At 42.9% G+C, this 72089-nt stretch overlaps 1 protein-coding gene and 1 long non-coding RNA gene across 4 annotated transcripts; one reads left to right on the top strand and one right to left on the bottom strand.

Annotated features, from left to right (window-relative positions):
• Window positions 1-15926: 15926 nt before the first annotated feature.
• LOC120019187 lies at window positions 15927-24848 on the bottom strand. Of its 2 annotated transcripts, none has more exons than XR_005472300.1 (3): window positions 24696-24848; window positions 16507-16598; window positions 15927-16368 (listed from the first exon to the last, which is right to left on the bottom strand). It is a non-coding gene; the product is annotated as an uncharacterized LOC120019187 (long non-coding RNA). The 2 variants fall into 2 exon arrangements; XR_005472301.1 differs by having other exon boundaries at window positions 15927-16346.
• Window positions 23709-57391, top strand: LOC120019185 (poly(A) polymerase alpha-like). 2 transcript variants are annotated; one of them, XM_038962497.1, is made up of 20 exons: window positions 23709-23879; window positions 26108-26278; window positions 26871-26937; window positions 27170-27251; window positions 27451-27560; window positions 27692-27745; window positions 27915-28026; window positions 31523-31612; window positions 35689-35827; window positions 41847-41919; window positions 42375-42495; window positions 46902-46986; window positions 51836-51889; window positions 52243-52362; window positions 52548-52657; window positions 52828-52949; window positions 53356-53631; window positions 53795-54082; window positions 54999-55070; window positions 55332-57391. In XM_038962497.1, exons 1-20 carry the CDS (start codon window positions 23872-23874, stop codon window positions 55425-55427), a joined length of 2250 nt encoding a protein of 749 aa, XP_038818425.1. In that variant the 5' UTR covers window positions 23709-23871; the 3' UTR covers window positions 55428-57391. The 2 variants fall into 2 exon arrangements, with proteins under 2 accessions (XP_038818425.1, XP_038818424.1); XM_038962496.1 differs by having other exon boundaries at window positions 53795-54118.
• Window positions 57392-72089: the final 14698 nt, after the last annotated feature.

Genomic DNA, 72089 nt, shown 5'->3' with positions numbered 1-72089 from the left:
TAGTAGAGTGGATGAGGGATGAGGGAGGAGAATAGTAGAGTGGATGAGGGATGAGGGAGGAGAATAGTAGAGTGGAGGAGGGAGGAGAATAGTAGAGTGGATGAGGGATGAGGGAGGAGAATAGTAGAGTGGATGAGGGATGAGGGAGGAGAATAGTAGAGTGGAGGAGGGAGGAGAATAGTAGAGTGGAGAATGGATGAGGGAGGAGAATAGTAGAGCGGATGAGGGATGAGGGAGGAAAATAGTAGAGTGGAGGAGGGATGATCTCAATAACAAATACAGTAACTGTCTCTTCACAGGGTCAACGGTTTCATTTTGAACTCGAAGAGCGCCTCCCTGAAAAGCGATTATGAAGAACTTTTGACAGTGTTTTTTATTTTAAGATTTGAACATTAACTCACCAAAGTACGGGTGGAAATACTGCATGTATCCTCTGATTCATTTGTTCCCTCGAGTCCATCAACACCTCCAGCTCTGACGTCCATGTTTAATCCGTCCTAGACAAACATAGGAAACATGTAAGACATTCAACAACATGAACTGTCATGCATACATAAAGCAGAACACTGAGATATAACAACAGATAAACAACATGAACTGTCATACATACATAAAGCAGAACACTGAGATATAACAACAGATAAACAAAGGAACGATTCAAAACGAACATCATTCTAATAAAGTGGAGAACAAATATCATATTTTGTTACCATCAGGGGTGGAAATGGAAAATAAATCACTCTGGTTACCCACCAAGTTGTTCATGACCAGGTGACACCAAGCCCAGTGAGAGTTGACCAGGATAACCAGGTGACACCAAGCCCAGTGAGAGTTGACCAGGATAACCAGGTGACACCAAGCCCAGTGGGAGTTGACCAGGATAACCAGGTGACACCAAGCCCAGTGAGAGTTGACCAGGATAACCAGGTGACACCAAGCCCAGTGAGAGTTGACCAGGATAACCAGGTGACACCAAGCCAAGTGAGAGTTGACCAGGATAACCAGGTGACACCAAGCCAAGTGAGAGTTGACCAGGATAACCAGAATAGGTCTGAAACATGGTCATACTTTTGGGGGACCTTCTTCCGTATAAGGTGAAGCAGGCGGCCCAGGATGTGTTTGCCTGTGGCTGTCTCTGACAGCTGCCTGGCCTGCCTTGGTCAACCCCCCAGTACTGTGTGCATTGGTATCTCAACCCCTATCAGTAATGGGTAGTCATCCCCGTAGACAGCTGTTCCATTGGCCACAAATGCATTTTAAAATGCACTTCACCTTGGTGGACGTGATTTTTGTTTACCATTCAAAATGACGTCTTTATCCATCACAGGCTTGTGCAGCCTAGCAGTGTGATAAAAAAAATAAGGCCATTTTTTAAGTGAAAAATCAAGCTAGAAGTATACAGTCTCTTGCTTGTGGTGGTGGTGGGCCATTGGTATATGATGGCCCATTGGTATATTCATTGCAAAGGACTTTCATTGTATTTTAGGTCCACCAACACATGTTCAGTTCACGGCAACATTTTGACTTCACACCTGTTGTTGGGTTACTGGGAGTGAGAGACTACTGAGAGCAACTGTGGGGAAGGAACCATGGCTTTAGATAGTAAAACAGATAAGCAGTGTGTCTGTTTTCAAAGAAATGTGCTTTGCGTCATAAAAACTATTAGTGGACATAAAAACAACAACAAACATACTACTGAACTGAATGACACCGAGGGAGGAACAAAATGGAGATCCTTGACAGCAGGCTAATTGTATTCTCAGTCCTTAACACTATGTGGTGGGATGTGTGTGCCACATGCCATCTCTAACAGCTGCTGGCAGTACAGCAGTAGACAGAATGCACCGTGAGAGGCATGTCAATCAAGAACAGCAATAGAAATATTACTCAAATCGATGTACGTTTCTCACTGTAAATCACTGACAGACAGTAGCTGTCAACAGAGGAGTGGTAGTAAGCCATGGCACCACCAATTCTCTGTTTCCTGAGGCCCCTGACTGACTCTAGAGGTGAGATTATATTGACTACTTAAGAGCTCTATACTCTCTGAGACAGGATTTAGATGCAGTTGGACACCTTGTTGAGCCGTGGTGGGAAAAGTACTAAATTGTCATACTTGAGTAAAAGTAAAGATGCCTTAATAGAAAATGACTCAAGTAAAAGTGAAAGTCACCCAGTAAAATACTACTTGAGTAAAAGTCTAAAAGTACTTGGTTTTAAATATACTTAAGTATCGAAAGTAAATCATTTAAAATTCCTTATATTAAGCAAACCAGACGGCATGATTTTCTTGTTTTTGTAATTTATGGATCACCAGGGGCACACAGTAGGGATGACCAGGAATGTTCTCTCGATAAGTGTGTGAATTGGACCATTTTCCTGTCAAAATGTAATGAGAACATTTGCATGTCAGGGAAAATGGATGGAGTAAAAAGTACATTATTTTCTTTAGGAATGTAGTGAAGTAAAAGTAAAAGTTGTCATAAATAGTAAAGTAGATACCCCAAAAAACCTACTTATGTAGTACTTTAAAGTATTTTTACTTAAGTACTTTACAGCCCTGTTGTTGAGTAGGCTCTAAAGAAAGACCACGTGAGAAGGTTGGAGCACGAGTAAGTCATGCAATTTGAAAAAGCTGAAAATAAGTATGAAATCAGAGTATTTTATCTGCATTATTACTTATTTGAATTATAACTGAATTCTCAATTCAAATAGCTAAACAGTTTGTCATCTACTGCCATTCTGTGAATGTGTGTTACAATTTACTGCCAGGTGACGTGTGTGTAACTGTGTTTTACAGTGTGTTGTTATTGACAGGCATTCCGTTGTGTGGTTGTGTTTTACCGTGTGCTGAGAGAGGGACCTGTAGGAGGGAGTGGGGCAGTTTGAAGGCAGATGAGGTCGTGCCGACAGTTTGTCACATAGTGTCAGCTCTATAAATATGTGAAGTGCTTTGGAAGTTTCCATGTCAGCACTAACCCTGTTGTTGTCCTGTGCTGCTACAGGTGTGTGGTGGTTGGGGGAGTGTGTGAGGGGAGGGGTTACTGTGTGTGTGTGTGTGTGTGTGAGTTGCATTGCACATACTGTATAATGGCCTACAATCACTTGTCCTATTGTGAATTACATTCATATAAACACTAAACAGAGTAGTTTACAAGACTAGTTGAGGTGAGTTTTGGAGGAAGACCCTGAATGATTGGTCAGATTTACGACCACACAGCTGAGGAAGACTTACTGTAGTAGGCCTAAATCACCAAACAAAACAAATCAAGGGTGGAAGAGAACTGATGAAGGCATTTTTGACAGGACACAACAGCAAGCTAATAGCTAGCCTAGAAGTCATGGGGAGAGTTTAAATATGTGACTGACAAAAATAGCATTTATTTCATTATATTTTTACACTAACTGGAGAACAGAGCCATCTTCTGCACAAAACTCCACCAAATACCGTGTAAAAAAACAAAAACATTTCTGCATTGCATTTGATATAATATGAAATATGCATTGAACCCATATAATGTTTTTTTTTTATGTCTATTTTATAATTTATCTGAGCAAGATACAGTGCTCCCTTTTGCAAATGAACTTATTTCATTGGCTGAGGCGATGTTAGCAACTTCAAAGCGTTTCCACAGCAACAGGAGACATGGTGGACGAAAAGAAAGAAAGTTATTCAACTATTGATATGTATTCATCTAAAATGTTTATTTTTTTGTGACCGTGTATATTCTGTCAACTGAGGATGGTCCTCCTGCGGCTGCGGATGAGCCTACACTGCAAGATCGGACTTTCCAAATTGTTGGAACTATCTCTAACAGCGAGGGGAGAATCTCTCGTTTTGCATTAGAATGTTATTCAGTGAGTATTTATACAACGGGTGGGTCTAATTCTGAATGCTGATTGGTTAAAGCCACATTCCAGACAGTGTCTATTCAAGCAATAAGGCCAGAGGGGGTGTCGTATATGACCAATATACCCCGGTTAAGGGCTGTTCTTAAGCACAACGCAACCCGAGGTGCCTTACTGCTATTATAAACTGGTTACCAACGTAATTAGAGCAGTAAAAAACGTTGTCATACCCGTGGTATATGATCTGATATACCACGGCTGTCAGCCAATAAGCATTCAGGTCTCGAACCACCAAGTTTATAATCCACACGTTACCACGGGCTAAATCTATGACGTTAAAATGCCTATTTACTCTCTTCCATTTGACTGCGCAATCCACTGTCTCGTCAGCCCAGTCAAAAAACGTTGTCTCGGGCCTAACAACACCCGTGCCAATATATCCTCCAACCACCAGGGTGTGTTGGCTTGGAGTTTGCAAGAGTTCCTGTTTTTGGGCCTGGCATAAATATTATCCGTACCATTTATGTCAGAGACCTTGCAGAGTTTGTATTTTTTTTTTATGGGTCCATTCCATTATGTTGATGTTCATTTACTGCTTATTCAAGGGCATCTGTTAGAGTTGGGGTGAAAAAAAATACTAATCCTACAATTACTGTTTACTTTAGGTCGACAAGGTTAATCCAGAATGTTATCGACCACAAGCCAGAAGACATTATTTCATCGCTGTGGATGAATCCAAGTACACTGGAGGATATTGTCCCATGTGGCTCAGCTGGTAGAGCACGGCGCCTGCCTTCGCCAACATGTGGGTTTGATTCCCATTGGGGACCAGTATGAAAAGAACAAGTGAATGTATGCATTAACATCTGTAAGTCGCTCTGGATAAGAGTGTCTGCTAAATGACTGAAATGTAAAAAAATAAAAATAGACATAAGCAAGACATATTTATGTTTATTAAGTGCATTTGTAATTTTGTTGCATTTCTATATTTTAAATAGATGTGTAGATTTAATTGGTTTGTGTTTTCTGTATAGATAATAAGGGGTGGGAGCCTAGCAGTTAAGAGCGTTGGGCCATTAACCGAAAGGTCGCTGATTCGAATCCCTGAGCCAACTAGGTGAAAAATCTGTATGTACCCTTGAGCAAGGCACTTAACCCTAATTGCTCCTGTAAGTCGCTCTGGATAAGAGCGTCTGCTAAATGACTCAAATGTTGTGCTCGGTCCAGGGAAGATCAAGAAAGTCCTCCAAGGAGGAGGCCTACCTCACTGAGGCTCTGACGGTATGTCTAATTTGATCCCCGTCTCAGGTTTAGGAAATCTAATTCAGAAATGACAATGGTCAGTTGGAGCATATCTTCACTATCCTGATCCCAGATCTGTTTGTTTGACAGTCTTGACAACTCATATGCTCAACGATGGGAGGACATTGGCACTGCAGCAGTAGATCTGGGACTGGTCTAAATTGGAGCATCAGTTTGACCAAATTATTATTTTTTAATTGCACACAGATGTGGATTACTGGAGTGTCAATAACCAGACTTTCTGAAGGATACCTTCATTCTCCACTGGGTGTTCGAGGCTGGAATTGTTGATAAAAAAATCAACCGGGTGGTGAAGGAATACAAACTGTTGAGACAACTTCTAGTGAGTGGTCCAGCTGTGGTATTAACAACAAAAAGCTGACCAGCATCAGTTTATAATTGATGTATTATAGGAGTACAGGGCTGTAGCAAGTACACAGCAACGATGAGTGTACCATGGTATTATTGCCTTATACCCATACTCAAGCCAGACATAGAATATTGAGATATTGTGCTGTTTGTTTTCCAGTCTGTCTCCTGGGCCCTCCAGCGGTAGGGAAGAGTACTGTGGCAGAGATACTGTGTAAACATTCAAATGCACAACATCAAGTTCAGAGGTCATCTAGAAGATGACTCAGATTTACTCCGATTTTCTGTCGTTCCCAAAAGGCGTGCCTCTTGTTTTCTGATAACAGTTCTGAACTATACATTTAAAATACCTGTGTGTCAAAACCATGAAAATCCAATATGCAGAAATGTATGTATTTTGCACATTTTTGAAAGGTAGTCAGCGAAATTACGTGGACATTAGGGGCAGGGCAGATATTGCAATGAGCGAGATGTAACACTTCGCTCTCTCACAGTATATGCACATGTGCACTGGGTCATAACGTGGGAAACAAAAACAGCGTAGAAGTTTAGCTTCGCGCATCAACGCTATTAGTTGTTGCGGACATTGACCCACTATGCTATTTACTTTGCATCTACGTCATATCGCTGAGTCTTCCTTTACTACAAAAACGTATAAAAATAAATGTACCAAATATTATATTCCAGGAGGAGGCTATGAAAGGGGTTGATCGTGAGAGTGAAGAGTCAAAAGCATTTCCCAAGTTCATGGAAATCACCAGTGGCGACCCCTGGGCGATGACCAATCATATCGAGTGGTTCCCATGACGAATTTGACGCTATGCAACCCTATCGCTGGTGATTTTCTTCAGCAAAGATGTTTAATAAAAATACCAGGATGGAATTTAAGAAATTATAACGTCATGAGTCGTGCAACAAGAAAAAAACTTAGATAACGTAGATAAACGATTACGCATGTCAAAGTTAATTTACGAACATCGCTATTTAGCAAGCTAGCTGACTACTAGCTAACATTAACCAGCTAGGTAACGTTAGCTTTATGGATGTGACATTGTAATTCTGGTTGTTTAATGGTTTTAGGGACTCCTGAGAAAACCAGCAAACCAGGCTTTCGTCTTGTGAAAACAGTGGATGCAAAGAATCTAAGAAAGCATTTACTGCAAATTGAATGTACAATTTTGTAAGCTTGCCTTGGCATTTCCCATGCAATGCAGCTGAAGTAACGTATCTAGCTATTGTCTTGCTTGTGGAGTATAAAAATACCTGTATGCCCATGGATGTGTTGCTAGCTATGAAACGTTAGCCGATCTGTGTATTAGTTCAGAACCTAGCTATGAAACTCAGCTATTATAGCCTGTTGTATCGACTTCGAAACAGTATGAATGAAGCCTATGGATTGAGTAGAATATAATAACGTTGTGCCAAGGATGCAAGTCCTATATACATGTAGTTATTACCAAGCTTGAGATCCTCACATTGTAGCCTGTACATTGTTGATAATTGGATATGGAGAAGGGCGAGCCGGTCAAGGATCGATTCAGACAAGGTGATAAATTGTATGACAAGCGACAGTTTAATTATGAGTAAAGATATCTGGTACAAGCGTATACGGACTCGTTCCTTTAGCTCATAGAGAACCTCCAGAAAAAAGCCCAGATAACAGAATGCATAGACATTTTATACAACACAGAAAGTAGGTTGAGTCTGGAAGTTCTGGTCCTTTGGTTGGTTCTGGACAGGTTGTTGTCTTCTCAGATTGGTCCTGATGAGCTGGGCGTCATCCTTCTGAGTCTTATAGCAAAAGTTCTTTGTTATCAAATGTTCAGCTAAGCAGGAGATTTTGTGTGTGCGTAGTCAGCCCTCTGTCCTTGGTTATGTGTGTGTCTCATTATTTCGTGAAATGCGGACCCAAGCACTCTTTTGATCAAGGCCTTTCCTTATCAGTGTTTATGAAAGGTCTGTGCCAGCCATCTGTCTTTGGGTGTGTGAGAAACCCTGCTTAGAAAGAAGTTAGTTATAACAATGTAATAGCAATATGCTTGTGTTATTTTAAATGGTATTTATTACAAATCCCCCTCTTCACGTCTCATAAGAGACGTGACAAAAGCTAGGACAAAAGCTATAAATGGCAAAATTAGAGTAAACTTTATCAGAAGATAAAGTTTTGATTCCCTCTCTTCACGTCTCACAAGAGACGTGACATAAACTTTAAGCGAATCCGGGCACAAGAAGGGAAACTTTTTCCAGAAGAAAAAGTTTTGATTCCCTCTCTTCACGTCTCCTAAGAGACGTGACATAAACATGGGATCAAGCAGGAGTAGTATATGCAGAAACTTTCTTGAAGAGAAAGTTTCATATGCCCTCTCTTCACGTCTCCTAAGAGACGTGACATAAACTAGGTAAGGGTAAGAAAAGCAAAAGTAAACAACCAGGGAAACTTTCTCAGAGAGAAAGTTTTAATTCCCTCTCTTCACGTCTCAAAAGAGACGTGACAAAAAATAGCTAAGACAAGCAGAGACAGGGAACTTTTTCAGAAGGAAAAAGTTTTGATTCCCTCTCTTCACGTCTCAAAAGAGACGTGACATAAAAAGCTAGATCATGTTAAACCCTCAGGTCCATCCCTCTATACAACCTGTACCAGGTGGGCTCGTCGCCACCCGGGAACTTCAAACCTTCACAACAGGGAGGACAAACATCACTTTTTATTCATTCGACAACATCAACTACAGCGAACCAAGGGTCCCCCTCTGTCAGGCCCACTCTCCTGCGAAAGCTTGATTTCGTATCAGCCTCTCCAACTGGAGCATCAAGCAGCGGCATCATACCATAGGCCCTTTCCACATCTGTAACAGACTTCTTCAAACAAGGTATGATACAGGCATTACGGAACATGAGCATATTAAAAACAACAACTTAGGGTCAGAAATCCAGTAATCATCATTGCAGTGTACTTACCAAACCAACCACCCAGCCAGGGGAACAGTCCACTCTCCTCCACACCTGCAAGACCCCTCACCTCCACCGATAACCTTGCCAACTCACTCAGAGCTTTTGAAATGCTCCCATCCGGACCAGTATTGTTAGGGACAAACGTCTAACACTGTTCTCCAAACATTTTACATACACCTCCCTGGTCGGCCAGAATCATGTCCAGTGCTAGTCTACTTGGTCTACTGGTTTGAGAGGTAGCATCCAATTGTTCAGCCACCCCCGTAAGTGCTGTGTGGGTGTATTTAACAAATCATCATTAATTATAGTAGATATAATTGATCCAGGCATTATGCTTAGCATCAACAATAGCTGGGCCAATGATGGGCATCAGATGCCACAGGCCATCATTCCTGTTTAATGTCTGGAATTCGTGGGGGACCCCTATTGGGACCCCCAACAGGTTGGTGTGGATGTTATCTGTACTCTTGGACCAAGGAGCGTCACGTTTCTGCCGTCTCCTGGGTTGGTCCCAAGCCTCTGACATGTGCAGCTCCCAAAAGTTGGTTAGCTGTAACCTCAATAATAGGCAATGGTGTTTATCAGACTGGCCAAAACACATGTTCCCTGATAATCTCCTTTCAAAATGTGGTCAACCGCCTGGCAGGTCCACACATCCACCATACATCAGCAACACCTCTAGTTAATAGTGACATTAGTGATGCAGGCAGCAGTAGGGAACCTCCCATAGTCCATACCTCTACCTGTACCAGTGTTACAGCTGTAATATCCCCCATATGCCTTAACCCCCATGGTGTCTTCTGGGGACGGACTTCTGGGAACACAAGACTCAGAGTTTTGCACAGGGTTGAATTTGGCTTAAACTTTCCAATATGCACATCCAACCTTCCCCCTTACTTAGGGCAAATGGGTGAGCAGCCAGAATAGGTCTGGCATGTCCACATACGACACAGTCCTCTCTATTAAGTGTTTTGTAGGCCAACCACATATTCTCCCTTCCCTCATGACCAGTTTCAGTCCCCAATTGGTCACTATCTGAGATGTCTTTTACATTTATTACCTATACCAGATTGTAGAGTTCAGGTGATGGCGTGGGACTTGGTCTTGAAGTGGTGGAGGAGGCCGGCTGAACCTGGTCTGTTGGAACTGGTGGTGGTTCTGGCAGCACTGCGATGGTAACATCCCCATCGTATCCTAAACAGACAGCTCAGGACTACAAGCAATCCTGTAAAGCCCCCTCCTCTCCCAGAGAACACATCATCAGCCAGAGATCAAGCAACACTTTCACTTCTATGAACAAACACAGTGAGGAAAGGTCGGGGGCAGGGAATTCTTCATTAAGGAGTTGATCCCCGAACTCTATTAGTAACGGTTCTTCTCCTTAACTCTGTGATCATTCGGCAGTGTCAGTGTGTCTCACCCTCCAAGTGCGATATGCCCCCAGGTCGGGTGAATCACCTTCTCCTTTAATTCACCTGTAATGCATAAAATCTTGGACATACAGGTTTGGTTAATAAACAGTTTGTCATTTGTTCTATCTGATTATATATTTAACTTCTATGCCTATTTTTTAGCTAGAATTTTTAATTTTAAATTAGTTTATTATCCAATAGGCCCCATCCTATCCTAGACCACAATGTACCCCTCCCCCGTTTGATACCTGGCTCTGCCCAGGTATCAACCTTACCTATTCTAAATAATGACTTAGTAAAATATTCTTATGTTCTACATTATTATGTAGGAGCGCCCCTTTCATTTTCCACATGTCCAATTCTCCCTTTTGTCTCCATTCAGTAACTGTTATCTACCCATTCTGTTATCTCTGTCCTGGCGCCCCCTTCCAAAACTCCCTTCTCTGCTCTCAAACCTTCAAGGTCTCAGCAGTGCGGGGAGGGCCACTCTGTCTGCCCTTTCCCTTATCTGTCTGTAGCTTGGTCCCAAACATTAACTAAGTGTCTCACTGTTTTGACTTTATCTAAAATCATGGATTTAAAATTAACAACATGTCTTATAGTGTCAATCTCTAAAGTCCTTACATAACCTTAATAAACCTATCTCTATCTTCTTATGGCCAAAACAAATGCTAACCATATAAATTCCTTTCTTTACTAATAAGCTCTCTATCACTTCTATTTCCATGCCCTATAGGCTTAAAATATCTCCTGTTCAAACCAATTCAATAACAGCCCATTCAAAACCGGCGTGCTCCTGGCAGCTCCCCCTCTTGGACCTTGCGAACCTGGGTAGAGAGTGCTACAGAGAGTTCCGTCAGTTTCCTTACATAATCAGTCATACCTATCTGGTGTACATCAAGAGCGGGCATATGACCTCCCTCTCTTGGTGGTCCTTTCCTTCTTAAACAAATGACTTTTATTCTTTTCTACCTCCCTGTCTCTAGCTTCCTGCACTGCCTCTCTCAGTCCGCCTTCCATCGTACTCAGTTGGACCCTGCTTGGCGGTCCCCCTCCTAGATAACCTACCTGTGTCTATCTCAACTTCAATCCCTCCCAAACCTTCTTTATAGTCTTCCACTGTTCTTTTCCCCCTGACCTGTCTTGTAGCTTTTGATCTAGAAAATCGTTAAATTTAAGCTTGGGAGTATTTGGGGTCGTCATATTGTCATGTATTTTATATTTTAACTTTTATCTCTATATTTTAAATCATCTGATTAAATTTCATCACTATATTTAGACTATCTGAATATACTTAGCCCGTCACTGGTAAATACCCGTGATGAATTCTTGGAGACACGTACTCTGTCTTATCTCAGAGTTCCTCCCTCGTACACTCGGAATTTAATTTTTCTATGTATCGTTTGTTTATCAGGCGTTGTGGAACGTGCAAAATTTCTCAGTCCTAATAATATTCTTTCTCAGTTTAAACCAACACCAATAATTTTTTACATGTATACATTAAACATTTAAATTTTTCCCACTATGAACATTACCCTTTAGACGTTGAACACTTAGACTTTAGACATTGGAAACATTACACTTAAACATTGAACATTTTTCAACCTGGCGCCTACAAACACAAATAGACTATTCTTCACCGGACAATCGCCCGGACTATTGAATAAGTCTAGCCTACTCCTCACCGGACACAAGCCGGACCATACTAATAGGTCTTGACAAACTTTACCCCACTCGTCACCGGTCACAGCCGGACTATATGAATGGGGATGGAACAAGCCTATCCTTCACTGGCTGAATAGCCGGACTATTGAATAGTGCCTATCCCAATTTTAAGCCTACCCTTCACCGACTGAATAGCCGGACTATTGAATAGTGCTTACTATATTCCTCACCGGTCACAAGCCGGACTATACGAATAGATCTTTTTATCACATTAAGCCTATTCCTCACCGGTCACAAGCCGGACTATATAATAGCGCTTTTAACACAAATTAAGCCTATTCCTCACCGGTCACAAGCCGGACTATATAATAGCGCTTAAGACTTACAAATTATTCCCACATATGTTCACTTCACTGTCGTTCACATGTCATCTATGCTCATAAATTTAAACAAGAATTCTTACCCAGACTCGGTACCACTGATCGAAATTTGGAAGAACTATACGACAATATGCAAAGTTTGATTTAACAGGTCTTGCTTACCTTGTTTATGGTCGACCAGAAGATCAGTTTCCCGAGTTGAGCAGAACTGTCGTCCTCCCCCCCAAAAGATTTCACCTGTCCTCCGTGAACTGTCCTTTCACCAACTCGCCCTCTCCCACCCAAATCAACCACTCTGGACCGGGTCTCTAGACAACCATCCTCTGCTTACCAAGTTTCTGTTGATAATTGGATATGGAGAAGGGTGAGCCGGTCAAGGATCGATTCAGACAAGGTGGTAAATTGTATAACAAGCGACAGTTTAATTTAAGAGTAAAGATATCTGGTACAAGCGTATACGGACTCGTTCCTTTAGCTCATAGAGAACCTCCAGAAAAAAGCCCAGATAACAGAATGCATAGACATTTTATACAACACAGAAAGTAGGTTGAGTCTGGAAGTTCTGGTCCTTTGGTTGGTTCTGGACAGGTTGTTGTCTTCTCAGATTGGTCCTGATGAGCTGGGCGTCATCCTTCTGAGTCTTATAGCAAAAGTTCTTTGTTATCAAATGTTCAGCTAAGCAGGAGATTTTGTGTGTGCGTAGTCAGCCCTCTGTCCTTGGTTATGTGTGTGTCTCATTATTTCGTGAAATGCGGACCCAAGCACTCTTTTGATCAAGGCCTTTCCTTATCAGTGTTTATGAAAGGTCTGTGCCAGCCATCTGTCTTTGGGTGTGTGAGAAACCCTGCTTAGAAAGAAGTTAGTTATAACAATGTAATAGCAATATGCTTGTGTTATTTTAAATGGTATTTATTACTACATTGAATATATTCACCGATCACGTACTCTACTTAGGCAAATAAAGGTGCGGTTCAGTTATGAATATCTGACTGAGACATTTCCGTCATATCCAATACCAGTACCATTCTTGAATGATGCTGTGTATGTATGACAATTATAAACTTCCACAGTGTTTACCATTCCGAGTCCTGGGACCTCAATGGTTACACATTGTAACTATGCAATAGACTAGAAACATGAGTTAAGTAGTTAAACGGCTGATTTGTAATTCATATATACAGAAACAGAATAATAAAAACAGTACATTACTTCCTTTGCATCATGTAACTACTATAAAACCAGTTCATCTTAATATCAAACACTTATTTTACATTGATTTGAGGACACAGGATAGGTGGAGTATGGCATCAAATGAGACTTCATTTCAACCAGTAGAGAACGTGAAACGCTTTACTGAATGTTCATTATCCAAGTGTTAAATACACCGCTCAAAAAAATAAAGGGAACACTTAAACAACACAATGTAACTCAAAGTCAATCACACTTCTGTGAAATCAAACTGTCCACTTAGGAAGCAACACTGATTGACAATAAATTTCACATGCTGTTGTGCAAATGGAATAGACAACAGGTGGAAATTATAGGCAATTAGCAAGACCCCCAATAAAGGAGTGGTTCTGCAGGTGGTGACAACAGACCACTTCTCAGTTCCTATGCTTCCTGGCTGATGTTTTGGTCACTTTTGAATGCTGGCGGTGCTTTCACTCTAGTGGTAGCATGAGACGGAGTCTACAACCCACACAAGTGGCTCAGGTAGTGCAGCTCATCCAGGATGGCACATCAATGCGAGCTGTGGCAAGAAGGTTTGCTGTGTCTGTCAGCGGTGTCCAGAGCATGGAGGCGCTACCAGGAGACAGGCCAGTACATCAGGAGACATGGAGGAGGCCGTAGGAGGGCAACAACCCAGCAGCAGGACCGCTACCTCCGCCTTTGTGCAAGAAGGAGCAGGAGGAGCACTGCCAGAGCCCTGCAAAATGACCTCCAGCAGGCCACAAATGTGCATGTGTCTGCTCAAACGGTCAGAAACAGACTCCATGAGGGTGGTATGAGGGCCCGACGTCCACAGGTGGGGGTTGTGCTTTCAGTCCAACACCGTGCAGGACGTTTGGCATTTGCCAGAGAACACCAAGATTGGCAAATTCGCCACTGGCGCCCTGTGCTCTTCACAGATGAAAGCAGGTTCACACTGAGCACGTGACAGACGTGACAGTCTGGAGACGCCGTGGAGAACGTTCTGCTGCCTGCAACATCCTCCAGCATGACCGGTTTGGTGGTGGGTCAGTCATGGTGTGGGGTGGCATTTCTTTGGGGGGCCACACAGCCCTCCATGGGCTCGCCAGAGGTACCCTGACTGCCATTAGGTACCGAGATGAGATCCTCAGACCCCTTGTGAGACCATATGCTGGTGCGGTTGGACCTGGGTTCCTCCTAATGCAAGACAATGCTAGACCTCATGTGGCTGGAGTGTGTCAGCAGTTCCTGCAAGAGGAAGGCATTGATGCTATGGACTGGCCCGCCCATTCCCCAGACCCGAATCCAATTGAGCACATCTGGGACATCATGTCTCGCTTCATCCACCAACGCCACGTTGCACCACAGACTGTCCAGGAGTTAGCGGATGCTTTAGTCCAGGTCTGGGAGGAGATCCCTCAGGAGACCATCCGCCACCTCATCAGGAGCATGCCCAGGCGTTGTAGGGAGGTCATACAGGCACGTGGAGGCCACACACACTACTGAGCCTCATTTTGACTTGTTTTAAGGACATTACATCAAAGTTGGATCAGCCTGTAGTGTGGTTTTCCACTTTAATTTTCAGTGTGACTCCAAATCCAGACCTCCATGGGTTGATAAATTTGATTTCCATTGATAATTTTTGTGTGATTTTGTTGTCAGCACATTCAACTATGTAAAGAAAAAAGTATTTAATAAGAATAGTTCATTCATTCAGATCTAGGATGTGTTATTTTAGTGTTCCCTTTATTTTTTTGAGCAGTGTATAATTGTAATATATTCTAAATAAAATGTTCAATCTGTACTTCAATGCACATCTGGTGTCCATTATAAAGAAAGTTGGGGAGAGGTGTGAGAGACAAAGAGGTAAGAACAGAGGAGCAGGGAAGACGGTGTATGATTAATGAATTACAGGGTTACCCTAATATTCTCTCAGTTTATCAGTTACATAAGTGTCTCTAGCCATGTCTCCTAACAGCCTCGGGTCCCCAGTTTATCCTCTCTCACATCAACCTACCTGGAGACGGGAGACAGAATTAATAAAAAAACAAGGCGTAATCAACACTCAATCATCAGTAGGTGAAATGCAAAACTGACCTTGTTTTAACTTTGGGACTACTACATCTCTATTTCAATGTAAAGCATCTTTAATAATACTTCCTGTTGACCCGACCAAGTAACCTCTCACCTCTGATCATGCTGTGCCCTCTGTCAGCCAGTTCAGATGTGGGAGGGGGTTCACCGACACAGCTGATATAACCTCCATGATTTAGGGAGAAGGAGATTAAGTAAAGGACAGCGACTGTTATTGAGAAAATAATGTAGTTAAAGAGACAGCGTTCAATAGGAATCTGTGTGGTCTCACCTGGTGTCCACACTAAGTGGCTGCAGAGTTCGTTATACTGAAAAACAGACATGACAAACAATATAGTGTAGTATTCTAAATGATGAAGCGTCTTACTATTCTCCATGGTTGGTTCTCTTGCGTATTCTTTGAAGGTGGAAGGAGCCACAGTTACACCTGAGCCTGCTTACTGCACAACACATCAGATTGATACACAAATGTGTAGGTGTGGGTTATAGGGTGTCTAATTGTAAAAATAATAATAATAATAATAATAATAATATGGGCGACTCTTAAAAGAGCCTGTTTTATTTTTGTACAGACATCACCCTCACCTGAACAGCACCCTCACCTGAACAGCACCCTCACCTGAACAGCACCCTCACCTGAACATCACCCTCACCTGAACAGCACCCTCACCTGAACAGCAACCTCACCTGAACAGCACCCTCACCTGAACAGCACCCTCACCTGAACAGCACCCTCACCTGAACAGCACCCTCACCTGAACAGCACCCTCACCTGAACAGCACCCTCACCTGAAGTAGAAATCAAAAGGTAAGAAACCTGGAATTGAATAACTGCAGTTGACATAGCTAAGTAAATGGGAGAATACTCTTATTGCAATGTGGATGGCTCTTAAGAGCATTTGGTTGTGCATAGTGTGGTCTATGGTGTTGCCAGGGAACAGCACCCTCTTTGAAGGTGGTGGTGAAGATCTCCCGCACATGGATTGCCTCCTGTGCTGAGTTGTTTGCCCCCATCCTTGAAACATCCTGTAGACCTCTCCTCTGGCACACAGCGGCAAGCTGCAGATCCCCTCCTGGTCCTCATGTCCATTAAGTTATGCAGGACACAGGTAGCCTTCACACGCCTGAAGGCCCTCTGGAGGCAGTCCCAGATGGCCCTGGTCACCAAACCTTGCAGTGTAAAGTTGGCTAGATAGCTAGCTAGTTACGTTAGCAGCTCATTTGAGTTAGACTGCACTGTAGCAGACTGCACTGTAGCTAATAATATAGTTTACATTGGAAATGTATTTACTTACTTGAATAGGTTCTCCCAGCCATGTGGACAATTGGAAACAAGGCAGCAAAGTTTGTTTGTCACCAGAGCGGTTTAGAGCATATTACCATTTACCTGTGAATAAAGTAATGAAATGGAGAATGGATTAAACCATTTACTCATTTAAATAACCAGACCTTCATACAAACTTGCTATGCTGAATTCTTGAGATGCACAATCGAACGTGCTGCTATATGCTGCCAGCACGCCCACAAGTGAGCCACTCTGGGGTGGCTGAAAACAGCAATTTACCATGTGCTAGTGTACACGAGCTGTCAATGCTCAGGTCCAACTGGCCTCACTTAGAGGGACAGCATGGAGCAAAATCAAGGTGTGTTCATATGCCAGTTCTTTATGTGAAGGACACCTGTTGAGGAGAGTTTGTTCTCAAATTGAGATATGGTAGTATGTGTGTATGGAGTTGTGGCACGAGTTGTTCCTGAAAGCATGTTTGTAGATTTTATTTAGACTCGCTGCCTCGTCTTATAGTGTTGGATTTCAAATGGTTGTTTTTGTAACATTTCTGAAGAGGAGTTAGTGGTTTCATAAATGTCATTCTTGCAGGTCACCACAAGGAGTCGCTAGAGCACGATGGGAATCAGGACATCCCGGCCCGGTCAAACCCTCACAACACTGGGCCAATTTTGCACTGCCTCATGGGTCTCCCGGTCACAGCCGGCTACGACAGCCGGGTCTGTAGTGACGCCTTAGACTGCTGGGAGGCCACCTGTGTCTGTTTTGCAGATTTTATTTTCTCCCTGGAGGCATCTGATGACTTAAATGGAGCGGGTGCAGAACCAGGCATAGGGTGTGGCAGAATAGACACGTTACTCTCAAGACAAGTACCTAAGCCAGCTGAAGAAATATAGAATGTGGAAGATGAAATGGTTCTGAAATACTTTTGACATGCTGGAGAGTCACCCAGAACACAATTGGTAAGGCTAGAATATAATACTGATTTAGCCAAAGCATTTCAAAACCAATATTCAACCTAATTATCAGAACCAGTGTATAGTAATTGTAGTAAATTGATTGAATAGAGCTTAACGCATTGAGAGGAAATCTGTCAGTTTTTCATTGTCTGTCAGAGGTGAACAAAAACCGTACTATGATGGAGATCACCACTCGGCTGGTGGGGCATCTCCGGAACTACGGACCCACCCCTGAGGACAGAAAGGCTGCGTTTTAGAATCCCTCATTAAGTCAAGGTCCACCCACCAAAAAATGTGTTTTTCTGTGACCCAGAAAACAGAACTGCAAAATATCAGTAACACTATGTAGCTAACGTTATGGACATGAATATTGTGTGATTCAAAACTTGTAAAAGAGCATACGTTCTCTTTAAATCAAAGTTATGATATTTGGCATCAAAATCACAGCGCATCTTGGATAATTTCCCTAGCAACACTGCTGTTTCACATTGGTTACTTTTGTTTCCACACTGGTGCACAGAACTGTGTGTTCGTCCTTGCATCAGCTCAAACGACACATGTTGCCTTCACTGATCCAGATGAATCCCGAAACGATTAAATATATTTTGTCTGTGTACAGTGGTTCTCAGTTATTGGAGGTTTTGGCAGCTGTATTTAGTCTACAAGAGCCATCATTGCTCTTGCCTGCTAGCCAAACTAAAGAAAAATATGTTTTCTAGTGTAACCGATGTGAAATGGCTAGCTAGTTAGCGGGGTGCGCGCTAATAGCGTTTCAATCGGTGACGTCACTCGCTCTGAAACATTGAAGTAGTTGTTCCCCTTGCTCAGCAAGGGCCGCGGCTTTTGTGGAGCGATGGGTAACGATGCTTCGAGAGTAACTGTTTCGAGGCCAGGTAGGAGCGAGGAGAGGGACGGAAGATATGCTGTTACACTAGCTAACACAGCTCTCAAATCTACTAAGGACCCCACAGCTAAATAAAGCACTGTTCTGGCATCCAAAAAAACAACTATTTACCATGTTTCAAACGCTTCTTAACTCGTATTATTTTGGGATTCCTTCGGTCTGGTAAACGCGTTGCTTTCTGTAAGCATGGACAACTGAAATCAAATCAAATTTTTATTTGTCACATACACATGGTTAGCAGATGTTAATGCGAGTGTAGCGAAATGCTTGTGTGAACGTGGAACAATTGTAACCCGAGATGTAACATGGCAACCTCAATGTTGCTAGTTAAAATTACACAAAATGCGCTTATTTCAAAATCAACCGGGTGGTGATTTATAATATTGTGCAACTTTTACAATTTTGAAACCATAGTGTTCATATTCGTAAAATGTTGACGTTTTGCAGATGTGTTTCCTGGGTCACAAAACGCCTTCTATCCAGTCCTCTCAGATGTGTGAACTCTTAAAACCACTCTCTGTATACCATCGAAGAGTGGGCCACCAGCAACAAACCATGGAGCTGTAGTTGTTTAGCCGAGTTGTATACACACACGTATGTGTATCTTTAGAACAGTCACGTGACTGAGGTGAAGAGGCAGGAGCTGCTTGAGGCTCGCTTCATCCCCCTGATAAACTACCGGATACCCTCTCACTGAGGGCACGATGGAGTGCTGCAAGGCCAAGCCAGACGACCCTGTAGACTTCCTGGTAATGTTGTTCCCCTCCTAGGGTAAGGACGTATGATGTCTTATGATGTATGACGTATGATGTCTCATGTCTCCTCTACTTTTGGTGGCCCTAACTTCATGTTGTTGTGCAATTATAATATTGACAAAATTCCAGTGAAACTTTCTGCTTTTCATCGGCAGGTTTTCTTGTCATGGTCCTTAATTTATAAACACAATTTTTCTCCACACAGATAGTATATATGGAATAATCGGGATATATTGTATAAAAATACTTCTTTGTTTTTAGAATATTGGTTCCGAAATAATATCCTATTGGTGAGCCAACTGGTAAATGCAGAGGGTCTTTTACTCAGTTATAAGGAATTCTTATCTCTTTACAAGGTCCCTGTAACACCTAAAGATTTTGCAATTGTTTTAGATGCCATTCCCTCAGGTTTTGCTCTGTTATTCAGGAACGTGTCAAGACCTGACCCTCAGAGCCTACCTTCTATTGACCCTGTTGACTCATCAGTAGGAAAGATTTGTTTCTCTTTTGGCCCATTCAACAACAGAACGAACCTTGTTTCAGCAGGATGTTGTATCTATACCTTATGTCATGCCTTATTGGAATGGATTTATTGATAATATCTGTTCGGGAAAAAGTTTGGATGTTGCCACACACATACCTACTTGTTAACAAAATTAAGGAGGTTTCCTTTAAAATTATTCATAAATATTATCCTGCCAACCACTATATGAAGAAGTTTAAGGAAAATATCAACTCAAATTGCTCCTTTGGTAATGACCACCCAGAAACAGTGTTGCATCTTTTTTGGCATTGTATACATGTAAGAAAACTGTGGCAAGACATCAGTAGATTTATAATTGAACACATTTATGAAGATTTTACACTATTGTGGAGAGATGTACTGCTTGGATTCTTTACATACGATAAAAATAAGCTGAAACATTTTTATGTAATTAATTTCATTATTCTTTTGGCCAAATTTCATATACACAAATGTAAATTTACTAACAAAAAAACACATTTTCTTACCCTACAAAAAGAAATTGAACTGTATTTTAAGACTATTAAATACTCTACTAACAAACAAGCTGTTAGAATTGTAAGTGTATGTCTGTCCCTTAAGGTCCTTGTGTAATTGTAATGTGATATTGTACCCCCTAGCTCGATTGTCCATTATATATAATCTATATATACTTGTGTTCCCTTATGTACTTTCTGTATTGATTTGTTGTTAATTAAAAAATAAATATATAAAATTTTAAAAAAAAGGGACGTATGATAACTGTCTGTCTCTGTTGTGACTGGGTTAGTTACGGGGATACATTGTAGCCTAACTGTCTGTCTCTATTAGAACTGTGGGTTAGTTACGGGGATAAATTGTAGCCTAACAGTCTCTATTGTGACTGGGTTAGTTACGGGGATAAATTGTAGCCTAACAGTCTGTCTCTATTAGAACTGTGGGTTAGTTACGGGGATAAATTGTAGCCTAACTGTCTGTCTCTATTAGAACTGTGGGTTAGTTACGGGGATAAATTGTAGCCTAACTGTCTGTCTCTATTGTGACTGGGTTAGTTACGGGGATAAATTGTAGCCTAACAGTCTGTCTCTATTAGAACTGTGGGTTAGTTACGGGGATAAATTGTAGCCTAACAGTCTCTATTGTGACTGGGTTAGTTACGGGGATAAATTGTAGCCTAACAGTCTGTCTCTATTAGAACTGTGGGTTAGTTACGGGGATAAATTGTAGCCTAACTGTCTGTCTCTATTAGAACTGTGGGTTAGTTACGGGGATAAATTGTAGCCTAACTGTCTGTCTCTATTGTGACTGGGTTAGTTACGGGGATAAATTGTAGCCTAACAGTCTGTCTCTATTAGAACTGTGGGTTAGTTACGGGGATAAATTGTAGCCTAACTGTCTGTCTCTATTAGAACTGTGGGTTAGTTACGGGGATAAATTGTAGCCTAACAGTCTCTATTGTGACTGGGTTAGTTACGGGGATAAATTGTAGCCTAACTGTCTGTCTCTATTGTGACTGGGTTAGTTACGGGGATAAATTGTAGCCTAACTGTCTGTCTCTATTAGAACTGTGGGTTAGTTACGGGGATAAATTGTAGCCTAACTGTCTGTCTCTATTGTGACTGGGTTAGTTACGGGGATAAATTGTAGCCTAACTGTCTGTCTCTATTGTGACTGGGTTAGTTACGGGGATAAATTGTAGCCTAACTGTCTGTCTCTATTGTGACTGGGTTAGTTACGGGGATAAATTGCAGCCTAACTGTCTGTCTCTATTAGAACTGTGGGTTAGTTACGGGGATAAATTGTAGCCTAACAGTCTCTATTGTGACTGGGTTAGTTACGGGGATAAATTGTAGCCTAACAGTCTGTCTCTATTAGAACTGTGGGTTAGTTACGGGGATAAATTGTAGCCTAACTGTCTGTCTCTATTAGAACTGTGGGTTAGTTACGGGGATAAATTGTAGCCTAACAGTCTCTATTGTGACTGGGTTAGTTACGGGGATAAATTGTAGCCTAACTGTCTGTCTCTATTGTGACTGGGTTAGTTACCGGGATAAATTGTAGCCTAACTGTCTGTCTCTATTGTGACTGGGTTAGTTACGGGGATAAATTGTAGCCTAACTGTCTGTCTCTCTTGTGACTGGGTTAGTTACGGGGATAAATTGTAGCCTAACAGTCTATCTCTATTGTGACTGGGTTAGTTACGGGGATAAATTGTAGCCTAACAGTCTGTCTCTATTGTGACTGGGTTAGTTACGGGGATACATTGTAGCCTAACAGTCTGTCTCTATTGTGACTGGGTTAGTTACGGGGATAAATTGTAGCCTAACAGTCTATCTATTGTGACTGTGGGTTAGTTACGGGGATAAATTGTAGCCTAACAGTCTGTCTCTATTGTGACTGGGTTAGTTACGGGGATACATTGTAGCCTAACAGTCTGTCTCTATTGTGACTGGGTTAGTTACAGGGATACATTGTAGCCTAACAGTCTGTCTCTATTGTGACTGGGTTAGTTACGGGGATACATTGTAGCCTAACTGTCTGTCTCTATTGTGACTGGGTTAGTTACGGGGATACATTGTAGCCTAACTGTCTGTCTCTATTGTGACTGGGTTAGTTACGGGGATAAATTGTAGCCTAACAGTCTGTCTCTATTGTGACTGGGTTAGTTACGGGGATAAATTGTAGCCTAACAGTCTGTCTCTATTGTGACTGGGTTAGTTACGGGGATAAATTGTAGCCTAACAGTCTGTCTCTATTGTGACTGGGTTAGTTACGGGGATACATTGTAGCCTAACAGTCTGTCTCTATTGTGACTGGGTTAGTTACGGGGATACATTGTAGCCTAACAGTCTGTCTCTTGTGACTGGGTTAGTTACGGGGATAAATTGTAGCCTAACAGTCTATCTATTGTGACTGTGGGTTAGTTGGGGACAATAATGACTTGACGTTGTGTTTTCAGGTTGCAGAGTTACAGATGAGATCCTTCATCTTGTACCCAACATTGAGAACTTCAGACTGACTCTGAGGACCATCAAGCTGTGGGCTAAACGTGAGTTGGATCTGTAGTATTGTTGTTGCGTAGGAAAATATCAACTCAAATTGCTCCTTTGGTAATGACCACCCAGAAACAGTGTTGCATCTTTTTTGGCATTGTATACATGTAAGAAAACTGTGGCAAGACATCAGTAGATTTATAATTGAACACATTTATGAAGATTTTACACTATTGTGGAGAGATGTACTGCTTGGATTCTTTACATACGATAAAAATAAGCTGAAACATTTTTATGTAATTAATTTCATTATTCTTTTGGCCAAATTTCATATACACAAATGTAAATTTACTAACAAAAAAACACATTTTCTTACCCTACAAAAAGAAATTGAACTGTATTTTAAGACTATTAAATACTCTACTAACAAACAAGCTGTTAGAATTGTAAGTGTATGTCTGTCCCTTAAGGTCCTTGTGTAATTGTAATGTGATATTGTACCCCCTAGCTCGATTGTCCATTATATATAATCTATATATACTTGTGTTCCCTTATGTACTTTCTGTATTGATTTGTTGTTAATTAAAAAATATATATATATAAAAAAAAAAAGGGACGTATGATAACTGTCTGTCTCTATTGTGACTGGGTTAGTTACGGGGATACATTGTAGCCTAACTGTCTGTCTCTATTGTGACTGGGTTAGTTACGGGGATACATTGTAGCCTAACAGTCTGTCTCTATTGTGACTGGGTTAGTTACGGGGATAAATTGTAGCCTAACAGTCTGTATCTATTGTGACTGGGTTAGTTACGGGGATAAATTGTAGCCTAACTGTCTGTATCTATTGTGACTGGGTTAGTTACGGGGTAGAGTACTTACTACACAGAGCTCTTAAAGCTTACAATTGGCTCATTCATCGCCCCTCTCCCCTGAAACTATTCCCCAGGTCGTTGCTGTAAATGAGAATGTGTTCAGTCAATTTGCTTGGTCAAATAAAAAATAAAATGCCCATCTATTTTAAAAGACTACAGTTCCCATGTGATAAGTGTGCTCTACAGTATGACGTTAACACAACCCACTCACCGTGCGATTTTTGCAGACCGCACAGCTTGAACACGCGCCATGTTTAGAGGAAACAAAAGGTGTAAATCCCACTGCTCGGTTGCTGGTTAAATAACATAGCTAGCTAAATAAAATAAGAAACGAGTATGAGAAGGGAATTTTGGGAAGGCTGATTGGACTTGCTGGAGGTTGTTTCAATGGCTCTGTAAGTATCTCGTTACTTTGGACAGATACGTGTTTGGAAAGGGGATTGGGCCTACCGATGCTGGCGAGCCAGTTTGTCAAGTATTTATTTTTGGTAGCAGGTTTTGTAGCGGGAAATTGTATAGAAACAATTGAGTATTAGCTAGCTACAGTAGTTATCGTTAGTACCGTCTGACTTTTAACCCAATGCATTCAAGCGTTCTTGGCAAGTGAAGTTGCAAACGGCTAGTTAGCATTTCCAGGACTTAGCTACCATAACAAAACACACGTTAACGAACGTTAGCTTTGTTATGCTATGTTTGCGCCATCTAGCACGTAGCTAGTAGGTAATTGTGATTCGGTAACCAACTAACGTTAGTTAGCTACGTGTTTTCTAGTGCCAAAGTTAAGTGTAAAGTTGATATTGTAATTTGTCAGTTGCAAACGTTAAGCCGTTAAGTTAAAGGTTAAATGCAAACAAAGACAACGTTTGCTACTGTTACTACTCTAATTCGTTTGTATTGTCTCTTTCGCAATTATGTTAAATATATTTGTCAGATACAGCTAAAATACCATGTGGCTTCATTGCCAGTTTGAGAAAGTTGGCTGTTCCGGTGTCTTGCCCACTGCCATTTAGGCGTAGCTCTTACATGCTGGCCATCGCGCGGATGTTGGTTTTGTCCAGACACGATCAGGACACGCCGGTTGAAATATCAAAACCAACTCTGAACCAACTAAATTAATTTGGGGACAGGTCGAAAAACATTTGGAAATGTAGATAGTTAGTTTGCTGTTGCTTGCTAATTTGTCCTGGGATATAAACAATGGGTTATTTTACCTGAAATGCACAAAGTCTTCTACTCCGACAATTAATCCACAGGTAAAAGTTTGTTTCTAGTAATCTCTCCTCCTTCAGGCTTCTTCGGACTTTATATAGCAGTAGGCAACCAACTTTAAGGTGCATTACCACCAACGACTGGAGTATGGACCTCAGGTCATCTATCTATCACCCACATGGGTATATGCTCCGAAAAACCAATGAGGAGATGGGAGAGGAGGGACTTGGCAGCGTATCAAGTGTCACAAATAGAACCAAGGTCTATTTTAGCGGTGTGGTCAGCATGTTATGTTTTGCATTGTGATGGGTCACTAGACGTGTCAAATCAATTTGGTGCAAACATATGTTCTCTCACATGCTGACCACACCGCTCGCGTTGCAAAATAAATGTAAACATACATGTTATTCAATCATTGCACACACACTGCTCGCACGCTCTGAATAGCCAGCCGCTAAAATAGACCTTGGTTCTATTTGTGACACTTGATACGCTGCAAGTCCCTCTTCTCCCATCTCATTGGTTTTTAGGAGCATATACCCATGTGGGTGATTGAAAGTTGAATTGAGGTCCACACTCCAGTGCAGTTGTTGGTGGTAATGAACCTTAAAGTTGGTTGCCAACCTCCATATAAAGTCTGAAGAAGAAGAAGCCTGAAGGAGGAGAGATTGCTAGAAACAAACTGTTTTTAACCTTTTGTCTGTGAGTTAATTGTCGGAGTAGAGGACCTTGTGCATTTCAGATAAAATAACAACTGTTTATATCCCAGGACAAATTAGCTAGCAACAGCAAGCGACCTGTCCCCAAATTAATTTAGTTGGTTCAGAGTTGGTTTTGATATTTCAATCTGCGTGTCCTGATCGTGTCTGGTGTGGGTGGACAAAACCAACATGCGCACAATGGCGGACACATGCATGCCTGGTCTGGTCAGCATGTTAGGCCTTTGTAATGTCATGTCAACATCCAACTGTAACATTACAGAAGGTCACCAAGTTGATGTTGATTATGTCCTTGACTATGTCTCTGTTCAGTCAAAACATTCTAGATTAATATGAGGCATGACATCATCAGAATCCATTCAGAAGCCTCTGTGTTTTTCCCCAGAGTCCAATATGAAGATGTGTAGCTATGTCTGTTTTCCTCTTCCACCACACCCACAGAAACCACAGCAGGCAATGTATGCTAGGGAGTCAGTATAGAACTAACTATAAAAGACACACTACACGCATCATTTGTATGTGCTGTGATGCCATTACACACTTTCTGTATGGGCTGTCATGTATATTTGTATTGATGGATTGTTGATGTGTGGATGTTTCTTTGTACAATACCAAGAGAAATTCCTAGTAACATTTGTTACATGGCACATACATTTATTCAGATCACAAACACATCTGTCCTGTCCTGTTTTCAGTCCAACTGCTAACCAGGTGTCGTTGGGTCGGGAGACTCCCAAACACTATGGGATCACTTCTCCTATCAGCCTGGTCCAAGCTAAGGAGGCTGACCTGGTCCTCACACACAGGCTGACTGAGGCCCTGAAACCGTACGGGGTGTTTGAAGAGGAGCTGGAACTACAGCGCAGGTAGGATGGTTGTCACTCGTAAATGGTCATGTTAGAATGAACACAAGTTATATCAGGTAGTGTCAAGGCCTATGAGGAGGAGGATAACTTCATCCAATATCTTGCCAGTACATCAGCCAATTATTCTTATGTTGGGGTTTCAGTCAGTACTTGGTAAACTGTATTTAAAAAAATTAAAAAAATACACATTTTTTGTGGCATCGCCTCTTCACTGGCGTCGCCTCTTCACTGTTGACACTGGTGTTTTGTGGGTAATATTTAATGAAACTGCCAGTTGAGAACACCGATTTTCGGGGTGTCTCATAGTCTGACAAACACCACTTAAGCTCTGTCACCTCGGATGCAGCATCAGCGGATGTGGTGGATTGAGACGCATCCAATGCAAAAAAAAATAAAAAAATATATAATGCCGAAATCTAATTAGCATAATACAAATAATCCTTAAAAAATCCATCGGTTTAAGTTAGAGAGCTATATTTATTTTATTTTTATTATGCTAATTACATTTCAGCAGGGGTGTGAACATCGACTCTAGGGGGTTAAACTTCAAAATACCACAGACTTCCTCTAAATCATGCCTTGTTTTCCATAGAATACATGTGTTGGGAAAACTGAACACCCTGGTGAAGGAATGGATCCATGACGTCAGTGAGACAAAGGTATTATTTTACACTCACCTATAGACAGTTCTCTGGTACAGCAAGGGGTCTGGTGATAACATCAAATGGCTGAGTCCCAAATGTAGTGTGTTACTTTTGATCAGGACTGCACTATAAAAGGGAATCGTGTGCTATTTGGTATGCAGATAATATTGGGTTGATATGACAACCGCATGGCACTGTTACCTACCATGATGCAACAGTATGTACGGATTGCTTTATTTTCTCCTAGAATCTGCCTGCCTCAGTGATTGAGACTGTTGGAGGGAAGATATTCACATTTGGGTCGTACAGGTTAGGAGTTCACACTAAAGGTACATGTTATGTCCACTTTTCACTGCAAACGTTACAGTACGAGTTGTTGTCCAACAGGAATGCTAATTTTAATTTCAAAACATTTGTTGGTACCTACTGAATATGACTGTCGACCACACAGGTTCAAAAGTTCTGAAAACACATGACCACAGAGTTTACATCTAAACAAGGTCTTCTGTCCTTGTGCTCGTCTTCTAGGGGCAGACATTGACGCCCTGTTTGTGGCTCCTCGGCATGTGGAGAGGACAGACTTCTTCTCCTCGTTCCTGGACAAGCTGAAGGAGCAGGAGGAGGTCAAGGATTTGAGGGTGGGTATTGTATTGGTAGAGTGGGACTTGTGTTGGTAGTAAGTGGGTATTGGTAGAGTTGGAGGTAAAGATGCATACCCAAAAATGAACGGGGTGCAGACTGTTCATGAACTTCTGTCTTTATTTTCCAGGCTGTTGAGGAGGCATTTGTCCCGGTCATAAAGCTGTCTTTCGACAGCATTGAGGTGTGACATTTGAATGTATTTTTTTATTCATGATTCCTTTATAGGCCTAAAATGTGAACATTTGCATTACTGCAAGGAAACCATGCAAAACTGGTTTTGTACATCCAAATTTGAGATGTACCACTTTAAAAATAAAAATGTCCATGAACTGTTTGTTGTGTATTTTTAGATCGACATCCTGTTTGCTCGGTTAGCGTTGCAAACCATCCCAAAGAATCTGGACCTTCGGGATGACGGGCTGTTGAAGAACCTTGACATCCGCTGCATTAGGAGTCTCAATGGTAACACAGAGCTCTTTGTGTCCTCTGAGCTTGGGTCCTGATGTGGTTCAGTTGGTGAAAGTGTGGTGTTATCAGCACCAGGGTGATGGGTTCGATTCCCGCTGGGGTCACAGATACTAAAATGTACAGTGTATTCGGAAAGTATTCAGACCCCTTGACTTTCTCTACATTTTATATTACAGCCTTTTTCTAATATTGATTCAATTGTTTCTGCCCTTCAATCTACCCACACTACCCTATAATGACAAAGCAAAAACAGGTAGATTTTTTGGGGAAATTTATTAAAAAAATTATATGCATATCACATTTACATAAGTATTCAGACTCTTTACTCTGTACTTTGTTGAAGTACCTTTGGCAGCGATTACAGCCTCAAGTATTTTTGGGTATGACGCTACAAGCTTGGCACACCTGTATTTGGGGAGTTTCTCCCATTATTCTCTGAAGATCCCCTCAAGCTCTGTCAGGTTGAATGGGGAACATTGCTGCACAGCAATTTTCAAGTCTCTTCAGAGATGTTCAAGTCCGGGGCTCTGGCTAGGCCACCTTAAGGACATTCGGAGACTTGTTTTAAAGCCACTCCTGCATTGTCTTGGCTGTGTGCTTAGGGTCGTTGTACTGTTGGAAGGTGAACCTTTGCCCCAGTCGGAGGTCCTGAGTGTTCTGAAGCAGGTTTTCATCAAGGATCTCTCTGTACATCTTTCCCTCGATCCTGAATAGTCTCCTAGTCCCTGCCGCTGAAAAATATCTCCACAGCATGATGCTGCCACCACCATGCTTCACCGTAGGGATGGTGCCAGGTTTCCTCCAGATGTGATGCTTGGCATTCCAGGCCAAGAGTTCAATCTTGGTTTCATCAGACCAGAGAGTCTTGTTTCTCATGGCCTGAGAGTCCTTTAGGTACCTTTTGGCAAACTCCAAGTGAGCTGTCATGTGCCTTTTACTGAGGAGTGGCTTCTGTCTGGCCACTACCACAAAGGCCTGATTGGTGGAGTGCTGCGGAGATGGATGTCCTTCAGTGACCATCGGGTTCTTGGTCACCTTCCTGCCCCCCTTCTCCCCCGATTGCTCAATTTGGCCGTGCGGCCAGCTCTAGGAAGAGTCTTGGTGGCTTCAAACTTCTTCCATTTAAGAATGATGGAGGCCACTGTGTTCCTGGGGACCTTCAATGCTGCAGAAATGTTTTGGTACCCTTCCCCAGATATGTGCCTCAGCATAATCCTGTCTCGAAGCTCGTCGGACAATTCCTTCGACCTCATGGCTTGGTTTTTGCTCTGACATGCACTGTCAACTGTGGGACCTTATATAGACAGGTGTGTGCCTTTCCAAATCATGTCCAATAAATTGAATTTACCACAGGTGGACTCCAATCAAGTTGTACAAGGATGATCAATGGAAACAGGATGCACCTGAGCTCTATTTTGAGTCTCATAAAAAAAGTGTCTGAATACTTCCGTAACTACGGTATTTCTGTTTTAATTTTGAATACATTTGCAAACATTTCTAAAACCTAGTTTTGCTTTGTCATTATGTGGTATTGTGTGTAGATTGATGATAAAAATAATAATAATGTAATCCATTTTAGAATAAAGCTGTAATATAACTAAATGTAGAAAAAGTAAAGGGGTGGGAATACTTTCCAAATGCACTGCATGTACTGTTAAATTGATTAGGATTCAATCATCTGCTGAATGATATCTCACTACACAATCCGTACATACTGTTGCAAAACAGTGTGGTTTGAAAGGCCTCTTAACAATTGGTTGTTGACTCACATCTAACCGTACCTACAGCTGGTTGAAAGCAACTGCTGTGTTGTAGGTTTCAAGTGTTCTCTCTGCATTGTGTTGTAGCCTAACAGTCTGTCTCTATTGTGGCTGGGTTAGTTACGGGGATACATTGTAGCCTAACAGTCTGTATCTATTGTGACTGTGGGTTAGTTACGGGGATACATTGTAGCCTAACAGTCTGTGTCTATTGTGACTGGGTTAGTTACGGGGATACATTGTAGCCTAACAGTCTGTGTCTATTGTGACTGGGTTAGTTACGGGGATACATTGTAGCCTAACAGTCTGTCTCTATTGTGACTGGGTTAGTTACGGGGATACATTGTAGCCTAACAGTCTGTCTCTATTGTGACTGGGTTAGTTACGGGGATACATTGTAGCCTAACAGTCTGTCTCTATTAGAACTGTGGGTTAGTTACGGGGATAAATTGTAGCCTAACAGTCTGTCTCTATTGTGACTGGGTTAGTTACGGGGATACATTGTAGCCTAACAGTCTGTCTCTATTGTGACTGGGTTAGTTACGGGGATACATTGTAGCCTAACAGTCTCTCTATTAGAACTGTGGGTTAGTTACGGGGATAAATTGTAGCCTAACTGTCTGTCTCTATTAGAACTGTGGGTTAGTTACGGGGATAAATTGTAGCCTAACTGTCTGTCTCTATTAGAACTGTGGGTTAGTTACGGGGATAAATTGTAGCCTAACAGTCTGTCTCTATTGTGACTGGGTTAGTTACGGGGATAAATTGTAGCCTAACAGTCTGTGTCTATTGTGACTGGGTTAGTTACGGGGATACATTGTAGCCTAACAGTCTGTCTCTATTGTGACTGGGTTAGTTACGGGGATACATTGTAGCCTAACAGTCTGTCTCTATTGTGACGGGGTTAGTTACGGGGATACATTGTAGCCTAACAGTCTGTCTCTATTGTGACGGGGTTAGTTACGGGGATACATTGTAGCCTAACAGTCTGTCTCTATTGTGACTGGGTTAGTTACGGGGATACATTGTAGCCTAACAGTCTGTCTCTATTGTGACTGGGTTAGTTACGGGGATACATTGTAGCCTAACAGTCTGTCTCTATTAGAACTGTGGGTTAGTTACGGGGATACATTGTAGCCTAACAGTCTGTCTCTATTGTGACTGGGTTAGTTACGGGGATACATTGTAGCCTAACAGTCTGTCTCTATTAGAACTGTGGGTTAATTTACGGGGATAAATTGTAGCCTAACTGTCTGTCTCTATTAGAACTGTGGGTTAGTTACGGGGATAAATTGTAGCCTAACTGTCTGTCTCTATTAGAACTGTGGGTTAGTTATGGGGATAAATTGTAGCCTAACAGTCTGTCTCTATTGTGACTGGGTTAGTTACGGGGATAAATTGTAGCCTAACAGTCTGTCTCTATTGTGACTGGGTTAGTTACGGGGATACATTGTAGCCTAACAGTCTGTCTCTATTGTGACTGGGTTAGTTACGGGGATACATTGTAGCCTAACAGTCTGTCTCTATTGTGACTGGGTTAGTTACGGGGATACATTGTAGCCTAACAGTCTGTCTCTATTGTGACTGGGTTAGTTACGGGGATACATTGTAGCCTAACAGTCTGTCTCTTGTGACTGGGTTAGTTACGGGGATAAATTGTAGCCTAACAGTCTATCTATTGTGACTGTGGGTTAGTTGGGGACAATAATGACTTGACGTTGTGTTTTCAGGTTGCAGAGTTACAGATGAGATCCTTCATCTTGTACCCAACATTGAGAACTTCAGACTGACTCTGAGGACCATCAAGCTGTGGGCTAAACGTGAGTTGGATCTGTAGTATTGTTTTTGCGTAGGAGCACAATCATTTGTCTTGGTGGAAAACAGAACTGTGTGTGTTGAGTCGGTATCTTCCGTAAGCGTGTGTGTGTTCACCTGCTTGGTATGTGTCTGTCCCTGTGTGTGTGTGTGCTCTGTGTAACACTGACTGTTGTGGCTAGGCAGGTAGGGATTATCTCACTCATTCTCACCTTGCCCTCTTTTCACACTAACAATCAACTAATGACATGTCAACGCACTGGGCCCAAACTGAGCTCCTATTTCCTAAATGGGATTATCCTGCCTAAGAGAAACCGTGTGTCATGGCATTTTTACACACAGGATGGACCACAAGCTTCGTTGCCATGGTGAATTTGTTTGTCTTGCATATTCTGCCTGGCAAACAACTTTCCAATCATATTTTGCCTTGCGGGAACAGAAGCCGCAGAGAGAGTCACTCACTGGCCTGTAGGCCAGCCAGGTGCAGGTACTGAATGTGTTTCTCTAGCTATGGCTGTAGTTATTTTGTTTTTTAAATTTTGTGTGAAACGAAGCCCAATCAAAAAACATCCCCTGCCCCTTCGCCCCCAACCCTTTAGTTCTATTTAGAAGCTAGATGGCTGTAAGCGATATGGCATAGGATTCGCCAAGCTTATTGGGAGACGAGGCAGAACCGTCAAGGAATTGCAGCTGAATTGCAGGACCAGCTAAATTACACTGGTGCCTGGTGATCAGTCATGTACGGCCAAATAGCTCACTCACCATCAAATGTGAATCGGCTTGTATACTAAAGATGTGATGAATCTAAGTTTTTCTTTACGTTTTGAAACTGCCGTTTTTAATCGGTTTTCCATTTAAAACGATAAATAAAATTCCAAGTGAATTAAAGTTGTCATTCTCAGACTGAACCCGGCAGGTCTCGACTGCCCATCCTGGTCTTATACCGGGCCAGAATGGACAAGTACCGGGCCAGAATGGACAAGTCATGTGTGGAAGACATTTGACATGATTGTGGAAACTACTGGAGAATCCACTGGCCATGTGAAATGTAGAGGGTGCGAGGCATTTCTAAAATAGGACAGCAGGAAGACGGGTAGGCTACTTCTCTGAGCCTGCAGGAAGACGGGTAGGCTACTTCTCTGAGCCTGCAGGAAGACGGGTAGGCTACTTCTCTGAGCCTGCAGGAAGACGGGTAGGCTACTTCTCTGAGCCTGCAGGAAGACGGGTAGGCTACTTCTCTGAGCCTGCAGGAAGACGGGTAGGCTACTTCTCTGAGCCTGCAGGAAGACGGGTAGGCTACTTCTCTGAGCCTGCAGGAAGACGGGTAGGCTACTTCTCTGAGCCTGCAGGAAGACGGGTAGGCTACTTCTCTGAGCCTGCAGGAAGACGGGTAGGCTACTTCTCTGAGCCTGCAGGAAGACGGGTAGGCTACTTCTCTGAGCCTGCAGGAAGACGGGTTAGGCTACTTCTCTGAACCTGCAGGAAGACGGGTAGGCTACTTCTCTGAACCTGCAGGAAGACGGGTAGGCTACTTCTCTGAGCCTGCAGGAAGACGGGTAGGCTACTTCTCTGAGCCTGCAGGAAGACGGGTAGGCTACTTCTCTGAGCCTGCAGGAAGACGGGTAGGCTACTTCTCTGAGCCTGCAGGAAGACGGGTAGGCTACTTCTCTGAGCCTGCAGGAAGACGGGTAGGCTACTTCTCTGAGCCTGCAGGAAGACGGGTAGGCTACTTCTCTGAGCCTGCAGGAAGACGGGTAGACTACTTCTCTGAGCCTGCAGGAAGACGGGTAGGCTACTTCTCTGAGCCTGCAGGAAGACGGGTAGGCTACTTCTCTGAGCCTGCAGGAAGACGGGTAGGCTACTTCTCTGAGCCTGCAGGAAGACGGGTTAGGCTACTTCTCTGAGCCTGCAGGAAGACGGGTTAGGCTACTTCTCTGAGCCTGCAGGAAGACGGGTTAGGCTACTTCTCTGAGCCTGCAGGAAGACGGGTAGCCTACTTCTCTGAGCCTGCAGGAAGACGGGTAGCCTACTTCTCTGAGCCTGCAGGAAGACGGGTAGGCTACTTCTCTGAGCCTGCAGGAAGACGGGTAGGCTACTTCTCTGAGCCTGCAGGAAGACGGGTAGGCTACTTCTCTGAGCCTGCAGGAAGACGGGTAGGCTACTTCTCTGAGCCTGCAGGAAGACGGGTAGGCTACTTCTCTGAGCCTGCAGGAAGACGGGTAGGCTACTTCTCTGAGCCTGCAGGAAGACGGGTAGGCTACTTCTCTGAGCCTGCAGGAAGACGGGTAGGCTACTTCTCTGAGCCTGCATGGGTATGTGTGCCAAATAGATTCAAGTTTTTTTTTTTTGACTGTTTGGAACAGTGTAAACAACACTGAACAAATTATAAGTAATCCCAGAGGGTCTATTCTAACGGGTTTCAAAGGCTTTATTACAGGAAAGATGATGCAATTGCTTTAGCCGACATGTTGCGATTTATTGGTTTAATTATTTAAGGTCCCCTTTTTTTGTTATTTCATTTTAAAACCAAAAATAGTTTATGTATTTAAAGGCTCTGTGATGACATAAATAAATGAATGATTGATATTAAAGTATAGGCCCAAGTAATTTACGTTCTAACAGCTAAACAAGACGTTCTCATAGGCCTCTTGGATAGTGGTTATACAAGCTCGGTCTACTTGTTGGGATGATTGTAGCCTAATAGTAACAATAAGAAGGATATCAAGAAGGAGGGTAGGAGGAGTTAGCGCTGTGTACGTATTAGGCCAGTGTCTGTCAAACAGGTGCTGTTAGATTAGCAGGGCCTAAAACACCCTCCACTTGCCAAATCCTGGTACATTTTGGCATTGGTAAGATGTCTTTCACTAGCCATATTGTCAGGGCGCCACAGTGCGAGCATTTCACTTGCATTTGTGAATAGAAATAGTCAAGTATGATCACATTTTATATTGAAATGCTGCAGTTGCTGTTTTCAAAGTATTTCTGACGTTTTTGTTTCATAGCTGGTTAAATGAATCGCACAAAGTCAAAGAACTAGGAATCCTATGTACCCTATCCCCCCCCTTGTGCTGCAACACTACCTGGTGGGATCTGTGAGATTTTGGTTAAGATTCAGATCACAAAAAATGAAATGGAAACACTATACCACATTTTTATTTCTCACTAGAAATACATTTGTTTTTGGAACATTTACAAAGCATCATTTTTTGTTGTTGTGTTTTTTTTGTTGGTTTAATTTTAGTGTAATATATATTTTTTTATCTGGTTAAGAATCTGAGTGGCTGTTAGATTTGTACATGTGTTTGGTGGACCTGTAGATTAGCCCTCTAAAGGATCCTGCCGGTTTGGAACAGTGTAAACACTAAATACATTCTGAGATCCCGGAGAGCTTGTTCTATTTTTATTTTTTTACGCCTTTATTACATCATGGCAAAATATTTAAAAACAGTTGAATTGGTGAAATTGCTATATCTGACAGATGTTGTGTGAATCTTAGAGCTCACGGAATCCGTGTGAATCTTAGAGCTCACGGAATCCGTGTGAATCTTAGAGCTCACGGAATCCGTGTGAATCTTAGAGCTCACGGAATCCGTGTGAATCTTAGAGCTCACGGAATCCGTGTGAATCTTAGAGCTCACGGAATCCGTATTAAACAAACACTCAACAGAACCAGGATCTGTCTAATTTCTGAAGATATTTATGGATGTGTTTATAAATCCTGGCACATTTTTAACAGTTGATTTATAACTAAGTTGGGGTTTACTCGCTCCTCTGACTTTCCTTAAGGAAAGGGTTGTTTCCTCGTCTCCTCACTCCGCTGCTGCCTCCGCCACATTGTTCTCATGATTGGGACCTGTTTAGTGGTATTTTCTTCTTCAGTTTAAACGTTCCCACCCCTAATGTATGTACTGCTGTTACGACTACTACAACTCACCTCTATTCTGCCAACTGCCTTGTAGGGCAACAACAAATCTAATCTCTTAGTGGTAGCCAGGACCTACCAGCTCTACCCAACACCATTTTATATATATATATATATATATATATATACACCTAATGTTATGTTATTGTTCTCCCCCAGGCCATAACATCTACAGTAACATCCTGGGCTTCCTGGGTGGTGTATCCTGGGCCATGCTGGTAGCCAGGACCTGCCAGCTCTACCCCAACGCCGTGGCCTCCACCCTCGTACACAAGTTTTTCCTCGTCTTCTCTAAGTGGTGAGACGTCTCTCTCTTTCAGGCGTACTCTGTGACCTGTTTTCAGATGGTCATTTGTTTTTTATCTGTGCTTTGCCAGTGACGTGTCGTTTTTATGTGAGGTGTTAATGAATGAGGGTTTTCCGTGGTGCCGGACAACGTGGCCGGGAAGATTGTAAATTTACCGTCCATTTGAGAAATTTACCGGACCCATATGCATTGGGTGCAGAAGCCATTAAGGCGTCCAGCCACGATGTTCAGAATGACAGAAATCACTTGTAGATTATGGTAATTCATCTTAACAGAACATACAACACCTGTAATGAAGCAGCCAATAAAACGTAATTTTCAAACATTTGCCAAAATGCAGTTAGCGGGAAAACACCATTCTAAAACAGCGTGTCTAGGAGAACACCATTCTAAAACAGCGTGTCTAGGAGAACACCATTCTAAAACAGCGTGTCTAGGAGAACACCATTCTAAAACAGCGTGTCTAGGAGAACACCATTCTAAAACACCGTGTCTAGGAGAACACCATTCTAAAACACCGTGTCTAGGAGAACACCATTCTAAAACACCGTGTCTAGGAGAACACCATTCTAAAACAGCGTGTCTAGGAGAACACCATTCTAAAACACCGTGTCTAGGAGAACACCATTCTAAAACACCGTGTCTAGGAAAACACCATTCTAAAACACCGTGTCTAGGAAAACACCATTCTAAAACAGCGTGTCTAGGAGAACACCATTCTAAAACAGCGTGTCTAGGAGAACACCATTCTAAAACAGCGTGTCTAGGAAAACACCATTCTAAAACACCGTGTCTAGGAGAACACCATTCTAAAACAGCGTGTCTAGGAGAACACCATTCTAAAACAGCGTGTCTAGGAGAACACCATTCTAAAACAGCGTGTCTAGGAGAACACCATTCTAAAACACCGTGTCTAGGAAAACACCATTCTAAAACAGCGTGTCTAGGAGAACACCATTCTAAAACACCGTGTCTAGGAGAACACCATTCTAAAACACCGTGTCTAGGAGAACACCATTCTAAAACACCGTGTCTAGGAGAACACCATTCTAAAACAGCGTGTCTAGGAGAACACCATTCTAAAACACTGTGTCTAGGAGAACACCATTCTAAAACAGCGTGTCTAGGAGAACACCATTCTAAAACAGCGTGTCTAGGAGAACACCATTCTAAAACAGCGTGTCTAGGAGAACACCATTCTAAAACAGCGTGTCTAGGAGAACACCATTCTAAAACAGCGTGTCTAGGAGAACACCATTCTAAAACACCGTGTCTAGGAGAACACCATTCTAAAACACCGTGTCTAGGAGAACACCATTCTAAAACACCGTGTCTAGGAGAACACCATTCTAAAACACCGTGTCTAGGAGAACACCATTCTAAAACACCGTGTCTAGGAGAACACCATTCTAAAACAGCGTGTCTAGGAGAACACCATTCTAAAACAGCGTGTCTAGGAGAACACCATTCTAAAACAGCGTGTCTAGGAGAACACCATTCTAAAACACCGTGTCTAGGAAAACACCATTCTAAAACGGCGTGTCTAGGAGAACACCATTCTAAAACGGCGTGTCTAGGAAAACACCATTCTAAAACACCGTGTCTAGGAAAACACCATTCTAAAACACCGTGTCTAGGAGAACACCATTCTAAAACGGCGTGTCTAGGAGAACACCATTCTAAAACAGCGTGTCTAGGAGAACACCATTCTAAAACAGCGTGTCTAGGAGAACACCATTCTAAAACAGCGTGTCTAGGAGAACACCATTCTAAAACAGCGTGTCTAGGAGAACACCATTCTAAAACAGAGCATCTGATAGCGTTTTTGTTAGAAACTTAGAAAGAGGGAGAATCTAAAGATGAAACAACTAGCATGGGTTTCTGATATGACTAGGACTGTGCATTTGTCTTCTGGACAATGAAAGAAAGTTGATATGAAAACCAATAGAACAGGAGAGAAATGGTATTGTGCTGGGTCTAACGGTATTGTGCTGGGTCTAACGGTATAGTGGTGGGTCTAACGGTATAGTGGTGGGTCTGACGGTATAGTGGTGGGTCTGACGGTATAGTGGTGGGTCTGACGGTATAGTGGTGGGTCTGACGGTATAGTGGTGGGTCTGACGGTATAGTGGTGGGTCTGACGGTATAGTGGTGGGTCTGACGGTATAGTGGTGGGTCTGACGGTATAGTGGTGGGTCTGACGGTATAGTGCTGGGTCTGACGGTATAGTGCTGGGTCTAATGGTGGGTCTAACGGTATAGTGGTGGGTCTAACGGTATAGTGGTGGGTCTAACGGTATAGTGGTGGGTCTAACGGTATAGTGGTGGGTCTAACGGTATAGTGGTGGGTCTAACGGTATAGTGCTGGGTCTAACGGTATAGTGCTGGGTCTGACGGTATAGTGCTGGGTCTAACGGTATAGTGGTGGGTCTAACGGTATAGTGGTGGGTCTAACGGTATAGTGCTGGGTCTGACGGTATAGTGCTGGGTCTGACGGTATAGTGCTGGGTCTGACGGTATAGTGCTGGGTCTGACGGTATAGTGCTGGGTCTGACGGTATAGTGCTGGGTCTGACGGTATAGTGCTGGGTCTGACGGTATAGTGCTGGGTCTGACGGTATAGTGCTGGGTCTGACGGTATAGTGCTGGGTCTGACGGTATAGTGCTGGGTCTGACGGTATAGTGGTGGGTCTAATGGTGCTGGGTCTAACGGTATAGTGGTATAGTGCTGGGTCTAACGGTATAGTGCTGGGTCTAACGGTATAGTGCTGGGTCTAATGGAACAGGAGAGAAATGGTATAGTGATGGGTCCAGTAGGAAATTAAATGAAAATTTGCCTAAATTATATAATTACTCCTGTCTATACTAAATAAAATAATTCATAATACTTTAACAGAAAGCATAACTTAGACAAAGAGGAATACATGTACCGTTAATCTCCTTCAGTTGTTGATGCATGTATTAATTAGTCATTTACCGTTCTCATTCTGAGTGGAAACGTTTGCAGAGTTCACAACTTGTTACACTTGTGAGAAACAAGTTTAGGTTTATTTCGTATTTCGTTTTTTTGTCTTTTGTTTGGCGTGCAACAAGCATGTGAGCAACGAACGTGTCTGGTTTCTCTGTCCTGCTAATGTTGAGAGAGCACCTAGTACCTGTACCTGGCCTGCTGTGCAGAAATGTAGGAAAGTGTTTATTTATATATATTTTTTTCCATTAATTGCAAATTATATTTTAAAACTATAGTTCCTCACAGTAAGCTATTTGTAAAATCTTTCCAACAATGTCTCGATAATCACCAGTCCTCAGTGTGAAAGATCAATGGAAGTTATAGACTTACTGCTGCATTGACCTATAGGCTATGAGTTCCATGCTCTCATTTCTTTAGTCTCCCGAGTGGCTTAGCGGTCTAAGGCACTGCATCTCCGTGCTTGATGCATCATTACAGACACCCTGGTTCGATTCCAGGCGGTATCACAACCGGTCGTGATTGGGAGTCCCATAGGGCGGCGCACAATTGGCCAAGCGTCATAGTACATAACAATTTGTTCTTATTTTTTTTTAAACTTGTTTGTTGCCGCCAATGGATTACAATGTATCAATGTGTCCATATGGCAGAGGATGATGATCCCTCATTACTTTACCTTGTATGATTAACCACCCGACAATGATGGAAGAGAGAGCGGAACATTATTATTTGAAATGAAACTGTTCCATGAAAATGCGCATATGATCATAACTGGCATATAGAAGGGTAGGATAAATTGTAAGCTTCCCCTAACTTGAAACTCACGTGCCGCCTATGTAAAAAATAAGTCTATTTACCTCAAACGTTTCAATGATCAGGTTTTGCCTATAGGCTACTTTGAAGCAAGGTAAGACGTGCCTCTTAAAAAAATAAATGTAAAAAAAATCAGGTTTCAAACAATCTTAAGTTTGTTTTCTAAATGCATACTGCCTCCAGCTCACATTGTAAAGTGATGGGTCACTCGCTGATTGCATGTTGCCTGCACTTAAATGGTGACTGGGAGGTGCACTTCAGTTACCAGTTGAGAAGGGGAAAAAATGAGTAGCTCTTTTTAATCGTGCAGCAACCAGCTGAGGAGCTCCAGGATAAATCCTGCTCAAAATAGGCTCTGTATGCTGTGCACGTGTGGTAGCTGTGTTGGATAATGTTAGGTTCTGAACAGAGTAGAAAAAGCTCAAACCAAGTTTAGTCACCCACTGGGTCATACAGCTGCAAAGACAACATCATTCCTCAGAAACTGGTCTGCCTTGTCAAGAACTGACACTAGACTGTTGCCCTTTGTCTCCCTCCTTAGGAACATTCATATTCAACAATAACATATTTCAACAGAATATACCCCTTTTCTCACTCAGTAACTTTCCACATCACTCGGTAACTTTCTACGTCGCTCGGTAACTTTCCACGTCGCTCGGTAACTTTCCACGTCGCTCGGTAACTTTCCACATCACTCGGTAACTTTCCACATCACTCGGTTACTTTCCACGTCGCTCGGTAACCTTCCACGTCGCTCGGTAACCTTCCACGTCGCTCGGTAACCTTCCACGTCGCTCGGTAACTTTCCACGTCGCTCGGTAACTTTCCACGTCGCTCGGTAACTTTCCACGTCGCTCGGTAACTTTCCACGTCGCTCGGTAACTTTCCACGTCGCTCGGTAACTTTCCACGTCGCTCGGTAACTTTCCACGTCGCTCGGTAACTTTCCACGTCGCTCGGTAACCTTCTACGTCGCTCGGTAACCTTCTACGTCGCTCGGTAACCTTCTACGTCGCTCGGTAACCTTCTACGTCGCTCGGTAACTTTCCACGTCGCTCGGTAACTTTCCATGTCACTCGGTAACTTTCCACACACCTATTTCACAACTAGTTCCTGTTTACCCTTCCTTGACATCTATCATATTGTATACATTCCTTATACATGTAAAGTAATCAATAAATTCTGGTATGGGAACATGAACAAGTATGTTTCAAGCTAGAATCCAAAAATAAATAAGATGCATGATAACTAAGGAAAATAAAGACAAGTCAATTTAATTCCACTCCATTATACTAAACAGTCCTACTATTGACCAATAAGCATGACTGTCAAATCTATTTCCATTGATGAATAATTTTTTATTTTTTTAGCTATTTAAAAAAAAAAAATGTATTTTTTTTGCTCCCTGTCATTTGCCGGCAGCTGTTTTATTTATTGGCTTTAAATAAAACAATTTAGGGCCAAAAGCCGGCATTTCCCGCCTACCAGAAACCTTGTTATGAAGCGGGATTTAATAGACACCCTTTCTATATTATGGGATTGTTCTGCCGTTCTAGTCCTTAGGGAGCTGCCTAAATGGATTTTCGGGTCGCCTAAAAGCTTTGTGTAAACTCAAAGGACTAAAACCACAGGTTATCTTTTCTATATGATTTTTTAAAATATATATAATATAGTCTTTCAGAACTAACAATCACCAAAATAAAAGCTAGACAGTCGGAGAATTGAAAATTCCAAAAACAATGAATTTAGCTGTGTTCATTTTGTTATGTTTGAGCAAAAGAACACAGCATTATCCATGGCAAAATGCACAGAATTGCAGGAAACATCTTTAAAACTGCAACATTTTCACTCGGCTCCATGGCAAAATGCACAGAATTGCAGGAAATTAGCTTTAATTGTTTGTTTTTTTTACAACTTTGCTCTATAGAGATATTTATAGAATTGCAGGCAATTGGCTTAAGAATGCAATGTCTCTACAGTACCAAGATGGAGGCCTCTAAAATGTAACCGTGCCGACGGTCCTCGTTGCCACGCCACCCTGCCCTTTTTGATCCAGAGAAACCCTGATTGGCATCACATTTTCTCAGTCTTTGGTGCTTTTGGCAGCCTTAATTACTCCTGTATTTCTTAGGAACATAGTGAAACAAGATGGCTAGTGCAAAGGATTGACTGACTGATGTGGTATACCTGGTCCGTATCATCACACTGAACTTGAATTGTGTTGTGTTGCAGGGAATGGCCCAACCCTGTTCTCCTGAAGCAGCCAGAGGACTGCAACCTGAACCTGCCAGTCTGGGACCCCAGGGTAATGTTGGTCATGCTGATACAAGTCCTTTCCTGAGCAACACTAATACATCAAAGACTGTCATAAACATGAACTTAACATCCTAGAGCATTTTACTAGCTGAGCTGCCAACTAAAGGGGGTGTTTAATTTTTTAATTTTATTATTATAAATAAATGTATTTATTTATGTATTTTTTAAAGTGGTTATAAACACCCGATCCTCCAGGACACAGACATATCCCACTTGTATCAACCATTTAAAGTCTAGGGCCAGGGGTTTTACCTGTGATCTGAACCCCGAGTCAGTTACTTATTTCATCTGTTCCAGTACAAACAATTTGATTCAACTGCATTTGAGGCGTAATATATCATACAACTGACTGAATTGAAATGAAATTGACTCCTACCCTGCTAGAGGCCCTGTATTCCCATGTAGGATATTACTCTCTGAGCATGTGTCACTGTGTTGTTCCAGGTGACACCCAGTGACAGGTACCACCTGATGCCCATCATCACACCAGCCTACCCCCAGCAGAACTCCACCTACAACGTCTCCGTCTCCACACGGGCTGTCATGGTGGACGAGTTCAAACAGGGTCCGTTGGCCGTCTCGATTTCTAACTTTTATACACAAACTTTTGCACCCAGATTAGTGTCCTAACTTCAGAGACTTGAGTGTGAAACTTACTCAAACATTCACATAAATGATAGATTGATGTCAAAGGGAAGTTTCATCAAATGTAAGTTTTGCATGCATATCAAGTAAATTCCATCTAGTCTGGCCTTTTTATTTAGTCATTTCTTTTTGAAGGGGTTCCTAACGTCCTACTTCATTGTAGCCTAGATACGTTGTCTCATCTGTAGTTTTCTTCTCGTTGGTTAACAAGGTTTCCTTTGGTTCTCCTCGTTGGTTAACAAGGTTTCCTTTGGTTCTCCTCATTGGTTAACAAGGATTCCTTTGGTTCTCCTCGTTGGTTAACAAGGTTTCCTTTGGTTCTCCTCATTGGTTAACAAGGATTCCTTTGGTTCTCCTCGTTGGTTAACAAGGTTTCCTCTCTCCTTCTCCCTGTTGGTTAACAAGGTTTCCTTCCTCCTTCTCCCTGTTGGTTAACAAGGTTTCCTCTCTCCTTCTCCCTGTTGGTTAACAAGGTTTCCTCTCTCCTTCTCCCTGTTGGTTAACAAGGTTTCCTCTCTCCTTCTCCCTGTTGGTTAACAAGGTTTCCTCTCTCCTTCTCCCTGTTGGTTAACAAGGTTTCCTCTCTCCTTCTCCCTGTTGGTTAACAAGGTTTCCTCTCTCCTTCTCCCTGTTGGTTAACAAGGTTTCCTCTCTCCTTCTCCCTGTTGGTTAACAAGGTTTCCTCTCTCCTTCTCCCTGTTGGTTAACAAGGTTTCCTTCCTCCTTCTCCCTGTTGGTTAACAAGGTTTCCTTCCTCCTTCTCCCTGTTGGTTAACAAGGTTTCCTTCCTCCTTCTTCTCCCTGTTGGTTAACAAGGTTTCCTTCCTCCTTCTTCTCCCTGTTGGTTAACAAGGTTTCCTTCCTCCTTCTTCTCCCTGTTGGTTAACAAGGTTTCCTTCCTCCTTCTTCTCCCTGTTGGTTAACAAGGTTTCCTTCCTCCTTCTTCTCCCTGTTGGTTAACAAGGTTTCCTTCCTCCTTCTTCTCCCTGTTGGTTAACAAGGTTTCCTTCCTCCTTCTTCTCCCTGTTGGTTAACAAGGTTTCCTTCCTCCTTCTTCTCCCTGTTGGTTAACAAGGTTTCCTTCCTCCTTCTTCTCCCTGTTGGTTAACAAGGTTTCCTTCCTCCTTCTTCTCCCTGTTGGTTAACAAGGTTTCCTTCCTCCTTCTTCTCCCTGTTGGTTAACAAGGTTTCCTTCCTCCTTCTTCTCCCTGTTGGTTAACAAGGTTTCCTTCCTCCTTCTTCTCCCTGTTGGTTAACAAGGTTTCCTTCCTCCTTCTTCTCCCTGTTGGTTAACAAGGTTTCCTTCCTCCTTCTTCTCCCTGTTGGTTAACAAGGTTTCCTTCCTCCTTCTTCTCCCTGTTGGTTAACAAGGTTTCCTTCCTCCTTCTTCTCCCTGTTGGTTAACAAGGTTTCCTTCCTCCTTCTTCTCCCTGTTGGTTAACAAGGTTTCCTTCCTCCTTCTTCTCCCTGTTGGTTAACAAGGTTTCCTTCCTCCTTCTTCTCCCTGTTGGTTAACAAGGTTTCCTTCCTCCTTCTTCTCCCTGTTGGTTAACAAGGTTTCCTTCCTCCTTCTTCTCCCTGTTGGTTAACAAGGTTTCCTTCCTCCTTCTTCTCCCTGTTGGTTAACAAGGTTTCCTCTCTCCTTCTTCTCCCTGTTGGTTAACAAGGTTTCCTCTCTCCTTCTTCTCCCTGTTGGTTAACAAGGTTTCCTCTCTCCTTCTTCTCCCTGTTGGTTAACAAGGTTTCCTCTCTCCTTCTTCTCCCTGTTGGTTAACAAGGTTTCCTCTCTCCTTCTTCTCCCTGTTGGTTAACAAGGTTTCCTCTCTCCTTCTTCTCCCTGTTGGTTAACAAGGTTTCCTCTCTCCTTCTTCTCCCTGTTGGTTAACAAGGTTTCCTCCCTCCTTCTTCTCCCTGTTGGTTAACAAGGTTTCCTCTCTCCTTCTTCTCCCTGTTGGTTAACAAGGTTTCCTCTCTCCTTCTTCTCCCTGTTGGTTAACAAGGTTTCCTCTCTCCTTCTTCTCCCTGTTGGTTAACAAGGTTTCCTCTCTCCTTCTTCTCCCTGTTGGTTAACAAGGTTTCCTCTCTCCTTCTTCTCCCTGTTGGTTAACAAGGTTTCCTCTCTCCTTCTTCTCCCTGTTGGTTAACAAGGTTTCCTCTCTCCTTCTTCTCCCTGTTGGTTAACAAGGTTTCCTCTCTCCTTCTTCTCCCTGTTGGTTAACAAGGTTTCCTCTCTCTTCTCCTTACAGTTCCTCTCCTTCTCTCCCTGTTGGTTAACAAGGTTTCCTCTCTCCTTCTTCTCCCTGTTGGTTAACAAGGTTTCCTCTCTCCTTCTTCTCCCTGTTGGTTAACAAGGTTTCCTCCCTCCTTCTTCTCCCTGTTGGTTAACAAGGTTTCCTCCCTCCTTCTTCTCCCTGTTGGTTAACAAGGTTTCCTCTCTCCTTCTTCTCCCTGTTGGTTAACAAGGTTTCCTCTCTCCTTCTTCTCCCTGTTGGTTAACAAGGTTTCCTCTCTCCTTCTCCTCCCTGTTGGTTAACAAGGTTTCCTCTCTCCTTCTCCTCCCTGTTGGTTAACAAGGTTTCCTCTCTCCTTCTCCTCCCTGTTGGTTAACAAGGTTTCCTCTCTCCTTCTCCTCCCTGTTGGTTAACAAGGTTTCCTCTCTCCTTCTTCTCCCTGTTGGTTAACAAGGTTTTCTTCCTCCCTGTTGGTAAACAAGGTTTCCTTTGGTTCTCCCTGTTGGTAAACAAGGTTTCCTTCCTCCCTGTTGGTTAACCTCTAACGAGCCTCAACCCCGGATCCGGGATCACCCCCCACCCCCCCCACACTGATTAGCATCGCTAGCATAGCGTCACAATTAAATAGTAGCATCTAAATATCATTAAATCACAAGTCCAAGCCACCTAATGAAAGATACAGATCTTGTGAATAAAGCCACCATTTCAGATTTTTTAAATGTTTTACAGGGAAGACACAATATGTAAATCTATTAGCTAACCACGTTAGCAAAGGACACGATTTTTTTACTCCCAACAGCTTTTTCCTGCGTCAGTAGCTATCACTAATTCGACTAGATAAAAATATATATAGCCACTAACCAAGAAACAACTTCATAATATGACAGTCTGATAACATATTTATGGTATAGCATAGTTTTTTTGGGGAAAAATGTGCATTTTTCAGGTATAAATCACAGTTCTACATTGCAGCTGCAATCTGAAATAGTGCTGACCCAGCCAGAACAATTACAGAGACCAACGTCATATAACGAATTACTCATCTTAAAACATTTCAGAAAAATACACAGCGTACAGATATTGAAAGCCCAACATCTGGTGAATCCAAACAATATTTCAGATTTATTAAATGTTTTATAACGAAAACAAAATGTAGCGCTAAATTAGCATAGCTATACAAGGCAGATTCGGCTAGGCGCCCACGGTCAGTTCACATGCACAACAGATATGATATAACATCGTAAATTGGGTCTTACTATGGCTGATCTTTCATCAGAATGTTGATCAAAGTGTCCTTTGTCAAGATGAGTCGTTGGTTCCGTTCAGAAATCTTCCTTTCCCACTCCATTTAGCACAGGTACCGGTCGAGTGGCACAGATCTCTCAAATGTAAATAAATTGTGACAACGGAACACCGCAAAACTCCCAAAAAAAATCAAATAATCTGATTAAACTATATTGAAAAAACATACATTACGATGATATGGTCACATGTATCAAACAAAATTCGACACGGAGATAGTTTTCATCCATAACGCCAGCAAAACAGTACACAATCGCAGCTCCAACTCGTGCGAATCAGCAAACCGGAAGTTGTCGGTCACGCCAAAGAAATAGGTCTTATTTCACGTCAGTACCAGATAAACAAAGAATTTCTCCTCTGACGTCTTCTTGACACCCAGAGGAAGGCGAATGAGGTGTGTTTCGGGTCATAGGGGGCACGACCATATATAGGCAGAGCTTTGAAGCCAGCATAACACATCTTGATTTTATGTTCTTGGTCATGGAAAGTGCTGTGAAATGACTTCTGTATCACTCAGAGACAAAATTGAAACGGTTTTAGAAACTAGAGATTGTTTTCTTTCCAATGGTATTATTTATATGCATGTAGTAAGAGCAATAATTGAATAAGAGGCAGTTTAATCTGTTGAGCAAATTATGCTAATGGGAAAATAGCACCCCCTGTATTCTCAAGAAGTTAACAAGGTTTCCTTTGGTTCTCCCTGTTGGTTAACAAGGTTTTCTTCCTCCCTGTTGGTAAACAAGGTTTCCTTTGGTTCTCCCTGTTGGTAAACAAGGTTTCCTTCCTCCCACAGGTCTGTCCATCACAGATGAAATTTTGCAGAATAAAGCAGAGTGGTCCAAACTATTTGAAGCACCAAACTTCTTTCAGAAATACAAGTATGTATTAAGCAGCTTATCCTGTGGGACACACATGGTGAGACAAACCAACTATTTCAATAAAGGTTTCTATTTTCTAAATATACCAACATACTTTTCAGTAAATGTGAAGTTCTCCTCTTCGTCTTTTTATATTCAACTGTATATGTAATCCACTCCTTCAGTTTGAATTACTTGTGTGATTTAAATATACACACTTCAGGCTTTCATACAAGACTCAAAGTAAGCTTTCTTCTTACCTAAGCATCCTCTTTGATTCACAAAACAATTATCATAAACGCAAATACTATGTTAACGTTATGCAGGGCCTGAAGCCCAGTGTTCTCAGTAATATTTAGTATAGACTGTGCCTCTCCAATGTAAGCACAACTCAATATTTGATGTTTGTATATTTTACTAAAGGTAGGTACTTCACTTGTACGGTTTCCTATATTAAACCATCTCCTGGTTTTCCTTGTCTTGTTATATTGTCTATCAAATCCCAAATAAAATGCTTTAGTTCACAATTTGCACAATGTATTTCTTGTTAGTCTTGATTTTGTAGACATGTTTTTTATTTTTTTTCCTTATCACGTTTTCAAATCCGTAAATCAAATCCGTAAATTGTAGCACTATGCATTAGCAAGAAGCCGTGTGAAGAACACCAAAAATGAAAGCGTAATTTTAATGAACGTGTCATTCGCTCTTTCAGTTTAATTCTATACATGGATCCAGATCACTAACTCACATCCTGGATTCCATTTTCACTTAGCAGTACTGCTCAAACTTGAGTGTTAATCTGTGTATAGAGAAATGTTGCTGAAATCTGTGTATAGAGAAATTTATTTGCATTTGTTTTACATTTCAGCTTTATTTAACTAGGCAAGTCAGTTTAAAGAACACATTCTTAAGGGAGGGATACATAGCTAGATAGGTTATAGATACGTTTTTAATTGGCTTATCAGTAGTATGCAAGAGCATGATGATAGGACAGTGGCCACAGTTCTGTTACCCAAGAGGCATTGTACCCAAGAGGCATTGTCCTTGGAAGAAGAGGCATTTCTCCTTTTGCAGCCCCAATCAACGTGTAGACCTATTTTCAGAATGCAGAGCGTTTTGCTGCCCAATCCCCTCCCCTTTTGTCTTAAGTGTTCTATTGAGAGTTTAGTGATCCAATCCTCTCCTTAATTTACCAACATCTTCCATTACTGGAGTGCTCCGTTTTGAAGTGAAATACCCTCAAAGTCTTCTGGGAAATCAGTTTGATCTATACACCCTTTCTTGGCCAGAAACATGTTGATATATTGCCTATAGCACACCCTGGCTAAGCACACCTCCTCTGGGTTGCTGGCAGAGGAAAGGTTGTTGACAGCACACCCTGCCTTAAACACAACTCCTCCTCCTCTGGGTTGTTGACAGCACACCCTGCCTTAAACACAACTCCTCCTCCTCTGGGTTGTTGACAGCACACCCTGCCTTAAACACAACTCCTCCTCCTCTGGGTTGTTGACAGCACACCCTGCCTTAAACACAACTCCTCCTCCTCTGGGTTGTTGACAGCACACCCTGCCTTAAACACAACAACTCCTCCTCCTCTGGGTTGTTGACAGCACACCCTGCCTTAAACACAACAACTCCTCCTCCTCTGGGTTGTTGACAGCACACCCTGCCTTAAACACAACAACTCCTCCTCCTCTGGGTTGTTGACAGCACACCCTGCCTTAAACACAACAACTCCTCCTCCTCTGGGTTGTTGACAGCACACCCTGCCTTAAACACAACAACTCCTCCTCCTCCTCTGGGTTGTTGACAGCACACCCTGCCTTAAACACAACAACTCCTCCTCCTCTGGGTTGTTGACAGCACACCCTGCCTTAAACACAACAACTCCTCCTCCTCTGGGTTGTTGACAGCACACCCTGCCTTAAACACAACAACTCCTCCTCCTCTGGGTTGTTGACAGCACACCCTGCCTTAAACACAACAACTCCTCCTCCTCTGGGTTGTTGACAGCACACCCTGCCTTAAACACAACTCCTCCTCCTCCTCTGGGTTGTTGACAGCACACCCTGCCTTAAACACAACAACTCCTCCTCCTCTGGGTTGTTGACAGCACACCCTGCCTTAAACACAACAACTCCTCCTCCTCTGGGTTGTTGACAGCACACCCTGCCTTAAACACAACAACTCCTCCTCCTCTGGGTTGTTGACAGCACACCCTGCCTTAAACACAACAACTCCTCCTCCTCTGGGTTGTTGACAGCACACCCTGCCTTAAACACAACAACTCCTCCTCCTCTGGGTTGTTGACAGCACACCCTGCCTTAAACACAACAACTCCTCCTCCTCTGGGTTGTTGACAGCACACCCTGCCTTAAACACAACAACTCCTCCTCCTCTGGGTTGTTGACAGCACACCCTGCCTTAAACACAACAACTCCTCCTCCTCTGGGTTGTTGACAGCACACCCTGCCTTAAACACAACTCCTCCTCCTCCTCTGGGTTGTTGACAGCACACCCTGCCTTAAACACAACAACTCCTCCTCCTCCTCCTGGGTTGTTGACAGCACACCCTGCCTTAAACACAACAACTCCTCCTCCTCCTCTGGGTTGTTGACAGCACACCCTGCCTTAAACACAACAACTCCTCCTCCTCCTCTGGGTTGTTGACAGCACACCCTGCCTTAAACACAACAACTCCTCCTCCTCCTCTGGGTTGTTGACAGCACACCCTGCCTTAAACACAACAACTCCTCCTCCTCCTCTGGGTTGTTGACAGCACACCCTGCCTTAAACACAACAACTCCTCCTCCTCCTCTGGGTTGTTGACAGCACACCCTGCCTTAAACACAACAACTCCTCCTCCTCCTCTGGGTTGTTGACAGCACACCCTGCCTTAAACACAACAACTCCTCCTCCTCCTCTGGGTTGTTGACAGCACACCCTGCCTTAAACACAACAACTCCTCCTCCTCCTCTGGGTTGTTGACAGCACACCCTGCCTTAAACACAACAACTCCTCCTCCTCCTCTGGGTTGTTGACAGCACACCCTGCCTTAAACACAACAACTCCTCCTCCTCCTCTGGGTTGTTGACAGCACACCCTGCCTTAAACACAACAACTCCTCCTCCTCCTCTGGGTTGTTGACAGCACACCCTGCCTTAAACACAACAACTCCTCCTCCTCCTCTGGGTTGCTGGCTGAGAAAAGGAGACAATGCAACAGAACATTCTGGAGACCCTGAAAAAAATTAATGATAATTTAAGTGAATAAATACATCCATCCTGTGGATTGGACAGGTGCATTAGAGGAGTAATTCCACTTTGATTGTCATCCAGGCTTTTACACATCAGGCTTGATTAATAGATTTCAGAATCAGACCATCCTGCTGGCTTGGGTGGCATCCTGCTGATTACTGCAACTGGTTTCTCTGTACTGTTTTTTTGAATAAATCTGTCAGTTTATCCCGGGCTCAGACCTTTTTTTATTTTCAATGTGGCCTGAAAATGAAAAACTATCTTTCCCGTTATCATCTGCTTGTCATTTTAAACCTATTATAATATTGTAACCTCATGGGAAATAATCAGAGTACAAGCTCCTGTGATTGGATGAACAGTGAGGTGGTTTTTAACAAGATGGAAGGCAGAGCTGTTCCACACAGAGCATAGAGAGAACTTTATGGTGCTACTGTGGTAACTGCATAGAGAGAACTTTATGGTGCTACTGTGGTAACTGCATAGAGAGAACTTTATGGTGCTACTGTGGTAACTGCATAGAGAGAACTTTATGGTGCTACTGTGGTAACTGCATAGAGAGAACTTTATGGTGCTACTGTGGTAACTGCATAGAGAGAACTTTATGGGGCTACCGTGGTAACTGCATAGAGAGAACTTTATGGGGCTACCGTGATAACTGCATAGAGAGAACTTTATGGGGCTACCGTGGTAACTGCATAGAGAGAACTTTATGGGGCTACCGTGGTAACTGCATAGAGAGAAATGTATGGTGCTACCGTGGTAACTGCATAGAGAGAACTTTATGGGGCTACCGTGGTAACTGCATAGAGAGAAATGTATGGTGCTACCGTGGTAACTGCGTAGAGAAATGTATGGTGCTACCGTGGTAACTGCGGAGAGAGAACATTATGGTGCTACCGTGGTAACTGCGGAGAGAGAACCTTATGGTGCTACCGTGGTAACTGCGGAGAGAGAACTTTATGGTGCTCCCGTCGTAACTGCGTAGAGAGAACTTTATGGTGCTACCGTGGTAACTGTGTAGAGAGAACTTTATGGTGCTACCGTGGTAACTGTGTAAAGAGAACTTTATGGTGCTACCGTGGTAACCGTGTAGAGAACTTTATGGTTCTACCGTGGTAACTGTAGAGATTGTACACAGACAGTCACTATTATACTATAACTGAGCAAAACTAGTATTGCCTATCAGGATACTTTTTAATATTGTGTAAGTTATGTTTTCTAGACTGAATCAGGTTCGTTCTCTGACATGATGGTTTGGAGAGTAAATGATTGTGTTAGTTCTATTTGTTTTATCTGAGAAGTTTGATGTGCTGTGGCGCATTTGTAGCTGATACTGTGACGTGTTGCTGTAAGACAGTGTCACGTAAGCTATTGACGTTTATGTCTATAATTTATTGCCTTAACACACACGTTGGTATTAGACCTGTAGTTTTTAGCAGTTTGAGAGAAGTGTGTGTTAATATATTTAAAAAATATATATATTTCCATGACATGCTGTGAGAGCGGTGGCGATCTGTTCCGGGCCTCTCAGTGCCTCTCTCCTAGCCTGGGTTCGTTGCCTGGCCTCTGTCTTTTAGGGTGTAATGGTATTGTTCTGTCTCTTATGTTCCAAGGCATTATATTGTGTTGCTAGCAAGCGCCCCCACTGAGAAGCAGCACCTGGAATGGTGAGTATTGACAAAAACTGGAAAAACCTTGATGAGAATTAGATGAGGGTGGAGACCTAGTGTATAACATGTATTGCATTTCATCTGTTTCAATGTTGCTCCTAAAGCCAAAAGATGGGTCTTTTATCAGACTACTGTTGGGGAATAGATGGGTCTTTTATCAGACTACTGTTGGGGAATAGATGGGTCTTTTATCAGACTACTTTTGGGGAATAGATGTTTTTTTTTTTCAGACTACTGTTGGGGAATAGATGGGTCTTTTATCAGACTACTGTTGGGGAATAGATGGGTCTTTTATCAGACTACTGTTGGGAAATAGATTGCTAAAAGTACTGTTTTCTCTGTCCCTGCAGGGTTGGTCTGGTTGAGTCTAAGATCAGGATCCTTGTGGGGAACCTGGAGAAGAATGAGTTCATAACGTTGGCCCATGTCAACCCCCAGTCCTTCCCTGGACCCAAAGAAAGCAGGGAGAAGTCAGTTTATTATTGAGCTGGGACATTTGATTGATTTTAATTTATTTATGCAAGATTGTAACAAACTCTTACTTGACCATGGACATGGTCTCTTTCTTTTATAACTCTGTCTCTCTGTCTGTCTCTGTCTGTCTCTTCCTGTGTCTCTCTCTCTCTGTCTCTCTGTGTGTGTGTGTGTGTGTCAGAGAGGAGGTCAGCACCATGTGGGTGATAGGAGTTATCTTTAAGAAGATGGAGACATCAGAGAACCTCAACGTTGACCTAACCATTGACATCCAGTCCTTTACTGACACGGGTATGTTCACCTCACTCAAACAAAGTCATACGCCATGGGATGTAGAATTAGAAACGTTCCAGATTTGGATTATTGTCCTGTTTTCTGTATTTATTATTTGACACAAACTGGTGCTAATGTTCTATTAAAAAGGACCATAATCCTAGTTATTTTCTAAATGTTTCCTGCAGTGTACCGCCAGGCGATCAGCAGTAAGATGTTTGAGGCAGACATGAAGATCCAGGCCATGCATGTGAAGAAGAGACAACTTCACCAGTTACTGCCCAGCCTGGTCATGCCCAAACGCAGGAAGGTACGACAGACTCCCATTTCCTTAATAATCATAGCCTGGTTCCTCTCTAGGTTTCTTCCTAGGTTTTGGCCTTTCTAGGGAGTTTTTCCTAGCCGCCGTGCTTCTACACTTGCATTGCTTGCTGTTTGGGGTTTTAGGCTGGGTTTCTGTACAGCACTTCGAGATATCAGCTGATGTACGAAGGGCTATATAAAATAAACTTGATTTGATCCTCCACCTCTGATCAACCTTCAGCTGTATGTCATTAACCATTCAGATATGCATCTTCAGCTGTATGTCATTAACCATTCAGATATGCATCTTCAGCTGGTGTTTTTAACTCTATAGAAGTGGAGCAGATACTCTGTCTCTAATTTCACTGACTACATGCTTCCTGTAACCCGTGTCATTTTGTTCTGTCCTCCAGCACTCTACAGAGGGGCTTCGTCAGATGAATGACAGTAGTCTGGACCTATCGCTGGACAGTGACAACAGCATGTCAGTGCCCTCCCCCACAGCCTTGTCAGCCGCAGTGCCCACGTTGACCCCAGTGAAGAGTGGCCCACTAGGTCCCCCTCCCAGTCCCATCGCGGCAGCAGCCAGCCAACCAGAAGTCCAAGCTTCCACTATGAGTCCGCCAGCGGTGAAGAGACCTGGTTCCCCTATGCAAGAAGAGAGGAAGAGGTTAAAATCAGACTCAGAGGTATTCTATTCAATATTAATTGTCATTATGCAGCCAGGAGTTTACAGAATGTACACACCGCTTCAAAGTTTGTTGTTGTTGCAGGTGTTTGTTGCTGCCATTTTGGGACAGTCGACTCCAGTTATTGATCCGGTTTGATAATGTTCTCCTCTGTTTCCTGTAGGAGTCAGCCACTGAGAGACAGACCTCAGGAGACCCCGTCCCCAGCAGCCAGACCACCTCTCCTCCCCCCACCATGGGTCCCCCAGCGGCCCCCCAAACCCCCTCTCCTCCCGCTACCATAGGTCCCCCAGTGGCCCACAAGACCCCTAACCGGGAGGTGCTGGAGGAGAAGAGCCCTAAGGAGCACCAGAAGGAGGACTCCTCCATAGTCCCAGAGACAAAGACAACAGAGGATAGTGGTGCAGCTAGCGCTGGAGAGGGAGAGGGGGGCACCTCTGTGGAGGCAGAGGTACACAACAAGCTAATCATCATGGTCCAATTTCATGTATGGATACCATTTTTATGTCTCTGCGTCTTCTAATGTATTGCAGAAGTTGACTACAGATATTCACATTTATTGAAAAACTTCAAATAAATAGTTTGGACGGTGTTGAAAAACCATCTTGTGGCTTTTTCCAAATACCTTGGTATACGGTATACTGCCCCAGCCTAGTAGTTGTGATAAACTGTTCTGTGGGTCTTGGTGTTGCCTAGTCAATGATAGTTGTGATAAACCGTTCTGTGGGCCCTTGTGTTCCCAGGTGAATGATAGTTGTGATAAACCGTTCTGTGGGTCTTGGTGTTGCCTAGTCAATGATAGTTGTGATAAACCGTTCTGTGGGCCCTTGTGTTCCCAGGTGAATGATAGTTGTGATAAACCGTTCTGTGGGTCTTGGTGTTGCCTAGTCAATGATAGTTGTGATAAACCGTTCTGTGGGCCCTTGTGTTCCCAGGTGAATGATAGTTGTGATAAACCGTTCTGTGGGCCCTTGTGTTCCCAGGTGAATGATAGTTGTGATAAACCGTTCTGTGGGCCCTTGTGTTCCCAGGTGAATGATAGTTGTGATAAACCGTTCTGTGGGTCTTGGTGTTGCCTAGTCAATGATAGTTGTGATAAACCGTTCTGTGGGCCCTTGTGTTCCCAGGTGAATGATAGTTGTGATAAACCGTTCTGTGGGCCCTTGTGTTCCCAGGTGAATGATAGTTGTGATAAACCGTTCTGTGGGCCCTTGTGTTCCCAGGTGAATGATAGTTGTGATAAACCGTTCTGTGGGCCCTTGTGTTCCCAGGTGAATGATAGTTGTGATAAACCGTTCTGTGGGCCCTTGTGTTCCCAGGTGAATGATAGTTGTGATAAACCGTTCTGTGGGCCCTTGTGTTCCCAGGTCAATGAGGACAGTATATCTGAGGAGATGACTGCTTCTGAAGGGGAAGTGAAGATGGAGGCAAACATTAAGGTATCAGCTCTCTTTCTCTCTCTCTTTCTCTCTCTCTCTCAATTCAATAGGCTTTATTGGCATGGGAAACATATGTTTACATTGCCAAAGCAAGTGAAATAGATAAAAACAAAAGGGAAATGAACAGTAAATATTACACTCACAAAAGAGTATCTCTCATTATTCTAGGTAGCCTACAGGTCATTTTCTCCACTTTGGTCTGTTTTATTTTGTGAATTTTGCAGCCAAACAACGACTTAATAATCTCTCTCCTCCCCTCAGAGAATGGTGAGTACGGATCTGTCTGACGTGCCTCTCTTGCCAGCCAACCCCATTCCAGTGGTGAAGAACTCTATCAAGCTTCGTCTCAGCAGGTAGGAGAGGACAGACAGACGCACCAATCCAGCCTCCCCCGGCCCCCAACCCCTGACCGCTACGGTGGATGTCCTAAGACCTACTTGTCCTTTGCCACGGAATGTCCACAGTGCTGCAGACAGACACACAGACAGACAGGGTGGACGCACAGGCGACTAGACAGACACACAGACAGCGCTCTCTAGACTAGGGACATTGTCAGTTGACATGCAGGGCGTAGTTGCAACTATCTTCACAAGAGGGCGATGTTGCCCTTCTACTGGATTCTCCCAGGCAGCTTCCAACCTCTACCTTACTGGTTAAATTTAAAGTTGTCCCTTAGGCACAGATCTGGGATCAGCTTACCTTCCCCTGTGTCTTCACCTTAACCATTGAGGCATCTTCATCCTACTTCTTCCAGAGCTGCTGGAAGGAGTAGAATGTTGCACAAAGATGTCACAGTGACTCTGCAGACAGACAGACGTGCTCACGTATGCCAGTTCTAACCTGTTATTTCCGGTCTTCTATAACAGATTAGAGATGACTGACTACAGGTTATGACACCCTGTTCCCTATAGCAGGGTTAATAAACTCTGACCCCTACGAGGTCTGGAGCCTGCTGCTTTTCTATTCTACCTGGTAACTAATTGCACACATCTTGGTGTCCCAGGTCTAAATCAATCCCCGTTTTAGACTGGACCAATGAAAAGTGGAACTGGCTTGAAGGCCCTATATAGTCCACTACTTACAACCCTGGTCATTATATAAAGGGAATCGGCTGCCATTTGTGTTTCAGTCTATAATCCATGGGCAGGTAATCGCTGTCTGTCAGGTAACTGTTGGGATATGAGGTGGCCTTCAGGGTATACAGGTAGTGTATGAGGGAACGCATCATAAAGATGTCCACGCTGTCATCACGTGCAGCTGTACGCTTGCTAATGGAACTACATCAGGTTTGTGTACATGTACAACACAATAACTTTGACCAAAAAAAAAAAAAAAAACGAATATCTCAGAATGTCTCTGTGAACAGGATGGTGTAGTTTCTCTGTCTAGGATGCATGTTTATAATCTAGAGATGACACAAAGGAGTTAAGAGTTTAGTCATCTTTCTACATTCACGCTAACGTTCAGATTATCTCTGATTTATGTCCGAGGACTGCTACAGTAAGAGAGGGTAGTAGCAGAGGGCTGTAGGCCGAGTGTAGAGTAGAGAGGTGGTCTGGTGTCTGACTGAAAGCATTCAGATATACATTGTATTGAATCAAAATGATTAGAATGGGCATAGAATCTACATTTGTTCTATGTGTACATGCATTGTACAGTAACCATTAGTGTCTGTCTTGTACAATAACATGATGAAAAACAATGCTTTTCTTTTGCTTAGAATATAAAGGACTTGAGCTTTCGCCTTGGTGAATTATTATTATTATTTTTGCTTAAAATGGTGCAATTTGAATCAAGATAATTATTCTAACATTACATAGAGGGTTTAGTTCAAAAGACCAATTGTCTTTGTTGGTTATTCATTTTGGATTTGCTTGTTCACATCGTAGTGGATGTGGACTTTGTGGGAATAGTCAACTGGTTTAAAACTTGTTCGTAGGGTTAGCAAACAAAGTAACAGATCTTTTTTTTTGTTCCGTTTTAATTTTTTTTAATGTTTAAAAACAATGTGTCCTGACTTTTAACATTTTAACTTTCTCTATTTTCTAGATGTACTAACAAAATGATACTTTTGTTTGAATTTGTTTGTGCTAATCGTGTGGACTTGTATGGTGATGATGAATCTGAAGACCACTGTCAACCTACAGTGTGTTAATCAACATGTACAGATGTTTTTCGTCAATGACTACCATTTAAATGTTCTGTCCCCTGTTCTTACAATGCTCTTTTTCAGTTGAATGTTTTTTTTTCTTAGGTGTATTTGTAAGGATGAGAGGTATTGTACTTTTTTTTCACAAATAAAGGGTCTACCTTGTTGCGAAGATAGTCTTGTGTTTTTGTTCAAAGTGTGCCACAACTGCGTGAGGGGAAAAACGCAGCAAGAAGTTCCACCACAGTCGCATAACACCCCAGCGGACTCTTACCCCTGCTGTTTCCCCATCTCGGTCCTCGGGAACTGAAGGGGGGTACATTCTGGTTTTTGCCCTAGCACTACACAGCTGATTCAAATGATCAACTTATCATTAGACTTTGATCGTTTTGAATAAGCTGCGTAGTGTTAGGGCAAAAAACAGAATGTGCCCCAGGACCGAGTTGGGGAAGACCTGGGTTGTTGGTTTCTGCTATATGAGACCTATGGTTCAAATGGCAGTGCTTATATTATCAGATGTTTTATCACATTTCTATTCATTTTAAAATGTTCTTTTTAACTTGATTTACAACAATACAAAATCATACATTATTTGTAAATCTGAAGTAAATTTATAAAGTAGGAAATACATTTCCTTTTGCTTAAGTATCTCAACTCCTAGTAGACTAAGAGACTGGTATACTCAGGGAGCAGTCTCCTAGTAGACTAAGAGACTGGTATACCCAGGGAGCAGTCTCCTAGTAGATGAAGAGACTGGTATACTCAGGGAGCAGTCTCCTAGTAGACTAAGAGACTGGTATACTCAGGGAGCAGTCTCCTAGCAGATGAAGAGACTGGTATACTCAGGGAGCAGTCTCCTAGCAGATGAAGAGACTGGTATACTCAGGGAGCAGTCTCCTAGCAGATGAAGAGACTGGTATACTCAGGGAGCAGTCTCCTAGCAGATGAAGAGACTGGTATACTCAGGGAGCAGTCTCCTAGCAGATGAAGAGACTGGTATACTCAGGGAGCAGTCTCCTAGCAGATGAAGAGACTGGTATACTCAGGGAGCAGTCTCCTAGCAGATGAAGAGACTGGTATACTCAGGGAGCAGTCTCCTAGCAGATGAAGAGACTGGTATACTCAGGGAGCAGTCTCCTAGCAGATGAAGAGACTGGTATACTCAGGGAGCAGTCTCCTAGCAGATGAAGAGACTGGTATACTCAGGGAGCAGTCTCCTAGCAGATGAAGAGACTGGTATACTCAGGGAGCAGTCTCCTAGTAGATGAAGAGACTGGTATACCCAGGGAGCAGTCTCCTAGTAGACTAAGAGACTGGTATACTCAGGGAGCAGTCTCCTAGCAGACGAAGAGACTGGTATACTCAGGGAGCAGTCTCCTAGTAGACTAAGAGACTGGTATACTCAGGGAGCAGTCTCCTAGCAGATGAAGAGACTGGTATACTCAGGGAGCAGTCTCCTAGCAGATGAAGAGACTGGTATACCCAGGGAGCAGTCTCCTAGCAGATGAAGAGACTGGTATACTCAGGGAGCAGTCTCCTAGTAGACTAAGAGACTGGTATACTCAGGGAGCAGTCTCCTAGCAGATGAAGAGACTGGTATACTCAGGGAGCAGTCTCCTAGCAGATGAAGAGACTGGTATACTCAGGGAGCAGTCTCCTAGCAGATGAAGAGACTGGTATACTCAGGGAGCAGTCTCCTAGTAGACGAAGAGACTGGTATACTCAGGGAGCAGTCTCCTAGCAGACGAAGAGACTGGTATACTCAGGGAGCAGTCTCCTAGTAGATGAAGAGACTGGTATACTCAGGGAGCAGTCTCCTAGTAGACTAAGAGACTGGTATACCCAGGGAGCAGTCTCCTAGTAGACTAAGAGACTGGTATACCCAGGGAGCAGTCTCCTAGTAGACTAAGAGACTGGTATACCCAGGGAGCAGTCTCCTAGCAGACGAAGAGACTGGTATACTCAGGGAGCAGTCTCCTAGTAGATGAAGAGACTGGTATACCCAGGGAGCAGTCTCCTAGTAGACTAAGAGACTGGTATACCCAGGGAGCAGTCTCCTAGTAGACTAAGAGACTGGTATACTCAGGGAGCAGTCTCCTAGCAGATGAAGAGACTGGTATACCCAGGGAGCAGTCTCCTAGCAGATGAAGAGACTGGTATACCCAGGGAGCAGTCTCCTAGCAGATGAAGAGACTGGTATACTCAGGGAGCAGTCTCCTAGCAGATGAAGAGACTGGTATACTCAGGGAGCAGTCTCCTAGCAGATGAAGAGACTGGTATACTCAGGGAGCAGTCTCCTAGCAGATGAAGAGACTGGTATACTCAGGGAGCAGTCTCCTAGCAGATGAAGAGACTGGTATACCCAGGGAGCAGTCTCCTAGCAGATGAAGAGACTGGTATACCCAGGGAGCAGTCTCCTAGCAGATGAAGAGACTGGTATACCCAGGGAGCAGTCTCCTAGTAGACGAAGAGACTGGTATACCCAGGGAGCAGTCTCCTAGCAGATGAAGAGACTGGTATACCCAGGGAGCAGTCTCCTAGTAGATGAAGAGACTGGTATACCCAGGGAGCAGTCTCCTAGCAGATGAAGAGACTGGTATACCCAGGGAGCAGTCTCCTAGCAGATGAAGAGACTGGTATACTCAGGGAGCAGTCTCCTAGTAGATGAAGAGACTGGTATACTCAGGGAGCAGTCTCCTAGTAGACAAAGAGACTGGAATACCCAGGGAGCAGTCTCCTAGTAGACGAAGAGACTGGTATACCCAGGGAGCAGTCTCCTAGTAGACGAAGAGACTGGTATACTCAGGGAGCAGTCTCCTAGCAGATGAAGAGACTGGTATACTCAGGGAGCAGTCTCCTAGCAGATGAAGAGACTGGTATACTCAGGGAGCAGTCTCCTAGCAGATGAAGAGACTGGTATACTCAGGGAGCAGTCTCCTAGCAGATGAAGAGACTGGTATACTCAGGGAGCAGTCTCCTAGCAGATGAAGAGACTGGTATACTCAGGGAGCAGTCTCCTAGCAGATGAAGAGACTGGTATACTCAGGGAGCAGTCTCCTAGCAGATGAAGAGACTGGTATACTCAGGGAGCAGTCTCCTAGCAGATGAAGAGACTGGTATACCCAGGGAGCAGTCTCCTAGTAGATGAAGAGACTGGTATACCCAGGGAGCAGTCTCCTAGCAGACGAAGAGACTGGTATACTCAGGGAGCAGTCTCCTAGCAGATGAAGAGACTGGTATACTCAGGGAGCAGTCTCCTAGCAGATGAAGAGACTGGTATACCCAGGGAGCAGTCTCCTAGCAGACGAAGAGACTGGTATACTCAGGGAGCAGTCTCCTAGCAGATGAAGAGACTGGTATACTCAGGGAGCAGTCTCCTAGCAGATGAAGAGACTGGTATACCCAGGGAGCAGTCTCCCAGTAGACGAAGAGACTGGTATACCCAGGGAGCAGTCTCCTAGTAGACGAAGAGACTGTGATACTCTGAGTGTAGTCCCACAAGTCAGACGACAGTTTCTGAAATATCACAGAAATGTAAAAGACTGGAAACCGTGGCTATGCAGAGAGCATGCTCATGACTTGTCCTAGTTAAACTAGTCTGTTGTTATTCCTATGTCCCTCCGAATCCTCCTATCTGCATCCCGAGCCGGTCCGAATTTCCCAAGACATTAGACGGAGCTTGTAAGAGTGTGTTGTTGCTTAGGAACAGATCAGTCTTCCTCTTTACTCAGCAGGTGGTTAGTCTTGTCTTTTGAATATATTTGATTGGACACACCAGTTTATTCACTCCCAGATCATGTTTATCATTAGTTTATGTATTGCTTCAATGTGATCAGATGTTTGCATTCACATCTCTGCTTTATATAGGGTCTACCTTTGACTCTATAGGTCCTATGTATTTACAGCAAGCCGTATCTGTGGCTCGGCGCCTTCGGCCAGACGCGGTATAAAATGGCAGAGGGACATGGTAAGGAACAATAAACTTGGTCGTTCGTATTGCCTGTCTTTGCTGGCTGTTCCTATTGCGTCACTATAGAAGTAGTGCATGTGTTCTAGCTAGGCTAATTCAGATGGATCCTCATCATTGACAGCAGTGACCCTGCACCATAGAAAATGCATAGGAATGTCCATTCTATTTCAAATGCTACTCCACCATACAAACAGTCCTCCATAGAGATGTGTTAAATAACTGTTCTGTGTGCTGTCCTCATCAATATTCCCCTACATTAGGCCTTCATCCAGAGGTGTGTCTGGCTGCTCTGTGGGAGAGATCTGGGCTGGGCCGTGGGTCTCCCCCAGTGTTGTGACTCCTCTTTGCCCAGCAGAATGTTCTCTGATTTGGAGAAGCCCAGGGCACGGCCCCCCGTCTTCCTTCTGGGAGAGACCCAGGCTATCCTTGTGTTGTGTCCCCTCTTAGCCCAACAGAGTGCTCTCTGTGTGGGGTAGCGGCCCAGGGCACGGCCCTCCTGTCCTCCTGCTGGGTCTCCATCTGCTGGAGGTTGTTAGACCACCAGATTGATGACGGGACAAGGAGTAAGTGACGTTTACCATGTGAGTGACAGAGGGGTTCTGTACCACCTACGGGACTCTACGTTGCCGTGACCCCACACTCGTCGCCACGGGCAACGTGCCGATGCTGGTGGGAGGGCATGGTCTGGCAATGCATGCTGGGACATGTAGTTTAGTTCAGGACGGCTCGTGTTGAGAGTACTGTAATGTTTACAGGTAGCCTGGTTTATAGGCACGCTTGGATTCTTTATCAGTGAATGAAATGGATTGTTCTTATTTTATATATATACTTTTCAATCAATGAATTAAATTTCAATGTTGAAATAGAGCCATAGTGATGTTATGAGTTGAAATAGGGCCATACATACACTTTGACCTTAGCCTCCACTAAGTGGCACCCATTGGAGTGCAGCCTGGTTCATATTGCAACCATGCCTTAGGTGCTATGTTCATCTAGACAGACAAGACTTTCCTTTGCCTTGGATGCCTCCTCCTCCGTCTCTCTTGAGTTGCTCTCTGTGACGGCTAAATCCTCTGGGCTCCTGACTAAAGTTAGGTTCCCTCCCAGTTGACCCGGTGCTGCTCTCCTTTCCTTGTACACACTCCTTTCAGAGGATCCCCTCTTTATTTTACTAGGCAAGTCAGTTAAGAACAAATTCTTATTTACAATGACGGCCTACCGGGGAACACGGTGTTAAATGCCGTGTTCATTGGCAGAACGACAGATTTTTACCTTGTCAGCTCGGGGATTTGACCCAGCAACCTTTCGGTTACTAGTCCAACGCTCTAACCACTAGGCTACCTACCTGTTCCCCTCTTTATCATACCATACCGGTCATTGATGCTCTCTTTATCATACCATACCGGTCATTGATGTTCCCCTCTTTATCATACCATACCGGTCATTGGTGTTCTCTTTATCATACCATACCGGTCATTGGTGTTCTCTTTATCATACCATACCGGTCATTGATGCTCTCTTTATCATACCATACCGGTCATTGATGTTCCCCTCTTTATCATACCATACCGGTCATTGGTGTTCTCTTTATCATACCATACCGGTCATTGATGCTCTCTTTATCATACCATACCGGTCATTGATGTTCTCTTTATCATACCATACCGGTCATTGATGTTCTCTTTATCATACCATACCGGTCATTGATGCTCTCTTTATCATACCATACCGGTCATTGATGTTCTCTTTATCATACCATACCGGTCATTGATGCTCTCTTTATCATACCATACTGGTCATTGATGTTCTCTTTATCATACCATACTGGTCATTGATGTTCTCTTTATCATACCATACCGGTCATTGATGTTCTCTTTATCATACCATACCGGTCATTGATGTTCTCTTTATCATACCATACTGGTCATTGATGCTCTCTTTATCATACCATACCGGTCATTGATGCTCTCTTTATCATACCATACCGGTCATTGATGTTCTCTTTATCATACCATACCGGTCATTGATGTTCTCTTTATCATACCATACCGGTCATTGATGTTCTCTTTATCATACCATACCGGTCATTGATGTTCTCTTTATCATACCATACCGGTCATTGATGTTCTCTTTATCATACCATACCGGTCATTGATGTTCCCCTCTTAGATGCATATTAAATCTCTCCTGACTGTTTTCAAGCGTCTCCACTCAACAAATCAGGTGATAAAAGCAGGAGCGGCTTTCACAAACTGAGAGGTGAGATGAAAACAATGAATGCTACTGTGCTTTCTACCTTGAAAGGGAAGGGAGACGCCATTTAGAGGTCTCCTTCTCAAGGAGATCTGAGAAGATAAACTGAGACAGCGCTCTGAGTGATCTGGCCAGTTCTATAGCGGAGAGAAGGCTGCTGTGTCATGACAGACAGGTTGATGTCATGTCTAGATTGGATACAGCTTATGTCAAAAGTAGATTTTTAAAATCATTTTATCAAAACCTTTTTCTAACCTTAACCTAATTCTCCTAAACGGCTGCGTTCGTTCTCCTAACCTGCTACATTAATTCTCCTAACCTGCTACGTTAATTCTCCTAACCTGCTACGTTAATTCGCCTAACCTGCTACGTTAATTCTCCTAACCTGCTGCGTAAGTTCTCCTAACCTGCTACGTTAATTCTCCTAACCTGCTAGTTAATTCTCCTAACCTGCTGCGTTAATTCTCCTAACCTGCTACGTTAATTCTCCTAACCTGCTACGTTAATTCTCCTAACCTGCTGCATAAGTTCTCCTAACCTGCTACGTTAATTCTCCTAACGTGCTGCGTTAATTCTCCTAACTTGCTGTGTAAGTTCTCCTATCCTCCTAATCAATTTTGACAAGCTGTATCCTTTCTAGTCAAAACCAGTTGAGGGTGAGGATGCCTTGTTGTACTGTTGGAGGTAAGCAAAGGTACAATTAGCAAAGGCTTGGCTCTAGAGGAGACAGTAGAGAAAGGGGGATACCTAGTTAGTTGCACAACTGAATGCCTTCAACTGAAATGTGTCTTCCGCATTTAACCCAACCCCTCTGAATCAGAGAGGTGCGGGGGGCTGTCTTAATGTACATCCACGTCATCAGTTGTTGTCGTGGGTTAACGGCCTTGAACACATGTATTGTAGCCACAGTCTCTTAGCAGGAGAATGTTTGTGCTCCGACCTCAAGCGGTTGATTTGTCAACCCCCATTTCAACCTTATCCCTGTACTAGCTTCCTCTCTGGTCCTGTACCAGTACCCCCACCCCCTGTCCCTATACCACCCCCAGTGCTTCTCTATCACCTCAGTTGCCATCCGAACCATGCCTGGCTACCCAGACTATCCTTGCTCTAGCCAAACGCTACGCCACGCCCACAGATGTTAGTTTCTTCTCTGCAATGAGTCTGGATCTGAGTACCTCCCCCGACCCTTCACCGAATGCCAACATATTCAGGGTCTTCTAATTGGTTCAGAAACCGATGAGTTGGGCCAGATCCAGAACACACGTGGGTAAAGCGGCAGTTTGAAAATTCGTCATTGGCTTTGATACTATGACGGGTTAGAGACGATCCAATCGCTGATGACTTTGTTTTGTACAGCACCCCTTGTGCCCATCGTCACCACAAAGGACTTCAATCCAACACCCCAGTCATGTGCCACCTCATGGCCGCTGGTCACACTCTCCCTACACGAGCGCTCTCTTTCACGGGCGCTTGCACTACACAAAACCTAATTAAGGCCTTCATATGCAAATGAGCGTCTCCACAGCTGCTGGCACAGCCTGGCAGCTCCGCCTCTGGAGGTTTGTCAGGAGGCGAGGATGGGGATCGGGGTCCTGGTGACGAGGAGGGTTCTGAGGTGGAGGCCTCTCACTCTCTCTCTCTCTCTCTGCAGAACTGCACAGGCCTTATTAGAGAAATGTAGAGTGGCATAAGCCTTTACTGTACTATGTCATTTCAAACAAACTCCAGAATTAGCATTGTCATATAGAAATGTATCACCTGAGTAATCAGCCGATCTGGAGTACTTAGACCAGAGGTGGAAAAAGTACCCAATTGTCAAACTTGAGTAAAAGTATAGATGCCTTAATAGAAAGTTACTCAAGTAAAAGTGAAAGTCACCCAGTAAAATACTAAGTAAAAGTAAAAGTACTGAGTAAAAGTCTAAAGGGATTTGGTTTGAAATATACTTAAGTATCATAAGTAAATGTAATTGATTAAATATACTTAAGTATCAAAAGTAAATGTAATTGATTAAATATACTTAAGTATCAAAAGTAAAAGTATAAATAATTTAAAATGAATACAACAGGTTCAGATCTTACCTTGAAATGTTTACTTACAAACCCTTAACCAACAATGCAGGTTTAAGAAAAATTGTGTTAAGAAAATATTTACTAAATAAACTAAAGTTTAAAAAAGTAACACAATAAAATAACAATAACGAAGCTACAGTATATACAGGGGGTACCGATACCGAGTCAATGTGCGGAGGTACAAGTTAGTCAAGGTAATTGAGGTAATACAGTTGAAATAGGAAGTTTAAACCTTAGCCAAATACATTTAAACTCAGTTTATCACAATTCCTGACATTTAATCCCAGTAACAATTCCCTGTTTTAGGTCAGTTAGGATCACCTTTAATTTAAGAATGTGAAATGTCAGAATAATAGTAGAGAGTGATTTATTTCAGCTTTTATTTCTTTCATCGCATTCCCAGTGGGTCAGAAGTTTACATACACTCAAGTAGTATTTGGTAGCATTGCCTTTAAATTGTTTAACTTGGGTCAAATGTTTCGGGTAGCCTTCCACAAGCTTCCCACAATAAGTTGGGTAAATTTTGGCCCATTTCTCGTGACAGAGCTGGTGTAACTGAGTCAGGTTTGTAGGCCACCTTGCTCACACACGCTTTTTCAGTTCAGCCCAAAAATGTTCTATAGGATTGAGGTCAGGGCTTTGTGATGGCCAGTCCAATACCCTGACTTTGTTGTCCTTAAGCTATTTTGCCACAACTTTGGAAGTATGCTTGGGGTCATTGTCCATTTGGAAGACCCATTTGCGACCAAGCTTTAACTTCCTGACTGATGTCTTGAGATTTTGCTTCAATATATCCACATAATTTCCCATCCTCATGATGCCATCTATTTTGTGAAGTGCACCCGTCCCTTCTGCAGCAAAGCAACCCCAAACATGATGCTGCCACCCCCATGCTTCACAGTTGGGATGGTGTTCTTCGGCTTGCAAGCCTCACCCTTTTTCCTCCAAACATAACGATGGTCATTATGGCCAAACAGTTCTATTTTTGTTTCATCAGACCAGAGGACATTTCTCCAAAAAGTACGATCTTTGTCCCCATGTGCAGTTGTAAACCGTAGTCTGGCTTTTTTATGGCGGTTTTGGAGCAGTGGCTTCTTCCTTACTGAGTGGCCTTTCAGGTTATGTCGATATAGGACTTGTTTAACTGTGGATAAAGATACTTTTGTACCTGTTTCCTCCAGCATCTTCACAGGGTCCTTTGCTGTTGTTCTGGGATTGATTTGCACTTTTCGCACCAAAGTACGTTAATCTCTAGGAGACAGAATGTGTCTCCTTCCTGAGCGGTATGACGGCTGCGTGGTCCCATGGTGTTTATACTTGCATACTATTGTTTGTACAGATGAATGTGGTACCTTCAGGCGTTTGGAAATTGCTCCCAAGGATGAACCAGACTTGTGGAGGTCTCCAATTTTTTTTCTGAGGTCTTGGCTGATTTCTTTTGATTTTCCCATGATGTCCAGCAAAGAGGCACTGAGTTTGAAGGTAGGCCTTGAAATACATCCACAGGTACACCTCCAATTGACTCAAATGATGTCAATTAGCCTATCAGAAGCTTCTAAAGCCTTTACATCATTTTCGGGAATGTTCCAAGCTGTTTAAAGGCACAGTCAACTTAGTGTATGTAAACATCTGACCCACTGGAATCGTGATACAGTGAATTATAATTCAAATTGTAACAAGTACTTTTGGTTGTCAGGAAAAATGTATGGAGTAAAATGTACAATATTTTCCTTCGGAATGTAGTGAAGTAAAAGTAGTCAAATGTAAATAGTGAAGTAAAGTACAGATACCCCCAAAAAAACAACTTAAGTGGTACTTTAATGTATTTTTACTTAACCTCTAATTCTTCCCAATCCCGGATCCGGGAGCACCCCCATCAGTAAAAAAGCTGACTAGCATAGCCTAGCATAGCGTCACAAGTAAATACTAGCATCTAAATATCATTAAATCACAAGTCCAAGACACCAGATGAAAGATACACATCTTGTGAATCCAGCCATCATTTCTGATTTTTAAAATGTTTTACAGGGAAGACACAATATGTAAATCTATTAGCTAACCACGTTAGCAAAAGACACCACTTTTTTTACTCCACCATTTTTTTACTGCATCAGTAGCTATCACAAATTCGACCAAATAAAGATATAAATAGCCATTAACCAAGAAACAACTTCATCAGATGACAGTCTGATAACATATTTATTGTATAGCATATGTTTTGTTAGAAAAATGTGCATATTTCAGGTATAAATCATAGTTTACCATTGCAGCCACCATCACAACTCTCACCAAAGCGACTAGAATAACTACAGAGAGCAACGTGAATTACCTAAATACTCATCATAAAACATTTCTGAAAAATACACAGCGTACAGCAAATGAAAGACAAACATCTTGTGAATCCAGCCAATATTTCAGATTTTTTAAGTGTTTTACAGCGAAAACACAATATAGCATTATATTAGCTTACCACAATAGCCAGAAACACAACACCATTTACCAGCAGCAAAGGTTAGCGATCGTAACAAGCAAGCAAAAGATATATAATTTTTGACTATTCTTCATAAACTTCTTCAGATGACAGTCCTGTAACATCATATTACACAATGCATATAGGGTTTGTTCGAAAATGTGCATATGTAACGGCACAAATCGTGGTTATACAATGTGAGTAGTGGCCAAACTTCAAGCAATCTGTCCGGCGCCATCTTGGAGAGGCACCTAATCTAATCGATAACTATTCATAAACTTGACTAAAAAATACAGGTTGGACAGCAAATGAAAGATACATTAGTTCTTAATGCAACCGCTGTGTTAGATTTTTTTAAATTAACGTTACTGCGCATACAGCGTGCGCTAAAGCGAGACCGCACCGAAATTCATGGCGGAATTATTGTTTAACATTTGTCAACATAAATACGAATTAACAGCATAAAGACTTCTTACTATTTGACGAGCTTCCATCAGAATCTTGGGCAAGGTGTCCTTTCTCCAGAACAATCGTCTTTTGGTTGAAAGATGTCCTCTTCTCCTGTAGAATTAGCAGCTAACGCTAGCTATGTGCCGGAGAGGTGTCCAACTCGTGATAGCGCGTGACAAAGAAATTCCAGAAAATCGCAATAAACTGATATAAACTGCTATAAGTCGGTTTAAATTAACTACCTTATGAAGTTTTTAAGACAAAAATCAAATTAAATCAGAGCCGGAGATATAGAACTGCTTAAAACGAAAGCTTTTCAGGACGCCATTGTGATGTCCCTCCTGCGCCAGGCGCCCCGTTGAAAAGAACGGACCTTCCGTTCCACGGGCTTTTATAGTGCCCCAGATGGTGCAATCCACTCCATTCAAATTCTCACCACTTACTGACATCTAGAGGAAGGCGTATGCAGTGCATGTAGCCCCATAGCTTACATGGGAATTTATAAACTGACCCTAGAACAGAGACCTCGATTTCAGAAATCTCACTCCTTCACAGGAAGTGTGCTGCAGAATGAGTTCTGTTTCACTCAGAGAAATAATTCAAACGGTTTTAGAAACTAGAGAGTGTTTTCTATCCAATAGTAATAATAATATGCATATTGTACGAGCAAGAATTGAGTACGAGGCAGTTTAATTTGGGAACGAATTTTTACAAAGTCGAAATGGCGCCCCCCCTATTGACAAGAAGTTTTAAGTACTTTACACCACTGACTTAAACACACTAACAATAAAGTAGACTAGAGGTAGGAAGTACTAGATTTGGTCTTCCCTATTCCATTTTGGGTGAATGAAGCTGATATTCCCCCCCTCCACACCCCAGGTCCTGTCTTTGCATTGTTGGACTGTCTCCTCTACTCTCCTTTGTCCCTAGTGATCTTAATTACACACCGTGGGCCTGTGCTGCGAGCCGAATGCTCGGCCCCATTTAAATCGGAACACATCTCACCAGCCTCCATTATAGGCCTGCCTGCTCGGCATTTGGTCTTTGTGCCAGTTGCTCTTAAATTACATGCTGCCAATCCCTGTGGGCACTGGGTAGAGTAGACCGAGGATATGGTAGAAATGAGGTGAGGGAGAGGGGAGAGAAAAGGGAGAGATACAGTAGGGGGAAACGAGAGAAAGAAACAAAGCTAGAGAAGGGCAAAGCCTCATCATCCACCTGACTTGCCATCCCCTCTATCTCCAGATAACTTCTGATAAGCAGCAGATGAAATCCATTCCTATTCACGTCACCTGATTATCAGAATAAACTTAAAGCATTCCTTTGAAAATGTGATTGACCGTTTGAAAGGGTTCTAATTAGGTCTCTTCTCTCTTTTTTTTGTTCTTCTCTTCTTCTCCGGGGCTCAGAGGGCGTATTAACTGCAGTCAGATTCATCCAGGCCCAAGATGAAGTGAACTCAGGCAGGTCTGATCTGAATGGCTCTGGTCTGATTGAATAATAGATTGTCTTTGTGCGGCCGTGTGTTTAAAAGGGGATAACTACACATTCATTGGAGTGTAATGATTGTAATTACAGCGATGACTGGTCATGTCAAATATGACATGGTGAACCACTGTAATTAACCTTTATTATCTACAACGACCATGGAGAGGAATGGAATCACACCCTGGAGCTAGCTGTCCTCTGTCTCAGGTGTCGGCTGGCGTCGGTGTGTTTCACCTTTGCTGTGGCAGGGACAAGGAGCGCTGAATGCATGGATGGTCTCTGTGGGCGTGTGTTCCTCCTCTCCTCACAGCCCAGGCAGGAAGGAATACAGTGCCTTCAGAAAGTATTCACACCCATGTACTTTTCCCACATCTTGTTGTGTTTACAAAGTGGGATTAAAATTGATTTAATTTTCCTTTTTCGTCAACAATCTACACAAAATATTCTGTAATGTCAAGGTGGAAGAGCCAAAATATATTTAGTTAAATTTTTAAAATAAATATTCAAAAATATCTTGATTAGGTAAGTATTCAACCCCTTGAGTCAATACATGTTAGAATCACCTTTGGCTGTGATTACAGCTGAGAGTCTTTCTGGACAAGCTTTCCACAGCTGGATTGCCCATTTCAAAATAATTTTCAAAATTCTTCAAGCTCTGTCAAGTTGGTTGTTGATCATTGCTAGACAACCATTTTCAGGTCTTGCCATAGATTTTTCATTTTTCATCATCATGCAGATTTAAGTTGAAACTGTAACTCTGCCTGTTTCTTGGTAAGCAACTCCAATGGAGATTTGGCCTTGTGTTTTAGGTTATTCTGCTGAAAGGTGATTTCATCTCCCAGTGTCTGGTGAAAAGCAGACTGAACCAGGTTTTCCTCTGGGATTTTGTCTGTGCTTAGCTCCATTACGTTTATTTTTTATCCTGAAAAACTCCCATCCTTAACGATGACAAGCATACCCATAACATGATGCAGCTGCCACTATGCTTGAAAATATGGAGAATGGTACTCAGTAATGTTGTATTGTATTTGCCCCAAACATAACACTTTGTATTTAAAGTGTACAGGCTTCCTTCTTTTCACTCTGTCAATTAAGTTAGTATTGTGGAGTAACTGCAATGCTGTTGACCCATCCTCAGTTTTCTCCTAATACAGCCATTAAACTCTGTAGCTGTTTTAAAGTTACCATTGGCCTCATGGTGAAATCCCTGAGCGGTTTCCTTCTTCTCTGGCAACTGAGTTATGAAGGATGACTGTATCTCTGTAGGGACTGGGTGTATTGATACACCATGCTCAAAGGGATATTCAATGTCTGCTTTTCCCAAAAAGTTTTACCCATCTACCCTTCTTTGCGAGCCATTGGATAACCTCCCTGGTCTTTGTGGTTGAATCTGTCACGTTCCTGACCTGTTTCCTGTTGTTTGGTATGTGTTTATTGGTCAGGGCGTGAGTTTTGGGTGGGCAGTCTATGTTTTCTGTTTCTATGTTGGTTTTGGGTTGCCTGGTATGGCTCTCAATTAGAGGCAGGTGTTTGACGTTTCCTCTGATTGAGAGTCATATTAAGGTAGGTTGTTCTCACTGTTTGTTTGTGGGTGATTGTCTTCCGTGTCTGTATGTTTGTTCTTACCACACGGGACTGTAGCGTTTGTTCGTTTGTCATAGTCTGTACCTGTTCCTGCGTTCTTCGACTTATATGTAAGTTCTCATGTTTTAGGTCAGTCTACGTTCGTTTTGTTGTTTTGTATAATTCCAAGTGTTTGTTTTCGTGTTCGTTTTTCGGTTGTAATAAATCATTATGTATTCACAACCCGCTGCATTTTGGTCGAATCACTACTCCTCCTCTTCGTATGAAGAGGAGGAGGAATGCCGTTACAGAATCACCCACCAAACCCAGATCAAGCAGCGGGTTAACGGACAGCAACGACAGCAGCAGTGGGTCAAGGAGGATTGGACATGGGAAGAGATTCTGGACGGAGAAGGACCCTGGGCAGAGCCAGAGGAGTGTCGCCGTCCCAAGGCGGAGCTGGAGGCATCTAAAGCGGAGAGGCGACGATATGAGGAGGCAGCACGGAAGCAAGGCTGGAAGCCCGCAAGTACAACCCAAAATTTTCTTGGGGGGGGGGGCTAAAGGGTAGTGTGGCGAAGTCAGGTAGGAGACCTGCGCCAAC

The sequence above is a fragment of the Salvelinus namaycush genome, chromosome 24 (assembly GCF_016432855.1).
Source record: "Salvelinus namaycush isolate Seneca chromosome 24, SaNama_1.0, whole genome shotgun sequence".
Classification (NCBI taxonomy): domain Eukaryota; kingdom Metazoa; phylum Chordata; class Actinopteri; order Salmoniformes; family Salmonidae; genus Salvelinus; species Salvelinus namaycush.
This window is presented reverse-complemented; position numbering and strand designations above follow the sequence as displayed.

Bases quoted from the DNA above. Each gene is read 5' to 3' on its own strand.
- LOC120019185 (XM_038962496.1), top strand. The intron at 35,828-41,846 runs GTGAGACGTCTC...GTTGTGTTGCAG, and splicing joins TTCCTCGTCTTCTCTAAGTG to GGAATGGCCCAACCCTGTTC. The intron at 55,071-55,331 runs GTATCAGCTCTC...TCCTCCCCTCAG, and splicing joins AGATGGAGGCAAACATTAAG to AGAATGGTGAGTACGGATCT.